The 72,089-nt window shown below is 43.0% G+C and overlaps 2 protein-coding genes and 1 pseudogene across 2 annotated transcripts; 1 reads left to right on the top strand and 2 right to left on the bottom strand.

Moving 5' to 3' along the window:
- Positions 1-14,831: 14,831 nt before the first annotated feature.
- nkx1.2lb (NK1 transcription factor related 2-like,b) lies at positions 14,832-21,850 on the top strand. The gene is made up of 4 exons (XM_028588817.1): positions 14,832-14,886; positions 15,155-15,549; positions 17,423-17,636; positions 20,825-21,850. The coding sequence occupies exons 1-4, from the start codon at positions 14,832-14,834 to the stop codon at positions 21,553-21,555; spliced, it is 1,395 nt and encodes a 464-aa protein (XP_028444618.1). The 3' UTR covers positions 21,556-21,850.
- Positions 21,851-27,990: 6,140 nt separating this feature from the next.
- On the bottom strand, positions 27,991-59,580 carry uvssa (UV-stimulated scaffold protein A). Its single transcript, XM_028589325.1, has 15 exons — positions 59,217-59,580; positions 58,583-58,710; positions 57,642-57,795; positions 57,269-57,445; positions 56,656-56,776; positions 56,127-56,534; positions 55,744-55,853; positions 55,471-55,599; positions 38,541-38,670; positions 33,767-33,962; positions 33,177-33,290; positions 32,706-32,889; positions 32,507-32,618; positions 29,104-29,281; positions 27,991-28,432 (listed from the first exon to the last, which is right to left on the bottom strand). Exons 2-15 carry the CDS (start codon positions 58,690-58,692, stop codon positions 28,339-28,341), a joined length of 2,217 nt encoding a protein of 738 aa, XP_028445126.1. The 5' UTR covers positions 58,693-58,710; positions 59,217-59,580; the 3' UTR covers positions 27,991-28,338.
- A 7,774-nt stretch (positions 59,581-67,354) lies between these two features.
- LOC114562441 (uncharacterized) lies at positions 67,355-69,045 on the bottom strand (annotated as a pseudogene).
- Positions 69,046-72,089: the final 3,044 nt, after the last annotated feature.

Here is a 72,089-nt window from a genome sequence, read left to right as displayed (position 1 = left end):
GCATATTTTCTCTTTTTATTTGTCAATGTCTTTTGCTCTTATTAACATACATTACAGGCTCTGCAAGTTGATTAGAATTGAATAGACAAATGACAGTTAGTCATATGCAGATTATTTTTCTTTCATTTAAATAAATTGTTTGTGTAAGTATCTCAGTAGGATTATTAGAAAGAGACTCATTAATTAAAATGTCTGACTTGGTAAAATAAAGAAAACTCTGTCACATACAGCTCAGGGCCATCGACAAGCTTAGTCTGTTACATTGCTCTTTCCAGTGGGTTCATATTTGTGTGTGTGTGTGTGTGTGTGTGTGTGTGTGTGTGTGTGTGTGTTTATATTGTGGTCAGTGTGCGTGCATGGCTTGTGTTTTATTCTGAGTGTGTGCTGATGGTGGTGGAGGGGTCATAAAGCGCAGAGTGGATACATTGTGTTGTGGAGATAAAAGATTCCAGCGGACAGATCAATAGGCCATATCAGCCTGCTGTTAAATTACTGATAACACTATTTGCTTTATTTGCTTTTTCTGCTGCTGCACTCATGCCACATTTCTCTGCCTGGAGCTCTGATGTTATACTGGACAGTTGTGCATGTGTGCGTGTGTGTGTGTGTGTGTGTGTGTGTGTGTGTGTGTGTGTGTGTGTGTGTGTGTGTGTGTGTGTGTGTGTGTGTGTGCGTGTGTGCATGCGTGCGTCCATCCATGTGTGTGTGTGTGTGTGTGTGTGGGAAGTTATTTAGTGAATGTTCGGTCTGATGGCTATCAGTTTAATTCTATGGCTTAAGACAAGGTGATACATCCAGTCTCCGTCTGTTCCTAAACAGAATTCTCTGTTATATTTGGTTTTAGCAGGTTTACACTCTCGCTCACCTCAGGTGGCAACCAGCAGCAAAACTAATTCCTGCTTTCACACAGTTGTCCTCAGAGTTACTGAGAAAGTTATGTGTCAGACCTGTTTGTCATGATGGATCCTCACTTTCTTGTTCTATAACTTTTGTTTTTTACTAGAATTATTTATTATTTAATAGATTACATGATTCATACATTCTGAATACATACAGGGGCAATCACAATGATTCAACCCAGTTAAACTGTAAGACATTCTAGTGATGTGAATGAAATTGGATGAAAGCTAAGGGCTTGGTACACACTCCACAGTTACTAATTATACTACATTTATATATTTAATTCTCCCCTAAAGGTCAATAATCAAAATTATACAACAGCAAAGTTAATATTTTGTTGAGCATCCTTTGACCTTTATGACCTCCATTTAACAATTCTCTCTCACAATCATCTGACACCTCTTTTTTTCTTTGTGTGCAAAAGCTTCCAAGCTCACTAATATTCTGTGGTTTCCGTGCTGCCACTGCTTTCTTTAAAAAGACTTTCAAAGGGATCCCAATCCAGGGACTGAGATGGCGTGCGGTGAGGTTTCCATGCATCACGTCCTTGCTTCTCATAGTCTGTACTGATACGTTTGTTGCCGCCTGCATCAGGTGCTCCTGCCAGTCCCTGGCAGTAATACAATTTAGTGATTAAAAACAGCAATATTAAGGAGGGGTTTAATAATTATGATATATGGCTGAATTACTAAAATAATTGTGCTACTCAGAAAGATTAGGTTACATATTTCCCTTATCAATTTCATTATGTCATTCATGACAACAAACCATTAAACCCCCGTATACTCAGCAGGGTGGAATAACTGCATATTAGTCCATTCTTAGCAGTCTGTTAATGTAGAGCACAATACACATGTGAAGTCAGCAAAATGGACAGTGTGGTAGTAAATGGACTGTTTTTATATAGCGCTTTTCTAGTCTTAACGACTAGTCAAAGCGCTTTTACATATTACAGGAACTATTCACCATTCACACAGTCATACACTGGGCCGAGGATTCCGTACAAGAGTTCAGTGTCTTGCCCAAGGACACTTCGCCAGGGATCAAATCACCAACCTTCCAATTTGCAAGCGACTGATCTACCACTGAGCCACAGACGCGTAGTGCTGAAACTAATCTGCATACCAGGACTCCTGGTACTGGTCTACATAGAATTATGATATATAATGTTTCTATGTATCTGATTTAATGAGTTTTACTGTAGGTCCTGTGCAGCTGTGAGGGTAATTCCCCCCATGACGTTGGAGTATTAATTGCTGTTTACACTAAAACGTGCTAACCATTCTGTACATGCTGTTATTCCATCTGTCTGAACATATGTATTTATTCTTGTTGTATGGAGTTTTACCAGTTGTAATACAGCATCAATTTGGCAGTGGAGGATCAATACTAAAATTGCTTACAATGTCCTACTATGATCGTATGAGTTGTAGTCTCCTGGGGTCGGCATCTAGTGAAGCCTCCCAGCATGCACCATGGCAACAAACTCATGGAGTTTCATTTTTATGTCGTCTTTGTTACTGGTCTCATTGTCTTTCGCCATTTTCACTGTTCCAGCTCTTCCATTGCTGTCATACATTTAGTTATTACCATTGATATTACTAATGTATTTTCACATGGCCTGTTTGCCCCGCTCTAATAAAGTTTGCCTTGACCTCAAAACAGCTATTTCAATTAGATGAATAGAATTATTCATATTCATGTCATTTCCGATGAATAATTGTGTACATTCAGGCTACATTTACATTGCTACATTTACATTGCTACATTTTGGTTTAAAAAGGAATATCTTCTGCTACGTTTCCCCCTCTCATTCACCCTGCTCTGGTGTTTCCGAGTTTCTAAACTGAAGATATTTGAAGACACTTCTGACCCGTTTTGGTTTGGAATATGTGGGGTTGTGTTGCAGTCTCAACGGCCGCAAACAGAGACCTTTGGCAACCCGACACTGACGCCAATGTTCCGCCGCCTGATTGGGTCTTATTGCTCACGACGTCTCATTCTCTGAGACTAAAGCTACTAACGTTACCATGGCAACTATCAGCAGCAGGCGGAGTCTACACGCTGCCTCCTGTTTATGCCAAGTATATGAGAATGTTGATGAGAGATGAAGTTTGGGTGTGTTAGTTTAAATGGAGATTAGTTATTCTACTGGAGATAAAAACACTTTGTGCACGGAGATTGCTTTTGGCTCAAAACTCAAACGCTTAAAAAACAAAACGTAGCGGTGTAACTGTAGCCTCAGTTCAACTTGGCGGTTGAAAGCTCTGGAACCAGCAAGGAAGGGGACCTAAAGCAGAGCCTGTTGTCAAGCTCAACTTTTAAACCAACACAGACAGAATTCCTAAAAGTCTAATGAAAAGTTTTAACATGTACATTTCCATGACAACTCTATCAGCTGATGAGGACTGTGCCATCGGGGCAGTAGCTTCAGAACAAGCATGTAAGTGGACCTTGAGTGGAGAGTGTTTTGTCAATTCCTGATGATGCTGTCCCAAATCTTGTATGTAATTTATGCTTGTTGGCATCAAGCCACTGGAAGGTAACTTGTTTGTATCTCTTTTTTTCCTATTCAGCACATTATACTGTAATTTAATCAGCCTTTGAGAGCTGATTATTTACATTATTACTAAATTTATACACATTTGAATTTCCTACTTCAATCCCAGGAGTTGTTTGCTTATAATAAAGTAATTATTCTGTATACTGAGACACTGACAGCTCTTTTCTAACTGTGTATGGAGCCGCTGTAGCTCGATGTTATAATTGTCAGAGAAGCTGACTTAATTATCCAAGCTTGAGCTCTTCAGATTGAAACATCTTGTCCTAATTATGAGGAGTGGAAGTATTTCTTCCACTGTGATTGGATGTGACAGGAACAAGATAGCTGATGACAATAGGAACATGAAATGGGCAGACAAGAAATAGAAGATTGTGATGTTTTCTGTGAAGACTACATTTGCTCATATATTTCAAAGTACTAATTATCATATGACTTAAAGAACATGTAACCAATCTGCTGCATTCTCCTATAAGATGCCTTATTCAGATGAGGCGACCTTTAATTAGAACAATTAAAGGCTGGAAGCATTTTGTGTTTTTATCCCATACAAACAGCTGTGATCAAGGTAGTTATTTTTATAGACCCCTGTTATTAAAAGTCCAGTCACCTGTATTGAATGTTATCAGTCCATTGAATGGGTTATCTGTGTTTACCAGCTTTATAAATATGGGTCAGAAGAAGCCTGCTAGTACTAGTAGGTTCAGAAGGCCGTTATCATCTATTCACATGGTAACAGTCACTGTTTGCGTGGTCAGGATCTGTTGGCATCACATTTTAATGCTCTGGGAGCCCTGTTGAATTAAAACAAAACTAATGTTACTTGGTTAGGGAAAACACGTGGTTTGGTTCATATGAATGTTACGTAAGGAACAGTAGGTAAGAAAGTTAACTTATTAGCCTATGTAATAAAGTCAACGTTTACTTTTGGTCAACACAAGTCTTGTGTTTGTTTGACCCATCCACCACCCCAACCTTACACAGACTCTTCACACTACATCATCTTACAGCAGTTGCTATGAGCGTCGAGTATTGACATGGATGGGTGATCCAGCTTACCAATGGACGATAACGGCTCAAACTTGGAGTTGGGCCCCACCGCATCATATCTATGGTAGTGACAACAACTGATTCCATTCAACTGGCTGAATCATTTAGATTGGGTGGTCCGGTAAAACACCCTCAGTTGAATCCTGTTTCAATTGACATCTACTGTAAACATCAGGCCGTCTCATTGATTTTCCCAGGCTCGGAGCGTTTCTAAACTTTGCAATAACAAACATTACTGATACCATAGTTCTATGAGCACATATGAAAGCTAGACCACCCCTTGCTGAAGAACTGAACATTGGAACTTCCTGCTCAGCCAATCAGGATGACCCAGGCTCCAGGTTATAACTAACATGGCCCAACTCCGCATATACACAGTTGGCAACCACTAATGGTTACAAGCTTAGAGGACTTATGATTACAGTGTGTAACCATTCCCTTGTTGTTTGGGAAGACCACAACCACTGTTCCAACACAAGCTGTTTGAAAAAGAAAATATTAACTCTGTGTCATATAGCACCAACACCTTTTTCAAGTGGAACACTAACCTAGCCTGGCTCCGCCCTCCTACGTACTTACACTCAATTTTCATTTCCCTTCAGTACTCCGTCTATATTCTTGGGTTTCTTCTTCAAAATATTTGGCGGTCCAATCAATGAACAGAGGGAGTGGCTGAGAACGATGACGTTGAAGACGTGTGCTAGAAAGATGCGAGCGAAGCCATTCGGTCCATTGTGGCAACGCCACAGAATATCCAGAAGTTAAAGCCCGAGCAAGAACAATCTTTGCTGAGTTGTGTTGGTGGCCATGATGTTGTGGCCCTCCTCCCCACGGGGTTCGGGAAAAGTTTGATTTTGCAGCTTGCTCCATTAGTGGTGCTAATGCTAATAGCCTTGACGGTCTCCCCTGTTGTACATGCGTATGACATATGTCACAACCAAACGTTAGCAATTGGTTATGGCCGATTCAGAGTGGCTCTGGGCATATCCAATAGTTTTAAACTTCAACAAAGTAGCCGCCTTCAAGGAAGTTAACACTTGGAGTCAATGGAGAGAGGCCAGACTCTCTGTACAAATGAAATGTACAAGAGTCTGGTAGGACCAGGTTAACACTAACCTGGATCAGCCCTAGCCGAATGAACCTGCATCCTTAACACCCTTATCATGCTGGTTGATATTATGCTTTGGCGCTGCACGCTCCTGCATTTTCTATAGACTATACAGCACACGGTTGAGCCACAGAAAACCTGGAGTGTTGAAGGCCTCTTGAGTTTGCCCATTTGAAGATCTGTCCTTAGTTCCAAGAATGATTTTTGGAATGATTGTGATGCTCAAAAACATTTAGTTATTGTTTTACAGCCATCTTTTTTGTGACCATTGTGTATGAGGTGTGGAATGTTTGTCCAGAAGAGCGCCGTTCATTCCTATGCAGATTATACTGTATGTAAATCACGCTCCCCTTGCCCCCTACTCTCCTTAAAAGTTAAAAGTTAAAACCATTGTTAAAAAAAAATGAAATACAATAATTTTAATGGCTGTTTATTTATTGATTTTTGTTTTCATTATTTTTGTATTTTTTAACACATTATTTAATACGTGTTTCAATGCCAATGTTTCCTTTTTCAGCTCAGCTTTAATTTTATATGCCAACATTTAATGTCATAGCTCCATAATTGAAACAATGAAGTTACCAATAACCGAGGAAACTAGTTGCACAGTCGATGGAAAACATGCAGAAATATGTCATCCAGAAAAAGAGGTAGACTCTGAAATGGTGCGTAAGTGTGTGTGTCTGTGTGTCTGTGTGTCTGTGTGTGTGTGTGTGTGTGTGTGTGTGTGTGTGTGTGTGTGTGTGTGTGTGTGTGTGTGTGTGTGTGTGTGTGTGTGTGTGTGTGTGTGTGTGTGTGTGTAAAACGTGGCTACAGGACAACAGCTCGCAGTTTCATTAGCTGAAGGAATGTGAGTGGACTCTGGTGGAGAGAAGGTTTCCCTCTCCGTGTCCTTATAAATGTTGAAATGTTGGCCAGCTATAACCTAACCAGTTTGTGTGTGTGTGTGTGTGTGTGTGTGCGTGTGTGTGTGTGTGTGTGTGTGTGTGTGTATGTGTGTGTGTGTGTGTGTGTGTGTGTGTGTGTGTGTGTGTGTGTGTGTGTGTGTGTGTGTGTCCTCCCAGCAGTAAAGCGTATTTTATTGGAGTTAACACTAAGGTCAAATAAAGCAGATTTATTTCCACGGATTACTAGCACTCTGCTAGCCAGTCCATAAAACAGAAACCAATCACACACACACACAAACATTCACAGTGAAGGACTGTGCAGCAGAGATATCATTGCTACTGAGTGAAAGAGCCACTCTGGAAATAAGGTGTTATGTTTAACCATGTTAGCCCTAAAAAGCCACAGAGACCTCAAAGTGATTTCAGCTTTTGAAAGCTGGACAGCTGCTCTCAGCCCCTCACACCGTCTCATCTCTTCTACTAGTGCTCAGTATCCACATTTTGGCAAAATTACTGATCTATTTCATGGTTATTTTATGGTGTATTTCTCTGCAATAATTCTGTGTGTAGAGTTGAGTTTACTGTGACTCTGATGCAGACATCTAATAAACCCATTGTTACTACCTGCCAGCAATGTATTACTCAACACTCGACCGTTTCCAAGTAACTGAAGGAGATGAGCACAAATGACTTTAAATCAGATTTTAAACTGCAACATTTTCAACATCTATGTTGTTGCATGTGTCCTCCAGAAGGAAGATCCATGACAGATACTGACTGTTAAGCTGGTGACTGAGATAAAACCGATGAAATGCACAAAAGTTAGATATTAACTGCCATTCTAACAGTCTGACAGTTGTAAGCAAACAGGAACACTCAATATTAACTATAAATGGATATGTGTACTCATTTACTTGTAATTAATACACAAATAACCGGAATGTCGCATCAGAATGATACTGAGTTTAAGTATGTCAGGCCTGAAACAATATTATATATGTTAATATATAATTTTGTATTGATACTGATAAGATGCTGCTATATATATGTTTATATACAATTATTATCATTACATTTATAAAGAAAAAGAATATTAAAAAGGAAAAGATGGGATTTATTGTGATTTATTGTAAGTGTATGTTATTATATATTTATTATAATATAGACAAATAAACTATGTTTCTCACAAATTGCATGAATTTCTACCCAGATTGAGATATTAAACCATCCTCCAGTCTTTACATTGACTTTTAGTCCACGCATGGCCAGATTAGCCTGCTCATTCATTTATGGGCTGTTTTTCGCCTGTTTGAATTGGTAAAGGGCGTATTCAAGCTAAGATAAGGTGCTAATTTGCTCTTCATTGCAGTTGATGCTCTGCTTTAGTAGTGTTAATCCAAACAAATGTATGAATATGAAGCCTCAGGGCCCTTAAAGTCTGAAGCCTTGGAGTCCTGAAAGTCTGAAGCCTCAGGGCCCTGAAAGCCTGGGGCCCATGGGGACAGTTATCTTCTTGGTATTCCTGCCTTGAGTCCATGTTAGAACGGATTTCAAGATCCTACAGGTTTTTTCATCTACAGTGCTCTATATGTATCAATAAGATACAGCTCCTCAGGCTGTGACTTTTTATGGACTATGTCCCAGGAACCAGGTCCTGGGACATAGTCCGGAGTTTCCCTTCCTCACATGGAGCACCAACAGGAGATTGTTCGTGTCAGAGCGTTCTGACTTCCCGGAAATCCTACGTTTGGTTTAGGCAAGGGGTGGCGCCTGGGTAGAGCGTGCAGGAGGCAGGACATGACTCAGCAGATTACAGCGTGGTCACGGTGCAGCTTCCTAATTTGGTAATAAAAAACCGAGTCTCTCGCTGTTCCTTGAATCTGTCTGAAGATTTCAGCGTTGGCCCTTACCGACAGAAGTTCCTGGACCTCGTTGTCTCTCCAGTTAGACATTTTTGTTGGCATTTTCATGTAAATCATCCTCCTCCTTCTTCTTTTTTACCTTTTTTTTACCACTTTTGCGCCAGCCGCCTGATAGAAACATCATCAACACGCCCACTCGCTCGCTGTCAATTCTCAGTCGGACATTTCACAGACTTTGTACTCTGGAGCTGGCAGGGTAAAGAGGGTCTGATGTCCGCTCCAACTGATTCTCACATACAGCTCCTCCGGGTAATGTCTAGATAAGTTCAGGGCTGCAGTGCATGATGGGTGAAAGGGGTTATTAGAGTTAGTGGAGCTCTTGAATTTTCACTAACATGCTACAGCAGGACAGAGCCAAACAGCATGTTGCCACAGAAAGAATTTAGCAAGTATTATTTAGGAGAGCAACGCTGGAGAAGCTGATGAATGATCAATTGATTAAGCAATTAACAGACAATATAATGGTCTTTCTGAGCTTTAGACTGTACTGATTGGCTGCCATCATTTCCTGCTTTGTCAGGAGCATGATAGCTCATAAATATTGATCTGCTGGTCATCTGTGTGTGTGTGTGTGTGTGTGTGTGTGTGTGTGTGTGTGTGTGTGTGTGTGTGTGTGTGTGTGTGTGTGTGTGCGCGTGCGTGTGCGTGTGCGTGTGTGTGCCTGGTCAGCACTTTAAGTGTCATTGTGTGTTATATCAGCCAGAACAACAGTGAGGCCTTGTATTGAAATATTAAAAACATTAATGTTGCCAACCAGTTTGAGAGATTTGACCGTGAGCTAAAGAACACATTGAGGGAAATCACATTGCTCTGCTGTCTGCCACAGTGGCGGGTTTAGTACGACCACTGGGGGCATTTCTAATTCTACACATAGTGGCTTTAATGCCCAATCACCAATGATTCGTTTTCCTCCCATAAGGTTGAAGAAATTATTATTTCTATGGTCATTCCCCAGTCTGAACAGAGAAATAGTGTGAAAATAGCTGTGGATATGTATGTCATCCTCACAGGAAGTCTCCTAACCATGAGCAACAGCATCACGCCAATCCACCTGTTCTAGGAGGTCTGTGTCATAGACTTCATATACAGAATGGACGTAGCATCAGGGACGTCACCCATTGGTTTGTGGACTGCCGTCTTGAAAATGGATGTATAATCAGAACCGGATACAGCGTTGGAGGCAGAGCCCCGTTCAGTCCTCTGAGAGTTGCTCAGTGGAACATAAAGCCATCTGGAGCCAAACATGACCCGGAGGATCAGCACTGCTTCTGCACTGTGCGGCCCATAGAGCAGGCTCACTAGATACCTCCGCCCGGCTGAGCAGGCTACTTCCTGTTTAGCGCTTCTCTAACTTGAATGGGGATTAAATTATTTAATCTTGCGACTCTTCTAGACTTTCCAAATATTATTGGACCGAATGGATTAAATTCCAGTTATTTCACAGGGGTTGTGACATTAAAAAAACTGTCTCCGCTGATTGAAGAACGTCTCTTTCTCCACGTAAGTCTGTGGAAAAAATTATTTTTGAGCCAGAGGGCATCACGTGACGGGCCGGAAGTTGCAGTTCCACTGTTTGGACGCTATGTTCAATTTGCTTCAAAGCCCTGCGCGTTTCGTGAGGGGCTGGCTTTGAAGACAGAAGTTTGGATTTTGCCCGTCGCCGTCTTGGTATTTTGGAGCCAGAAGTGACCATACAGTAACAGTGTAGTTATATGTTGAATGTTATTTAATTTGATATCCACACTGATACCCGCTCAAGACTCTTGGCCAGTCAACATTTTCTGAATAATGCAAAGGGTCCCATTCAGCTCAGAGCTCAGTGTGTAATTCTGCTGTGACCTATACAGTAGTGCCTATGATTGAACAGCCCAGTCAGAGGAGTCGGGGCTCTCACTGGGAATAAAGCAAACACCCACATGGATGCCCACCAGGCCTCACACTGAATACACTGATCACTAGAGCACGGACAGCGGGGGAGGGGGCTTTTATTGTGAAGGGAAAAGAACAAAATTGTGTCGATTGATTCCTGCAGGTTTACAACTAGTTTCTAACCATCAGCGATGATGAGAGAGTTAAATGTTGTGAGACATATGTTCTATCATTTAATCACTAATGTGTAATCATTTATGTTTAAAGGAGAAGGCTGATGTTCTTTGTGTTTCTTATTGTCGACTACTTCCACGTGCACCCTCACACCAACACTGAATGTCCGACAAACACAGCCTGATAAATATATTCTTCCTCTGTGAGGTAAAGCTTCATCGTCTTACAAACAATAAGCTGTTAGACAATCAGCAAGCCTCACAGTGGCACAGCGTCTTCAGTAGGAACCAATGAGCTTGTGTCTGAGAGCCACAGACAGAGGAGGGAAGAAATATAATGACCAATTAATTGTTTTAAAAAATTTAAAAAATATTGATAAAAGTGATTCCCTAAAAAAGTTGCTTGCTGTAGTTTTATCAAACAAACAGAAGGAAACAATGTGTTTTCATTGGGGACTATTTTCAGCAGCAGATGAATCCACATTTGGTGCTCTAGTATGTGTGGCAACAGGATGGTGTGTGTGTGTGTGTGTGTGTGTGTGTGTGTGTGTGTGTGTGTGTGTGTGTGTGTGTGTGTGTGTGTGTGTGTGTGTGTGTGTGTGTGCGTGCGTGTGCGTGTGCGTGTGTGTGTGTGTGTGTGTGTGTGTGTGTGTATGGTTATGAAGGAACATGTCAGCCAGAGCAACAGTGTGGCTCACTGATGAGTTTGTATGATACATCCTACTAATACTACAAATAGGCAGTGAGCTACACTGTTTCAGTCGAGGCAATTTAATAAGAGCTGGAATTAAAACGAGTAAAGAATGGATGGATAAAAAAAAGAGAGAGAGAGAGAGAGAGAGAGAGAGAGAGAGAGAGAGAGACAGGCGGAGAGACAGAGACGGACAGAGACAGTCAGAGACAGGCAGACAGTAGAGTTTAATGATTCCAGATGAGCTGAGTGGTCCGCCTGACAACTGAAATGAACAGGAATCAATAGTGAGAGCGTCTGTCTGCAGCAGATAAGACGCACACACACAATGTTGACTATTAAAGACGACAGCTTGAGATATTACACTATTAGTTATGCTATTTTTAATCAGCTATCATATTTAATTAATTCTCCAGGTCAGATGTTATCTGAGTGTCTAACTGTGTGTGTGTGTGTGTGTGTGTGTGTGTGTGTGTGTGTGTGTGTGTGTGTGTGTGTGTGTGTGTGTGTGTGTGTGTGTGTGTGTGTGTGTGTGCAGGATGGGGGGCTATTACTCCAGTAATGGGGAAGAGGAGGAGGGCTAATCTAAAATACAGAACCTTGAAAAGGCACAAAATAGAAAAACAGGAGGAATGGAGGGAGCAGGACGACGGATGGAGAAAGGAGGGCGACAGGGATGGAGTCAGTGACGGGAAAATAATGTGAACTATATGTTAAATAACATAAAAAATAGGCTAGACTGATATGGGATTTTAAAGCCAGTGGTTTCGGGACAGATGTCAGTTTTGTTGATAGCAGACATTTTGTGTCAATATTTTTACATTTTTTAAATCTCTTTCTAAGTGTTCAGTGTCTCCTGTCACTGTTTGGCTCTGACATGCCTCACAAACAACACGCAGACTGTGAGACTAAACTCAAACTGTGTATCAAATGCAAGCAGCCGACTGATGCTGACTGCTCTCTGCTGCATTCGATTTTAAACAGATCATATAATATAATAAACATAAAAATGTAACATCTTGCCTTAAAACATACAGTACTGGAAGTACATATATATATATATATATATATATATATATATATATATATATATATATATATATATATATAAATGTGTGTGTGTGTGCCCGTTGGAAGACTATATACAACGCTTACAACGGGCACACCAGACAACAACGCTATGTATTACAATGTATATTATTATATAGTATTATGATTACTATATTATAACTGCATTTTGTGTCACATGTTTTTTGTGAGAATTTACACAATAAAGTTGTGGGGAAAAGACATACTGGGAACCAAGCAATGGTCCCGTTACGAACGGGCACACGCCCCAAACGGGCACTGCACTGGTTATGAGTGCATCATATCAGTGGTGGACACTTTAATAACTGTTCAGTTCTGTGTTCACACCAACAGATGAAGGGTGCAGGTGTGATGAAAGCCTCGCCGTCATCAGCTGGCTTTGACCGCACACCGTGTGACATCATCAGCTGGCTCTGACCACACACCGTGTGACATCATCAGCTGGCTCTGACCACACACCGTGTGACATCATCAGCTGGCTCTGACCGCACACCGTGTGACACCAGGCAGCTCCAGCTGCTAATTATAGTAATTATGATTCATTACTGGCTCAGATTAATTTAATAAAGAGGAGGCTGAGCAGAGCTCGTTAACCTTCATTAGAATAATTATAGACATACACACACACAGACACAGACACATACCCACACACACAGACACACACACACACACACACACACATGAGAGGGAGATTGGTAGTGTTCCCACAGTGTCTGTTGGCACACACTGTGGGAACCAGGACTGTGTGTGTGTGTGTGTGTGTGTGTGTGTGTGTGTGTGTGTGTGTGCATGTGTGTACGTGGGTGCTTGTGTGTGTGTGTGTGTGTGTGTGTGTGTGTGTGTGTGTGTGTGTGTGTACTTTCATTGTAAGGATCAAGTGTCCTCATAACAATAGTAAAGTGAGGCAAAGCTGCTAACTGAGACATTTTGTTATCCTGATGCTGACAACACACACACACACACACACACAACACACACACACACACAGTCATATTATGGCATTTTACTGCAGACTTTTTTAACCTTAAAATTGGTGGTTGTTTTTTATTAACGTTTAGTATTTTAACGTTAATTATTATCATATTATTTGATTTTATTTATTTATTATTACATTTTTGGCAACATTATTATTGTTATTATGATTATGATTATTGGTATTACTACTATTACTGTAGCTTCATTCCAATATCTGTGATTTTTATGACATAGTCTTCAGTAGATCCAGGTGGACTCTCTCTGTGTCACTGTGCTGTTACATTCATGTTTAAATCAATTATTATACAAGGCAACCTGGCTTTAATTTACTTCCATCCAAAACCTGGAGAAACTGCCTGGACTTCATCTGCAGATTAAAAACATATAAACATAATAATAATAATAATAATAATAATAATAATAATAATAATAATAATAATAATAATAATAGTTAATGCTCTTCCATATTCTCCCCACCCTTTGTTCCTGTGTGTGTTGGCGGTGCTTTATAGTTTCCTCCGCTGTAGTTAAAATGCTAATATTTCCCGAGGAGAATCAGCTGCTGTGATATTTAATCTGGTTAATATATTGACTGTTTTAAAATAAAGCCATAAAGCCTGCACGCGGAAGCAGGAAGTAGATCAGAAGGTTGCACAGACAGTAGGCTGCCGTAATGGGTTTAGCTCTCTGATTGGATAATCATGTCTCATTGTTTCGGTCATTATTTTGCCCAACTTTTAATTTCTTCCCCCTAAGGATCATTGAGCAAGGCAATTACATGGAGCTGACCTTGTGTATTAGGCGGGAGGAGGGCAGGAAAGATGTCCCATCACCCTCTTTCTTTTTCATTTCTTCCACAACAATATAAAGAGTGTGGCGTCAGAGGCTCCATCACCAGCCCCTCTCTCCCCTCTCCTCTCCTCTGAATATTAAGTCCCGAGCATTAGAATAAACACGTCGTGTGTTAAATCAAAATCCAATTCTGTGCTCTATTATTTTCTGGCATAGTAATGACTGCCAAGGATTAGGAATCAATATTTCACTGCAGCGGGACATTACCGGCTTTATTCAGGCCGTAATTGAGTTTGGAGGAGAGGCCCTGCCCTGGAATCTGCATTCAAGATAAGGCTGCTTTCATGTGGAAGCTGCATGCGCGAGGCGACACACACACACACACACACACACACACACACACACACACACCTGAGCTGTACCTCTGCTAACAGTAATTCTGACTGGACTCACCTGGAGCTCCACAGTCACACCGTATGATCTGTGATCAGCGGAGGAGAAGAGCCAGCGCGCGCTCAGCTCTGTTTCTCCTCGTGCTCTGCTGGTCCGGACCGCTCCGCGCGCGCAGCCACGAGATAATAGACCATTAGTGGAAGTGGGATTCATTTGTAGACAATTACAAGCTGGAGAGTTGAATAGGAGGCATAAATAACCCACACACACACATGATAGTGGGTCCACGAGGGGCCAGCTAAAAGCCAAAAAAGGCACGAGCTGAAGGAGAGAGGGGGGGGGGGGCTTCGCTTAACTAACTAATGGAGAGAAAGAGAGAGAGAGAGAGAGAGAGAGAGAGAGTGTAGAACTATTAGAGATAGATGAGCGTGCGTCCCGCCTTCAACTCCTGTCAGGCTGCAGAGTGCGCACCCACCGGTGAGCAGACAGAGCGCGCTAGGCTGGAGGTCGGGACGCCAAGGCTGTTTCTGCACGGGATAACACACACACACACAGAGAGACTTTAGATCACCGGAGCCAGGGCTGCAGCGTTGAAGCGGAGGATGACGGGAGGAGAAGTTTAAATCTCTCTCTCTCTCTCTCTCTCTCTCTCTCTCTCTCTCTCTCTCTCTCTCTCTCTTTCTCTCTCTATGGGACAGTTGGTTATGGGACTCCTGACCCGGCCCGGGGTGTGAACACCGTGTAGTCCCTGTCAGCCGTGTTCACTGTGAGCCGCTCTGCATTCTGATCCGGATTCTTCATTTATGGGACAGGGAGAGTGACGTGATGAACCGGGACAGAGCGGGACCGGGGCCCGGAGCGGACGGGGTCCAGACTGTGATAAGCCGGGACAGAGCCGCAGCAGGGCCCGTGTCGGAGCCGGTCCAGGCCGTGATGAGTCGGGAGAGAGCGGTACCGGCGCCCGGAGGGGACGGGGTCCAGACTGTGGTTGGCCCGGACAGCGGAGACCTGCTGGACGGAGGGGCTGCCGGGAACAAGCGGCTCTTCTCCAGCGCGGGGCCGGGAGGCAGAGACGCTCAGGCCGTGGAGAACCACTCGGAACCTCCGCCGACCAACCCGGTGTTAGCCCCGCCACAGCAGGTAGGCCAGGTGCCCGGGAAGGGGGGTGGTCCCACAGTCGCCAGTAAAGACGGAAGATTTGCAGGAAAATAAAAAAGAATGCAGTAAAATCCCGAAGAAAATAACCGTGCCTGAGGAAAAATATCAAATGAAATTGGAGTCCTCCGTCAAAACATTTTTTACGTTTTTAAATTAAAAAAACATACAAGTTGACATCATTTTGGACCGTTATTATTAGCATATTATGTGTCTAAAACGTTGGAAAAAGCTAGTCACTGAAAAACTTACTGAAGAAGTCCACAGGGACCAGCTAGCAGCATTAGATCTGAGGAAAGTCTTTTAACGTAAGTTAGTTTGGATGCTCACATTGATCTTCCATTCATTCCACTTAGGTGGTGCCCACACAGCGTGGGTGCTGCGTCTAAGCCTTATAATGATATATAATAATTATATTAATTATAATATTATAATGGCAGGGAAACCCTGGGTTGGATGTGTGTGTGTGTGTGTGTGTGTGTGTGTTCTGGAGCTTCCTGTCTCGTGGGCCTGTGTGTTCATGTTGTCTGACTCAAGCTGAGGCCTTCATTAAGATGTAGCTGTAAAAGGTGCTGCTGTAATGTGACGGGAAACAATAGGCTACAAATAAAATATATAGAGAAAGTTTCCATAAAGCTCACAGGGAAAAACTACTGGATCAAATCCATAATAACAGAATGCAAACATGCGAATTCAACCATTTCAGAATGATGTCATTTGATCTAAATTGCAGAGTACAAATAAATCAGTCTTTTTTTTTTTCCTTAAATGGAATAGTTCGCAAAGTGCTCTTCTATCCCGGGAGCTTTACATGGCATTAATAGGATAAATCCTATACTCATATCTCAACTACATAATTGTCTCAAAGGAAATGTCAAAGGTGAGAGATTGCCTTGCTTTTTGGCTTTTGGTTCCTTTTTTGTGTATAAATTAAATTCTTAAGCGAAAATTCAATAAAGTAGGCTATTAGTTTCAAAAATTAATCTGTATGATTCAATAAGGTATTAGTTGAAGTATTATTCATTAAATAGGCCTACCAGTTCTCAGTCATACGTTTATATGTTTAGATTAAATTCCATAGATGAGGTTTATTAGGAACTCTTCCGTGTTGTAAATGAAGGATTAAATAATCTCATCTGTGTGAAGATTATTCTTATCATCAGACGTTAATAGGCCTCGGATTATTTCTAATAGTAATGCGGATTATTCATGTCGACATGCTGGCCTCATTAATACATGATGCTCCTGACCCGAACTGAGCCGAGCTCTCTCTCTCGCTCTTATCTGCTCTCTCACTGCTCAGCTTCCGCCTGGACATAAATCTTCCGGATATAAATCCAGAACATATCTATATCATAAACACGGTGCACACTCACACACACACACACACACACACACACACACACACACACACACATGATCAAACTGATGGGAGAACTGTTAGATAAATTCATGCTTTCATTCAACTCTATAAAAAATTAAAAAATAGCGTATGTTTGTGTTAAATTGATTTAATCCAGAAATAATACAAATCAGAGTTAGCTTCTTTTTTGTTTTCCTGTAGCTCAAAGTGCCGCTGCATATTAAATATAGATATCTGCGCCTATGTTGTGCTCTTTGCTTTGTACACACACACTAATGTCATCACTGTTGTTTCAGAAGTGTAGGTATTTATTACAACTTGTATTATTATTATTTTTATTATTATTATTTTTATTATTATTAGCATTATATTTTAACATTGAAATAATTGTGGCGAGTGTAATACATGAGTAAGAATAAAGGTTTATAAATGAATGATTGAAACTAAATGGAAAAAAAGGCCAACATGTCAAATAATTCCCATGATTCTCTGCAGGGCCCGACCGGGCACCGGACCACCTCGTTCTCCGTTCTGGACATCTTGGACCCCAACAAGTTCACGAGCAGCCGCCGCCTCCCGCAGCAGCACGCGGGCCACCGGGCGGAGCGCGAGCTGGGCGCGTTCGGAGCGGAGAACCGGAGAGGAGGCGCGGGGGAGCCCGGCCTGGAGCCCGCCAAAGGCTGCTACGCCCCGGAGGAGTACCCGAGCAGTAAGTTCCGTCTAATGCTCCGGAACAGGCTTCCGTTAGTCGGCTTTATTTCCCGCCAGTTTGTTCACCGTCTAAATGTCTTGGAGCCTAAATGTAAACTGAAACCTAAAATAACTTATTGTATTCAGCTTTTTAAAATTGTTTTCGTTTGACTAAATCAGAATCTATGTTTGAGATTTTATTTGATCATTTTGAGTCAGTGTTTAACCTGATCTGTAAATTAAGATTTATTTTTATTGTGTGTCATTTAGATGTGATAACTTTTGTTAAACTATTCTTTTCGGTTGCATTATTATTTTTTGCGTGAATCCTGGTTTCAGGAATAATTTGGCAACTTCCCTGTGCTGTGTGTGTGTGTGTGTGTGTGTGTGTGTGTGTGTGTGTGTGTGTGTGTGTGTGTGTGTGTGTGTGTGTGTGTGAGTGACAAGCCGGGACTGCCTAGAAAAGTAGCGAAAGAAATGGAAACTTAAAGAGAAGAGTTTTCTGAGAGGAAGCGGAAATGTTCATTTTCGACAGAAGAAAAAGAAAACACGTTGCCTTTAATTGAAGCTCAGTTAAAAAAAAAAGAAAAAGAAAGAAAGAAGGCACGAGGCAGGCTAATTGGCCACGGTCCGTGCGTGAGTTTGCGTGTGCGTGTGATCGGTATTATTGATTGGTGAATAGCTGTTTCAGACTGCAGCCTGTGTGTGTGTGTGTGTGTGTGTGTGTGTGTGTTTCCTCTGCTCAGATTGCTCTCCTTCTCGATCCTTAAATCTTGAATTTTCTTTTTTTCTGAACAAACATGACGTTTAACTGTCCAACGTTTCATACATCTTAATATTTAACTAATTAATAACTGAGATCCTTTCAGAAGATTTTTAACCATTTAAAAGTAAATGTGTCTCTGCACCATTGTTGTAAATAAAGATATGTTACTGTTACACATCTTATCAAACTCATGTGGAGTTTATGGGAATTTAAATGTAATTTTTAGTCACTCTAAAGTTGAATATTAAGGTCTTATCGTGCATATACAAAATTCATTTGGATGGTTTCTGTAAGTGTCTTGTCACCTACATTCATAAATATCTTATTACCATAATAACCATGAACTAATAATGAATGCATGCATAAGAGCATGTTTGGGCCCAACAGTGAGCCAATCACAGGGTATTATCCAGTACACACTAAACAATATAGGCTATAAGATTTGAATTTTTGAGCACACAAAACAATAGACAAGATTTATATTTCAGTATCACCTGATTGTTATGATTAATATTTTAGTGCGCAGACTAAAATGTGTTGGCAGTGACAGAAAGAGTAAGGGCCTTTAAATCGATGTGCTTTACAAACTCCACATAAATGTGTGCTCAAAAATACTCTTATCCACTTCTGGCGTTTTTATTTCGGCCAACTAAACCAGAATTCTTTTTTATTTTATACATTCATATTTTTATTTCTGTAGTATCTCATAGTGTACACTTTGTTTGCATTATTAAAAGTCACATATTGAAGCAGAGACACTCCAGGAGAACAGGGAAAATATGTCAGCTAACAGATATCAGCATGAAACTTCCCCAGCTGATTACTGACATGAATTATTGTATATTGTATATGTAATGTTTTAATATGCAAATGAGGCATTATCCAATGCAATTTTTTTTTGTTAAATTTAGGAGAAATCTACAGACACAAAATGGACAAAGTGGAGTCAAATAAATGTTTGCTTTCCACCAGTCTGAAAGAAGACATTATGTTATGGAAGTTAAATGAGATATGATGTTCCTGCCTGCAGTGTCTGCCCTTAATGAGGAATGTTTTATCAAACCGTTTTAATGTTGCACCTGTGCCACAACTGCAACATGTTCCTCTTATATTGTTAGGAGTTTTATACATGTATTTTTAGTTTTATGAAAAAATGTTAGATACGTGAGCCATCCGGCTGGATTACCAACCGGGCACAGCGGGAAATAAACGGCCCCCGGGCCCCAGACGCTGCAGGGGCCCAGAAGTCTCTCTGTAGCAACTAGTTTGCATGTAATTGAATTTCACATTTACATTTTTTTTCCAAAGCATAATACAAACTGAAATGATAAGGGCATTAAGGGTGTCGCCCACATTTTGACTCTTCATGTTTTAGCTGCGTATTCTAAAATACCAAACTGCCACAACAGAATCACTGCAGCACGGGAGATAGGATTATTACTGTCTATATATATATATATATATATATATGGGGGGCAGTACATGATTGAGTTGCCAACTGGAAGATCTCCAAATGTTTGGCTGATAACAGCTCATTGTCACGAAGCACTTCTATAATTGTGTGATTAGTTCCTCTGGAAGTCTTTTTAAAGTTTGAATGACTTGCGTATAAATGATCTAATTAGACATTAGGGCAGTACATTTCCAAACTGCCAAGTTCTTTTAACTCTAATTTTGTTAAGATTAGAAAAGCTTAATCGTCGACACATACATATTTTAGTTTGACCTTGTTGACCTACTTTTGAATCAACCTAATTCCTTAAGTTATAAGTGTCATCTTTAGAGTACATAGTTGCCATATTGAACACCATATTACACAAGGACAAAGGCTGGCTAAGGCAAGACTGGATTACACACTGAGCGGAGCTGCACGGTCACACCAGGGGCCCCTGAAGGGCCCGGGATCACTGTGAGGCTAATGTATTGAACACCACTAAAGCACATTATAAAGTAAAAGGATACAGGCTGTGTGCTGCCGAGGCTCCTTGTTTCACAGTTTAGATTCAACGCCTTCGTACTATTCTGAAACGCTGCATATCTCTACTGTGTACTAGTGTTTAACTTAATAACCACACACTCAGTGACACACCACAAACCTGGGGCACAAGGCAAAAGGCAACAGGACACACATGCATTGAAAGGGCCATTGGGGCCCCTATAGAGGGTTAATCGAGCCTTGGGTTTGAGACAGAATTATATCTTTGCAAAGCCCTCCGACAGTTCTGCGTTTGTGTGTCACAGATGTCATTTCAACTTTGTTCAGAAGTCTCTATAGGGCCAGCATGTAGTGGCCATTAGAGGAACTGTAGCCCAACACACACACACACACACACACACACACACACACACACACACACACACACACACACACACACACACACACACACACACAGATGCCATGGCTGTTCATTTGACATTGTGTCTTTGTTGTGTGTTTCCAGAGGAAGGCTTTGTGTTCCGAGGCCCAGATGAGGAGGACTACCACAGAGACGGGAGCCCTGACTCAGAGGCTCCAGACGGGCCCTACAGCAGTGAGGAGAGCAGCTCAGCTATGCCCGGTAATGGAGACAGAGATCTGGGCCAGCACAGCCACCAGGACCCCGGCAGAGACACCAAAAGCCCCGGAGGAGGCTCCGCGGGCCAGATCAGCGACGTCCAGAGCAGCGGGGGCCAGGGCTCGCAGGGCAAACCCAAGAGGAAGCGCTCTGGCTCGGACTCCAAGTCGGGGAAGCCCCGCAGAGCCCGGACTGCCTTCACCTACGAGCAGCTGGTGGCGCTGGAGAACAAGTTCAAGTCCACGCGCTACCTGTCGGTTTGTGAGCGGCTCAACCTGGCCCTGTCGCTCTCTCTCACCGAGACCCAGGTCAAGATCTGGTTCCAGAACCGCCGGACCAAGTGGAAGAAACAGAACCCCGGAGCCGACACCTCGGCCCCCACCGGCGCCGGGGGAGCAGGAGGAGCAGGGGGAGGAGGCATGGGGGGCCTCAGCCCTCTCAGCCCGTCCCCCCCCATCAGCGGGCACCTGGCCATGCACGCCGGCTACGGCCACCATCACCCCCCTGCCGGCAGCCTGGTCCAGCTGCCTTTCCTCACAGCCAGCCACGTCCTGTCCCCCTTCATGCTGGGGACACAGAGCTACGCTACGCCCGCCTTCTACAGCACACACCTGTAGACAGACTGCAGGGCACACAGACAGTGTGAAGACTCTCAGCAGACAGACTGTCCGTGTTCAGCGCTGCTCCCCTTTTTACTACCAACGTTTGAAGGCTTTCATTTCAACGGATTATTTTGATAGAATGTGAATATCTACCAGAAACTGTACATACATGCTCTAGCTCCCTATTCAGAATGCCGTTTTAAATCACGTGATAGACAAATAGTTGATTTCTTTGTTTTTAAAAAAAAAAGTCGGTATGAATATTGAATGTTTATTTATGACTTAAGGAATGGCTTGATCTATTGTCAGTACCGTGTAACTCCAGCTGTGGTTGTTTTCATTTCTGTTATTTATTGAATATGTTCACAGTTTACATAAAATCCTTGGATGTACTGAATCCTCAGCTCAACATGATATCGTCCTTTGATATTAAAATAATGCCAATGAAACGTGCCCAGTGTACTCTGTATTCTGCTGGAACAGCAGGACGCTCCTGGGTCCAGACTCGCTGTGTCCTCCCATGTCTCCTCCCACAGTCCGACAGCATGAGATGTGCCCGCCTCTCTTTGAAGGTGAGTTTTTAACCCTAACCGGGTCAAGGTCTGAATATCAGCAGTCTACAGCCACGCTAGGGTCACTGTGAGGCTACCCTTAGACACACAGGTAAATGCTTTTGGCTTTATCATTTCAGTTTAGCATGTTAGCAAGCTCACATGTACTCATTAGCATAAAAACAAAGCCATGACAAATAGTCCATTTCTTTGGTTTGTTTTGAACAACTTCTGACCTGATGATGGCGCTAGAGGAAAAGTCAGAGGATCACCAAAGTCAGTAGGATTAAAGGTGCAGTAGGTAAAAAAAAAAAAAATCTGGCTCCTCTGGCACCACCTACAGCCTGTAGTGCAATTTTCAAAAATCCAACGCTCCCTGTTCAGATGCACCAATCAGGGCAAGTTTGAATTATGAATGTCTAACTGTGTGTCACTCACTGCTCATGCACACACATTCATTCTCCCTTGTGGGGGGAGGGGCTTAGGAGACAGTTTTGAGCTTTAGCGGCTAGGGGGGAGGGATTGTCAATGTTCCAATTTTTCGGCTAAATCCTGGATCTTCGCAAACCCGCCTACAGCACCTTTAATCCCGAGGGGAGCATGAATGTGTGCATCAACGTTCAGCACAATCCATCCAATAGTTGTTGAGATGGACCAGATGGACCTGATTCAGTTCCTAATCCCTATATGAGGTCCCCAGGTGTAGCTTGGTTGCATGCAGGTAAACCTGTGCAGAGTGAAAGTCTTTCAAAGTTTTTTTTTTTTAATTGAATTTTAAACCAGTAATCTTACAATACAGGTATTATAATACAGAGATCTTCAACAGGGGTCCGGGACCCCTAGTGGGTCCTCAAAGTTACTGCAGGGGGGCCACCAAATTATTGTTAATTGTTTTGAAAGTGTTTTCAATAATTATACTGTCCATGAATCCAACATATTATTAGCGAATATAAATCAGCCTATTTAAAAAAAAAAACACATATTAATAGGCTTACTGGCCTATAGGTAAGGTAGTCACCAAGGTAGCCATCCACAGATACAGCTCATCCTAAGGATTCATTTTGCCATCATAGTTTACCATTAAAAGATGATTAATAAAACCATGCCAACAATTATTATTGTAATAGCTTAGTATTCTATGCACTAGAAAGGTATATAAGGTGTATGAAGGCTTTAGGCCGCCTTTGGCCCAGTTCATCACTTAATTTTATACAATATATGTCCCTGATCCATCTTTCTTACAGTTAAGGGGTCCTTGGCCTAAAAGACTTTGAAGACCCCTGTTACAATACAGTAATACAGTTACAAAGAAAAAGGAAATTAAATATATAGGCTATATGTATAAAAAATAATAAAAACAATGTTACAAGAACAGCTAGTTCAGCACCCTCCATAATATGAACTAGTCTTTCTTTCACTGATTCTATTACCTTTGCAAACCAAGATCTTGTCGTCATAAAGACTTACAAATATCTTGATGTACTACTTGATTCACACCTTACATAACGGGAACACATTTCTAACTTAACAAAAAAGCTGAATCAGAAGCTTTATGTGTATAACAAAATGAGATCATATCTCATCTCATCTTTCCTTTTCTGTTTCTGAAACCTACCTAAATGCAATTGTGTTTTCAACAATGTCCTACTGTCTTCCAATCTGGTCTCTTACCACTAAGGAAATTACTGAACCAATAGCACAACTATACAATCGAGCTCTCAAGATCCACAGTAATCTTCCAAAGCGGTCTTACCATTGCATTGCACTCACACGCTCAAACGCCCTGACTTACCAGAACTACATAAACAGCCGCGCTATTACATTTTATTTTCAGATTCAAAATAGCACTTCACCCACACTTGCTGCACTTCTCCCGGCACACAATATGAGACCTATACGCCTCACTAAGTCAGTTTCACGGGCATTCGTTCCAGTTCCCCCATACAAAAACAACTATGGTCAGAAATCCTTTTTTCATACATACACCAACATTTGGAATGACATTCCCCATCACGTCAGAACACTACCGTCCATCACATATTTCAAAAAGGCATACAAACTGTACCTTCTCAACAGTTACACTTGCACTCATTGATTGTTCATGTATTGTCCAAGTCTTGTTTTCAACTGTCTGTATTGTAGTTTTTAGTTGTCTGTATCTGTCTAGCCCATGCTAACGTCCTTTAAGTCTGTCCTTCAAGTATTTCTGTCTTCATGTGCCGTAACTGTGTTCTATGTTCTACGTTTCGGCAGAACAGAAACCTGCTGGAAACCAGTTTTTAAACTGAGTCAGGCCCGTTTAAACTATTTTTAAATAAAAAAAATATTATATTATAAACTATATTACTTTTAATCCTTTCCTGTATAATAAATGAAAATGAATGAATACATACAGAATAATATTAACCATAACTAAGTGAATGTGAGATAAAGGAAGTGAAAGGAGCAGGATGGGTGGAAACAGCAGAAGGCCAGCGGGTCAGAGGTTGGCTCCACAGAAACTACAGCAGACCTTTGAAAATAAGTGAGAAGGGCGCCGCACACCTTGTACAACCTTTGGGCTGAAATGCAATCTCAGAGCCCATTGGCTATTGTCTGACGACCATCTGGATTCTGAGCGTGCTCGGTTTGTCCTGACAGAGCCCAGCCTACACCCTCTTGGCTGCTTTTCTCCCCCTCAACACTTTGAGGTTTGTCGATGATTCAACAACTAGGAATGTGTGCTTCTTTAATGCAGTTACACACTGTTTCCCCAGTGCCTGTGCCTCTGACATTCAAAATAAAACTACAGGTTTACTGCCATCTCTCCCGTCCTCCATTAGAAGTGTCCATGTGGGAACAAATCACACAGCTCCCCAACAATTCCAGTTGACCAAATCTTATTTTGCCATCTTTGGAAAGGTATTGTGGAAGTCTGTCTAAGTGGACTACTCAGTCTTCACACGTGGCTGCAGTCCACCTGTAGAGCTCACAATGTGGGTTTGATAATTCATCTAAACCTGATCTGGAATGGTCACCGGCATCCACCCAAACACATCCGGTTCAGGTTCATATAGGCATCCATGTGATTCACTGTTTACATCTCACTCATGCCCTTCTTCCTCTGTGGTTTCATCTCCATCTACTGAGCTGGGTATTAGCACCCCCTGCTGTCCATCTCTGTCCCTAACACCTGCACATCTTCTGATTAAGACGTCTGATGTTCCACGTCCACTACGCCCCACTGAGCAGGTTCATTAACCCTTGTGTTGTTTTCCCATCAATGTTTTGTTTTTCTTGTTCAAAATTTTAAATTACAACTTTTTTTTCCCAACGTTTTGGTCGTCTTTTTCAACACTTTTACTGAAGGTTTTTGTCACTTTCTTTTGACGTTTTTTGTCCCTCATTTGTACACTTTTTTTTTTGGGGGGGGGGGGGTTGTCGCTTTTTAGACATTTTTGTAAAGTTTTTCAATATATATATATATATATATATATATATATATATATATATATATATTTTTTTTTTTTTTTTTTTAAATGCTATAACATTGAATAAAACACCCACATTCAATGAAAGTAGTGAACTGATAGTTCATTTTACTTGTGAAGAGCGTTGTATGGAAACATCCACGTTATTTTTTGGACAATCTGGTTAAAAAGAAACTAAAATTGAAATAGAAAAATTGAAAATGGGTGAAATTTGACCCGAGGACAACAGGAGGGTTAAAACCATCAACATTAAGTGTACCACAGTCAATCCAACAGCTAAATTTGCTCTATCTAATGTTCAGTCTCTGTCAAACAAAACCTTTATCCGGAATCATTTGATCACATCCCATAATCTGGATTATGACTGGGGACTGCTGCTGACACTAAGTGGACCTCTGCCCTCCTGACTGTAGTTATTAACTCTCCAGGAGCACAGGCCAAGGTGGAGGCCTTGCTGTGGCCTTTAGCAGCAGGGTGAGAACCACAGTAGAGCCAGGGGGAGCCAGGGGTAGCGAGAGGGAGCCAGAGGGAGTCAGGGGAGCAAGGGTGGAGCCAGGGGGACCAAGACGCACCCTCTCAATGGGGCAGAGAAGATAACTAGGACAGGCTGAACCCTATTCAATTGGTGGAGTGATTCAAAGATGGAATGGTAATGCCGGGTTCACACTGGATAAGGAAGCGTGCCTGGAAGCGGCGCCCATGTTAATTTATTGGTAATTTATTGGTTTTATCATTTTATTGGTTATTATCATAGGACGCGACGCAGAGCTCTGCTTCATTGTTTCTATTTTGGCGCATATTTCAGCACCATGGACAGAGTGCGGAGGTCTTATCGGCATTTATATAGCCTAGAAATCTAGACGCACCCTAGCGGCAGCAAATTTATTTTGCAGCCAGGGTCAGTCTAGGCACTCTCCGTTGGCTTGCGAGCTGGAAAAACCAAATTTTGGTCAGGCCAATCACATCGTGTATAGAGTCAGTGGGCGGGCAACAGCGGCCTTCTGGAAGACTTGGAGTTAAGCTTTTCTTTGAGAAAAGAACAAAGAACGGCACAGAAATCATTCTTAAAAAAGGAAGATGTGTTTAGAGTTTTGCTGGCCGGATACGGCAAAAGTTTAATCTATCAACTATCTTTGCCACCTTCTTCGTTGCTCTGCCTGGTTGTAGCGCTATCCTATTACGTGCAGAGGGAATTTGAAAGACAACAGTTTATCCTGCCCCTCGGATTGAGCTCCGTCAATGGTGAGTTCCCAGACCTGATGTGGGTCTGGCTTGTCAGGCTATCATTTATATACTTTATATACAGGCTATCATTTATTCAGATCCTTTAATGCAGTAAAAATACAAATACCACACTGTGAAAGTACTACAAGTAAAACAAAGTATGTAAATATTGTATTGGTTACCATAGTCCATAAATGTATGAAGGCATGCAGAGAATGGGGGAGGACCACTAACCCCTGTATGGCTGTGTGTCTGTCTGTCTGTCTGTCTGTCTGTGTGTGTGTGTGTCTCTCTGTCTGTTTGAGTTTTACCAAATTAAAAGTTTATAACGTAAAACATATAACATGGAATTCATTCCATAATGATCCCATTCATCCTTAGTTCTTTTGTCTGTAACTTCCAGTCCAAACCTTCTCAATATGGTGCTGCAGGTCTGTGTGCTGCATGGAAATCAGATTTCATTGTTTGAGTTATGCAGATGGGGTCAGACCAGATTAGTGAAAACTTTTCTCTACTCTTTTTTTTTTTTTAACTTTATTGTGAATACATACAAAAACAAAAAAACATTAACATTGTCCTGAGACTGGGCTTCATACATTATTTACAATCAGAAACATAAACCATTTAAGGCATAGGCTTGCGTCCTACTTCAGAAAGTCAATAACAGGACCCCATCTTCTTTCAAAAACTGGGGTTTTTAATTGCAGTTGTGCTGTCAACCGTTCCATTAAATAAACTTGTCTTATCTTTTGTGTCCATTGCGTAACGGTAGATGGCTCAGGTTTTAACAAACAGATTGTTATCATTTTCCTTGCTTGGTCTTGAGAAAGATTGTCTGGAAAGATATCCAGTAAAAATGTTTGGGAGTCTAAAGAGATGCTCACTTTTAGTAGATTTTCCAAAATGCCCTTAATGTCCCTCCAAAAGTTAAGTATGATAGGACAGTCCCAAAAGATGCGAGTTTGATCACCGACAAATCCACAGTTTCTCCAACATTTGTCACTCCTGATACTCTTGGCGAGTCCTGAAAAATCTGATTTTCGTCTTCCAATCAAACTCCCCTCTACTCCTTTTCAGACTTTGAATATCTATTTATGTTGTCAGATTAAGTTTCGTGTTCATTTGTTTTAAAGTGTGACATGTTTGAAATGAATAAATTAACTAAATGAAGCGAATGAAAGTAGAGAACAGAACAAAGAGACAGATTCACAGTTTAAACCTGAACATGTCCATGTACAACACATGGCTTTAATACTAACATCAACCACAAATTCAACTAGAACATACAAAAACAAGAGTACAAACGATATTAACTTACACAAAATGGAAATTGCATTTGGATGATAAGGCAATATTAGGCCAATTTGGCCGATAAATGAGACCAAAATAAATACAATTGTAATTCATCAAGTGTGTCAGAAGTTGTACACGTCCTTCTCCTCAATACCTTATCAGACAGCAGTGAAATCATTCAACTGTTCAAACAGACAATGTTAGCAGATTGATAAACTGCACGTGCACATCAGTAAAAACAACTTCAGTGTGTGTGTCGGTCAGTTGAGGGCGTAGTTGAACTGGTTGGAGAACTTGTCGTGTTTTCTCCTGTCATCTTTGCCCTGGACCTCTGCTACTCTGCGCATGGCACTCCTGAACAGAGGATGGACACCATGAAACATTCAGCGGGAAAATCTTCACACAGAAACATTGGCTGAGGAAACATATGCATAGTTAGAGATAAAGCACGAAGCTACGGACTTGTTTGACCATTAAACATTTAGCTGTGAGACTGCCCGCCTCTTTGAATGAACAGATAATGGTTAGTGTAGGAGCCATATATTGTAAGTTGTTTACGGTCTCATTTATATCATATATTGATTATTATATTGTGCACTTATATTGTAGGTGGTGGGCGTTTTCATAACGATTTGAGCGTAAGTGATAACATATTTTGTTTGATTCACCTGGGCCGCCGCACTAACGCACGTATTTCGACTCACAAAGTTACTTCACATTCGGTAACTGTAGTGCTAGTTGTATTTTACGTGTGGAGAAATAAATCATTGCAATACAATCTCGAGCGTGTCACAGTGTGTTTACTGTATGCATCTCTCAGTGTTTAGTCCCTCGCGGCAGCACTTTGTTGGACTGCTTACAGTCGCAACAGTTAGTTTTTACAGCATCTGCTCTGCCAACAACGACACAAAAGTGTTTTGGTAACTTTTGGTTAATATCAAGCATTGCACACTGCAACGCTGTCAATTCAGATATACTCAAGTGGAAAGAAAATGCTGTTCCTGCAGGGACAGGGAGTGACGTACTTGTTGAAGACTTTTTTCTCCAGCCTGGAACGGGAAGTGTTGGCGCTCTGCTTCAGGTCGCTCAGGTTGGGGTATTTCTTCTTCTTCTTTCCTTTCCCTTTTTTCCCCACCCGGTCAGAACCCAGGTCTTCTCCTGTCGCCGCCTCGATGTCTCGCATCAGCTCTGCATCACGCCAGTCTGCAACAGAAAGACATCTTTTGAATCTCCAGGCTGATGTTTTCATCTATGGCTCGGGGAACACACAACATACTAAAGGATGAGGTAAGATGTGGCTTTCATTCAAAGCTCCGTGGTCCTGGTGTGATTTGAGCCAGTAAAGTGTGTCATAGTTTCAGCAGGTTCTACAATACTTTATGTTTGCGTGTGTTATACAAACTGAATCTATTCGAAAAGCAGCGACGTGACTTCACAGAGCAGCTGCCTCAGTCTCCTGTTCAAACAGCTTCTCGCTCTCTCACTGACAAAAAGTCACGTGATGAAAAGTGTAATGAAGTCATTACAGCCGATAACATCAATGAGCCCACAGCTTTACAGAGCACAAGTAGTAAACAGTGCATGCTCATTTGGATCAAATAGTGGTGTTAATGAAAAGTGTAATGCCATAATTCTGCGTCTGCGATCAGAGTAACCGCCGTCTAAAGGAAGAGACGCGTCTGGTTAATGACCTACTGCGCTGGAATTAGAGATAAAGCTGCAGTAATGCAAAGTAATTACACTGTGATTGTGATGGGCGCTCCACTCTGTCAAAACGCTGACCCCAGCTCAGTGTGTGTGTGTGTGGGAAGGTGGGGGGGTATTAATCAGCCGGTCTGACCCTGGGTCTGACTGGACCTTTAACTATCCCTCATCACACACACACACACACACACACACACACACACACACACACACGCGGAGCAGTAATTGAAAAGCAGCTGGTGTATTTAGGAGAATCATTAATGCCAGAAGAGGAGCAGCTGCATTTACAATGTGTTGGTGTGTGTGTGTGTGTGTGTGTGTCTTCTATCACTTTGTTGTTGTGATCTTAGAGAAGTTTGAGAAAGAACAAAAATACAAAATAACATGAAAAAGAACGTTTAATTGCACACTGTAATCAGTGTTGCAGCAGGACCCTCTTCTCTGTCAACACCTCTGAGCCCTTCCAGCCGGGGTCTGTGTGTGTGTGTGTGTGTGTGTGTGTGTGTGTGTGTGTGTGTGTGTGTGTGTGTGTGTGTGTGTGAGATGATTCAAAGGTGATGTAGCAGAACTCGCTGCCACCAAGGTTTACCCTCAGCACAGATCACAGCCCAGACAGACCATTTACAGGCAACAGTGTTTATTCTGACTGACCACACTTTTAACACAACTTTATGACCACAAGCCGTGCGCCGCTGTCTGCCCGGCTACTGGCAGGCTCACAGCCCGTTTTAACAAAAGAACCAACAAAACAATATCTCACAGCGTTGTGTCTCTGAGGTGTGTGGCAGTCATTTGAAGGTCCAGCACGCTACTGCATATAAAAGGGAGAGTTTAATTAGTACAACGATCAGCTGAAATAATTAACTCTCCTGGCACTGCTCTCCTGATCTATCCCCACACCTCTCTCCACTGCAGCTGATTGCAGACCACACCCACCTCCACAGGTGAATAACAGCTACTAAAGTAAATCTCCTGTGATTGGAGCTCAGTGTCCAGTTTGAGAGCTTTAGCAGCAGAGATGAAGACATGCTAAGGGGTCTGGACAGCTGTGTGCCACATCACTTACAGTTCAGATTACAGGTGGAGTACTCTGTAATGTGAACTCCATATCTCTACTCTAAACAGTACAAACACAGGGATTTGGCGTCTAATGCCCTGCAGACTTCTGGGTGTAATACACTAACTGCACTTCATGGATCATAGTTCACCATGTCAGTGGCACCTGCAGCAACACTCTGCTCCCCCTGCGTTCAGTTTTTGGACTGAAATGAACGCTGCTGCGTGCCGTACAGTGGCAGCATGTTTGGATGGTCACTATAAGGATGAGGACCCTGAAAGTGAACCCAACGAGCCCACCAACACCTCTGCAATACAGCCAGCTGCTCCTCTTCATCTTTCATCAGGAGCTCCATGGTGTCCCCCACTACACCCCCGACCCCAGATCCCTTACCAGCCAAACTGGCCCGCTGCTCTCAGATGCTCCAGTCTACCAAACGCTCACTCGGTGAAACACTACCGATCCTTTGACCAGGGTCAGGAGACAGCCATGTCTGTCGCTATGACAACTGGTCTGAGATGACCTTTACAATGTCCCCCACTGCCTGTTTAACGTACACGTACACGTACACACACACACACACACACACACACAGTATTTACCTGTGGCTGTTGGTGTGTGAGGGAGCTGAGGCCATCAGCTCATTCAGGCCACTGCTCCCCCCCCCGCTGTGTGTGTGCGTGTGTGAGATTGACTCATGGATCGATAGTGCAGTTGGTAACAAAAGATGCTATTTCACAACTCACTGGATGGCATGCCACACACACACACACACACACACACACACACACACACACACACACACACACACACACACACACACACACACACACACACACACACACACACACACACACACACACACACACACACACACACACACACACACGCGATCAGCTGTATTATTGGTGCACAAAAAGGAAAACACATCATATCTGTCTATCCACCAGAGCTCACAGTTTGTTCCCCAGCAGCAGAAAACAGCGGCATCTTCCTCACAGAGCAAACCTCTGTGGCTTAAATCTCCATAAAAAGGGAGTATGCTCACCGTGATTTACTGATTATGTGTCAAGAAAGTGAGCAAACTAAAAAGATCATGCTAAAAAGCTCTGGAGAAGGCTAGAAAGTGGACACGAGTCATGTTTTTTTTGTCAAACTACCCGTGAGTAAATTTTTTATATCTACAGTACATATACCACAACCAGGGGTCTTCCTCAGACCACGAGAAAGGTGGTGGAAGACACACAAAAAGGTAGTAAGTAGACCTTGAGGAATAAAAAAACAAACAGTAATGCATCATATTACTGAGAGTGAAAATTGGAAACAAAACCTCAAGGTTTACCTACTTGCTTTTTCCAAAGCTTTTTAACACATCTTACGGTCTTACTAGATTTAGTTGGAGATTCCATTCTGATGGCTGTTTGTAGTGACAGTCTTAAAAGCTAACTGCTTATTCCACTTGGTCAATGTAATACATAAGTAGCTATTGGATATTACTTGATCAAAAGGAAGTGTTTTGGCTTCGGCTGCAGTGCCCCCTCTGCATTTCCTCTTCACTGTGGTTTCACTTTTAGATTTGAAGGTGTGTGAGTGATTGGCAGTGTGGCTGCAGCTGGACCCTGTCCCTCTCTGTGACTCTTCCAGTATGTGGGTGCATGGCTCCTCACCAGGTTGCTCCTCCCTCCTCCTCCTCTCCTCCTGCTCCTCCCTCAGTCGGTCCTCCTGCCGGCAGGGTCGGCCCTCCTGGTCTCGAGGAACGATGGGCCCATGGAAGGGACACTGCAGCGGGACACACAGTCACAGCTCAAACACACACCCTAACAGCACGGGGGGACAGAGAGAGACCTGCACAAAGTGTCCTGGTACCTTGAGGCGGTCCTGTCTCTGGCACAGCTTCCCCCAGCCAACCGGGGCTCTGCAGTGATGGCTGACCGGAGTGAAGCTCCCGGGGAAGGAGATGTATCTGCTCCGGCTTTCTGCCTGCAGCTCCTTGTTCTCCCGCTCCTCGTCCACATCAATGGGTACCCAGAACTGATGTTGAGAGGCCGACCTGCACATGGACAAGACACAGGACCAGCAGGGATTCGCAGGCATAAAAAAAAAAAAACAGACCCAGTTCAATGTAATAAGTAATTCATAAAATAAAACTAATTGTTATTAAAACAACATACATCCTTTATCTGATAGAACAAATGAAATACTGAAACACATGCACCGACATTCAGTTACTAAGAAAGCAATGCCAGGACAGATTATAATTCTACTGTTATATTAGAAAACACACGTCTTACTGAACTGTACAGTCATGTGACACATGTGTGTGTGTGTGTGTGTTACTTGATGATCTTGCCGGCGTTGGGCTGCTCCTGGCCCCAGTAGTACAGGTCCAGGCCAAATGGAACCACCGGAGCGCCAGCAGCCTTCTGGTCTGAGCCGGACCGAGAGGAGCTGCTGCCGGAGGACAGACGAGAGAAACAGACGTCATGCACAGACAAGTTCCACTCGGAGTGTGAAACCTTTTCATACACGGTCCTGAGCTCGGAATACCTGGACAGCACACTGTGGGTCTGATCCGTACAGAGGAATACACAGTGAAATACATCTGAACTGCTTGAACTAAAAATTGACGTTAACCAGCGGCGATTCTAGGATCAGAGCTTTAGGGGTGCTTGGCACCCTTTTAACGTCACTTTTTTTAAAACGTTTTTCTACTGTGCTAACTGTGCATTTAAACATAATTTTGGACCATCATGGTAGGGGACACACTGAATTATGTCACTAGAAAGAAGAAATAATACTTTAACTAAGCCATAGGGCCATTACTACAAAGGTGAGGTGGTATTACAAATAAAATTGGATAGGCGGTGAACAGAGCAGAAGGATGAGAGATGAGGACAGGTGGAGGGAGAGGACTACAGCAGGTGTACCTGGACTCAGGGGGCGGAGGCAGGCTCTGTCTGAGGCGGCGCAGCGTGGCCGCCGCACATGTTGGGTCCTGCTCCTCCTCTATGAGTCGCTTCAGCCGCCTGGAGGAGGAGGAGGAGGAGGAGGACGGAAGAGGTGCAGCTGCAGGACTTGTAGCAGGTGGCGGTGCTGTGGAGGTGGACGGAGCTGGATCGAGACCTGCAGACCAACAGAGACCAAAGGTCAGGATCATCCTGAATGCTGGGCTGCAGTCAAACCACCATCCGGTCCAGACATCTACACATCCTCACTACATTTACATTGTGTGTGTGTGTGTGTGTGTCTGTCTGTCTGTCTGTCTGTGTGTGTATGCTTGCATGTCTGTGCGTGCGTGTGTCTGTGTGTCTGTGCTTGCGTGTCTGTGCGTCTGTGTGTGTGTGTGTGTGAGTGTTTGTATGTGTGAGTTTTATTAATTATCAGTTGTACATTTTTCTGTATGTTCAGAATTGTCTCACACTGTTCTCTGAGCTGTGATATGGAGATGAAGTCAGAGGCCCATGTAGAGGTTTGGCTTACTGTGACACAAGTACAGGTACATTCCTGTAGCTGTAACCGGGGATTTCCACTGGATGCATAACGGCTGCGGACCGGCTCCGCTGGGTGTCTGCTGCGTGCTCCGCCATCCGTCAATACCCACCGGGTCCGGATTTGTTGCGGAACGCGAATTCACGTAGAATAGAACCACAAAACCAACCAGAGGAGTAGAGGGGAACGACTCTGTGCTGTGTTTTCAAGGTGTAGTGCAGGGAAATATGATCCGCCGTGAGCACGGTGTATTTTATTTTGAAAATTAACCGGATATGTATTTTGTTTCTGTGCTCGACTTCCTGTCCCGCACTGTCTGTCGTGTCCGTCAAAAATAGAAGCTCTGCGGAGGGCAACGGAACTGGGACGGAGTAGGGATGCAGGCGTTCCGCAGTCAGTGGAAATACACACACTGACTTTAATGGAAACCTAATGACTCCGTCGACATTGCGGAGACGTTCCGCATCCAGTGGAAATTGCCAGTAAGGCTTGGGAAATCTGTCAACTGAGTAAACAATGACATAAAACATTTGCAATATTCACCTTTAACCATCTTTGTGTTCCCCTGTGCTTTGTGTTCGATATTTGAGTATCTCTGGAGAGGTCAGAATGTCTCCATAACATGTGTGTGTGTGTGTGTGTGTGTGTGTGTGTGTGTGTGTGTGTGTGTGTGTGTGTGTGGTCAGCAGGCTCTAGGGACTGAGCAGACTTGCAGGTGAGGTCAGAGGGCAGCAGTAAGCTGATCCCACACATTATGAGGGCTGAGCTGGAGATCAGAGAGTCAGTCACTGCCACGGGCCACCACGCACATGATCGGCCTTGTTCTGTTTGAACAGGAAGACAGCCTGTCTGCATATTTACTCTACTGCTTTAATTACAAAACTATTTACACACAAACCAGTCAAACTGTCTGAGAACTAGTGCAGAAAGTTGGTGAAATATAAAGGGTTACATACACACTTATACGTTTTAAAACACTTCCACACTACTGCGGCGTTTCCAAGCCCCTAAAACAGAGACCTTTGGAAATGCTGCCAACTCGTTTAACTTTGTAAACTCCAGGTAACGTTGTAGTCTGGACGGACACAAACTGAGACGTTTGGAAACGATGATGCAGACATCCAGAGGCACTCTGATTGGGTCTTATCAGTCCCGACATGTCCTTCCCTGATTGGTCACGCCACTATCAACTGACCCTTTATGGAAGAAATCAGGCCATGAGCCATGACTACCGGAGGTTAATTCAACATGGATAAAGAGTCACAGCTGTTTGTGCCCTTGTTGTCAGTGCTAGCAGCTGCTGTGCAGTTAAACTCTGCGTTTTATACAATACATGCTGAAATGCTTACATGCCTTACATCATTTCAACTTTCAAAGTACGGTGATTTTGAAAAAGAACTGACCAAAGTAATGGCATGTCTCTCCACACCCTTTCCTCCTCCCTTCCATTCCTCTCCCTCCCTCTCTTTGTAAGATGGTGAAATCCCAACTCAATCTTTTTTCAAGCCGCCACATGGCCGAGGTTTGTCTGGATGTTAACCACAGATCAATGGAGGAAATGTGCGGGGGGGTTGGTTAGAGAAAGAGAGCAAAAAAGGGGGTTAAGGGGGTTTGAGGGAGAGAGCGCAAGAGAGAGGAAAGGCGGAAAGAGGTATTGATTTTCTGGGGTTAAGCAGGGCCTGTAATTAAAATGTTAATTTGAGAAAGAGAGAGATAGTGTCCTGACAGCAGAGAGAGGGATAAGAGGACTGATAATCAGAATGACAGAACAGGACAGGAGGGGAAGAAAGAAAGAGAGAGAGAGAGAGAGAGAGAGAGAGAGAGAGAGCCAGGCTTTCTCCGAATGAACGAACACTGGAAGAAATGAGGAGAAAAGAAAGAGAGGAAATGTGGAGAAATGATGAATGTGATCCACTGGCTGAGAGAAAGAGTCCGAGGAGGAGAGAAAGCAAACGAATAATAGAGGAATGGTGACATACTACTGAGAAATATCATCCCAGACATTCATTTTAGAATCAGATCAAATCTACTGACGTTATCCACTAGTGTGCATTATAAAGCCGTCTGATTTCACACTCCCCCTCCAGCTGTGCTGCTGGTGCTGTACACTCTCACTAGCACACCAACTGATAAATCCACAGGTGAAACTAGTCCCCAAGAAAAACACTGTTTATTTCTGTTAGAGGAGCATCTGCCACGTGCAGTGTGTCACGACATCACTGAGCCTTTTCTCAAAATGAAACCATCTCTTCGTAAACCCTGATTGCATCTTCGGTGGGAACCAACAGGCCTGGGGAGAGCCACAGATTGGGCAGGGGAGTCCGGGAGTTTTGAGAGACAGACTAATGAGTTGTTGGTTTGGATTTCTCCATTTGATGTCTCGAGAATAGAGTGATTCCAGCCTTGTCCTTTAGAACAAATCCAACAGATACTCATCCTAACCCTTTACAACAGATCCAACAGATACTAACCCTAACCCCTAACCCTTTAAAACAAATCCAACAGATACTCACCCTAATCCTTTACAAGAGATCCAACAGATACTAACCTTAACCATACATTCATGAAATGCACAGACTGAAGAATACATGTCAAAATCCAACCAGCAAACAGATAGTGCCTTCGTTTATTTGCTGGTGTGTGTGTGTTAGTGGGGGGTAGAATCTAGGTGCAGGGCTAATAGGGGCTCATTAAAGAGGTTGCATTGTTAATTTGGTATGGCCCCTGTAGATCATTACCTAGCCCACTAATCACCCTGACACACACACACACACACACACACACACACACACACACACACACACACACACACACACCTGTTTGGGGCTCATCAGATACTATCTAATTACTTTAGCGTCTAATTGATTAGTAATGGAGGGAGGTGGGAGCAGAGAGCGACGGGCTATCAGGTAGAGATGAGGCTCGGTGTGAATGTAATGGTGGCGGGGGGGGCTCACCACGACTCACCAGGGGTCAAAGGCCACAACATGGCTGAGCCAGCAATACCAGCAGTGTCTGCAACATGTTCTGTTCTGGCGTTATTAACACAGACACACACAGTAAAGTGATGGGTGAATATGGCTGACAGAGCTTTACTGTTTACTGTGGCCTGCAGCTCATCACGACAGAAACATTCAAATTCCATCATACGTTTAGAAAAAGCATGTAGGTTCACAGCTGACGCTGCAGGTGGTTAATGAGAGAGTGCTGCCTGCAGGCCACATATGATCCATACAGTTCAACACAACGCAGAACACTGTGCGTGTGTGTGTGTGTGTGTGTGATGGTAAATGGATGTGTTGACAGGACAATATCCATCAAAGATATACGGGAAGGGAAAATGCTTGAGGAAAAGAAACCATCTGTCTCCATTACAGGGCCGAGCTGCATTCTCATAGTTAGCAGTCAGAAGCAGCGGGGATGAGGGGGGACACCACCACACACTGATTAGGCTCAGTATGGCCACGTCATCTCTGGATACACATTCTGGATTACTTTGCATGTGCTGTAAAGCCAACCTGAGTGGACCAACACACAGCAGTAAGGCTTTGCTTCAGTAATCAATATTTCTACATGAACAAGGTCTCCAATGACTGTGGGTCGTGCTAAATGGTTCTGATCAGCTCTGCAGGGGGTTTGAAGCCTCTTTCAGATCATTGTTTTGGTCTTACCGCCCCAAAATTCCCCATCTGATTCAGTTTTGCTGCTCTGATGAACCTGTCTCCAGCAGAGCAGCAGCTCAAGAGACATTTCCCTCAGACACTTTGGATTTAATCCAATAAACAAACTATCAAAGTGTTGGCTTCTTATAGAGAATCTTTGGCTACACGTACCTGTCGGTCTCATTAGACTTGTAGTTCTTTTTGTAGTTCAAGAGACTTACTCTATGATCGTTTCACTAAACACACACACACACACACACACACACACACACACACACACACACACACACACACACACACACACACACACACACACACACACACACACACACCTTTGACCATGGTTGTATAAATAAAGCCATGTAAGTAGCGGTCACCTGCACATGAGCAGCTGCTGAACGCTGGTCTTTGAAGAGTGGCTGTGTGTTTGTGAATCTTAAAGGATTAGGGCAGCAGCAGGTCTTCTTCTGTAGCTTAACCTCACTGTTTATGCACGTGTCTGTAGGTGCGCACGTGTGTGTGTGTGTGTGTGTGCACGTTGAACTCATACCATACTCGGCTCGTAGATGCTCTGGAATGTGTGGCTCATATCCTTCTTTCTCTGGAACCTCATCAAAATCATCATCATCATCCTCATCATCATCATCGTCGTCTTCCTCTCCGTCTGCGGAAGCCTTCATCTGAGGAAGAGGAGGTAAGGTATAAACACAGTAAACTTGTTTTAAACTGCATGGTGTTGTGTGGAATGGCAGTCCTATTCATTTTTAAAATTAGTTTCGACAGAATAATCCCTTATCACTGCCTGTCCCACATATCGAGGTCCTTAGGGGACAGAGAAAAAAATTAAGACTGAGATGAAAACTCCAGAAAGAGTAAGTAAGTCAATCTTGAGTTAAGATTAGTTTGCCAAACTACTGTTCTGTTACCAAGATTGCAGTGCAACAGTAGCCCCCACTATTGCCTGTGTGTGGGACTGTCATTGATGAAAAACAACTAATATCATAATATACTATACATAAGGCACACACAGAACAAGATATATGCTAGGGCTATCTAACATTTACTTTAGGTCCAATTATGCAAAACAATAAACACCCAACTGTACCCAGCTCTTTCACCCCTATACAGTAGATCATATATATCTGCAAGTGCACTGAGCAATCCAATTACTGGATGTGCCTGGATTTCCTTCAGCAAAATTTAAAGAAAAAGTACATTTCTTTGGTGCAAAAAAAGAAGGCTTTGGCACTAATCGGGCAAATTCACAAAAGGATTGCACAGGTTTTGAGAGTATTTATCCTGCACAAATCAGAAAAAAAGAAACTGTGTAATTCTCAAAGCACCAGCACAGGGTGAAATGCACCCCGAACTGCACTGCACAGAAAACAGTTTCTCCGTGCACCCCTGCAGCCACACCCAGTTACAGTGAAATGATCAGCGTCTTCAGAGAGTTGGTGGTGATGAAGCACATTTATAAGAAGGGTCCTCCGCTTCAATCACCTTCTTCTTTCACAGCCTGGAGGTTTGAAAACAGCAGCAGCATTCACAGACTGGATATTAAATGAAAGTTTAACTTGCTGGAGACTTTCTTCAGAAAGATAAACTGGAAAAGAGGCTGAAAGTACTCCATCACTGCCATCAACACTGATTGGGCCTCCACATTGGTGGCACATTGTCCATTTAATAACCACATGAAATCAATCCTGAATATCATCACCAAACACAGCATGACTTCAGAAAAAGGTTTATTAGACACAAACAGGAGGAAACAGGGACTTTTTGGGGACTATTTTCAGCCGCGGATAAATCCACGTTTGGTGCTCTAGTGAGTATTTATGGCAGCAGTGTGTGAGGGATGAGTCAGAATAAAGTACAGTGTGTTTGTGTGTGTGTTGATGGTGATGCAGGAACATGTTCAGCAGTGTGGCTTTGGACATGGACACGCACACACAAACGCACGCACGCACGCACGCACATCAACCAGACTACACACACTGAAATGGTGTATACTTCTGTACTGCTTATCTCTCATTCCTGCACTCTCCTCTCAGGGCTGTGTGATCTCTGTTGCTTAGGATGAGTGTGCATGTGTGTGTGTGTGTGTGTGTGTGTGTGTTGTTGTGTGTGTGTGATGACCAGCTATCAGCACTAAGCAGAATTTATGGTTTTTAATTTCCTTGTGAGGTTGTTAGCCATTGGCTGGGCTACAATGCAGAACACAACACTCCATACACACAGGGGTCATTTCCATAACACAGATGTATGTGTGAGTGTGTGCGTGTGGTGGCTGCTGTGTCTTTAACAGCTGGGACACAGATACACACTCCAGTCTACCAGCGTAATAATCACAGTGATTAGCATTAAGAGGAGCAGTAAAACCTAACGTTAAACTAACCCTTTATTCCCAAAGGCCTCTTTTTCATTAGTGTGTAATAACAGAGTGTGTGTGTGTGTGTGTGTGTGTCTGCTGATAAAGCACATTACAATGTTGGAATTAGTTTACAAATGAGGAGTCCTTGGATGATGACTGAAGCCCGCCCACACAAGTGAACCATAAGACGGCATCAGTTAACCATGTCACGACCCTGAACACACCTCTGGGTGCAGCTCTCTCACTCACACACACACACACACACACACAAATTACAACACTTCATATTACAATTCTCACTATTCAAATAAAGCAGAATCTAAACAATTAAAGGCTAATTAGCTGTCATTATTACAGCCACAGAGTCTGGTACATGGTGGCTAGTCTAAGAGTTATCAAAGAAGAAGAAGAAGAAGAAGAAGAAGAAGAACCATGGTGCCCTGGCTGTATTCCTCCTCTGTCTTTAATATATATACTGTAATATTGATTTAAACTCTTATGTAACTCAACCGTCACAACGTATTACAAACACTGACGATGTTGGCTTGGCTGCTTGTTGTCAGCTATAAACTCAGCCTGATTGGCTTTTTAATTGAAAACAGCAGGCTGCTGCTTATTTATTGTTCGGTAAAATTGGTCCGGTACCAACTACAAAATGCATCAACCGGCCTTGATGGTGATCTTGCTGATCATATAGGAGACTTGTAGCCAATGCTTCCATCCAACCCTTTTACATAAGCACCTTTCCTGCAGCCCTTTGCACTTCTATTTACAATTTCAGGCAATTCAGGTACTCCAGTTCACCAGACTCTTAATTCTAGTCACCTGAAGCTCAAATACACTTCCTGCTTCCACTCGGCTGAGCAGGTCCGTGTCAGGTGAGTCATTGACTGCAGACATGTGCATGTAGTCAAAGTCCACACGCACGTGTGAACACGAAAGCCCACAAAGGCGACCTCTGTCACTGCTGTCCACCAGCACGGTCACTTTTTCAACGAACACAATCTGCTTACATTAAGCAACGGTTTGGAAAGTAAAGTATGTAGTCTGCAGCTGTGACGAGACCACAGAGATGCTGCTTGGCTGCAGCGAGTGCACAGGCATCCATACAAGACAATAGAGAAGCACAAGCCACAGCCTTTCATTTGTACTATTATTAAAGATTGAATATTAGTTGTTTTCCCACGTTCAAATGCTAATTAGATGCAATCTGTGTCTGTTTTGGAGTACATCACTTTCCAATTCCCACTTACCGCATCAAGCATCCTTGGAAGAATCCAAAGGTGCCAGGGGAATGAAATGAACTTACAAACTTCACACAGAAACACCACCATACCTCAAGTCTTACCATCATACGCTTTCCCCATTTTGTGGATGAGTAAGCTACATGTATTCGAGCACTGCCATCACTCAGTAAAAGCTGCAGGCATATCTTTGTCCTTAACGAAACTCCCAGTGGCAGGAGTAATGGGGGTCAAAGGTTTGAATATGATTGTAAAGCAATTGCTTTCAATGTCAGAAGTGCCATGGTTGTGGTCAAAATGACTTGAGTATTTATTTCAAAGAAGGGTAGGGATGATTTTCAAATCTTTAAATAGTCATTCAATTATACAAAAATAAAATACTATCATCTTGTCTTTTAATAAATATATGTTCCCTTGTTTTGTTTTTAATGCGCTCAGTTCAGCTCTTCCGACCACAGGCCGGGCATGTGAGCGGAGCTCCGGTACTGTTCGATGCATGGTCCAGGCCCTCTCAGAACACATCTGTGCATTTCACACCCACACTATTTCTGTTGATAATCTGCTGCTGTGGCGAGCTTGACACTGGAGTCCACAAAGTTCTTTGAAAGGATGAGGAGACGTCCTACAGTCTTGAGTTTAAGCTCAAATTAAAATACAACGCAGCTTTTCTCTTTGCTCACATGCGCTGCAGTCCGCACACAACGGCTACAAACCGGAGAAAGGCCAAATAGTTCTCAGTGAATACATAATGGTATTATTGCTTGACATGGCCAATCCTTAAGAGGGTGTAACCAATATTTATATATTTTATATGTGTCTAAATGTACTTCCACTTGTTTCTCCTTTTTCCTAGTAGTTGAAAAGTAGTAGTAGCTTTTTCATCAAAAAGTGAACTCCATTATTAGCATTTACAAATGAAGGGACTTGTATCTGTGTGAAATGCACTAAGCAAAAGGTAGTGGGTTAAATTCCCTGACTGATGAAACTGCAAATGATCCTTTTAATCTCAGAAAGGATGCAGCGAAGTCTGAGATACTGAGACTTGATTTGAATTATTTTCTGAATAAAAGCTGAGAGCATGCTGTTAAACACAAGTGTAACATTTTAAACACCAAACCAAACTTTCTCCATTACTCCCCTCCACTGCTACACTTCATCCTCACAGCACAATGGACACACACACACACACACACACACACACACACACACACACACACACACACACACACACACACACACACACACACACACACACACACACACACACAGGCTCTATAGGTTTTGTGCTTGTCTACTTTAATCCTGGCTGGTTTATTCTGCTCTGATCAATGACCTAAGACTAAGAAGTGATCACCCACCTGGAGGAAAACCCTGCCCTAACATCATCCCTTTTCCCCCTCTTTCTGCCTCTTTGTCTCTAATTCACCTTAATTTAATCCTGATAGCATCGAGTGCTGTCGGCCCGCCTGGCAGAGCTGTAAGTCTCGCAGTAGAATTAGCTTTCCTCCAGAAACATTTTGCTGACGGCGAGCGCGGCTAAAATATGGCCTCTATTCCCCCACATGGCTGCAGAGGGAGCTGCTTTGCATTTTAACTTTGGTTTATTCTCCGGACACACGCGAGGAGAAAATCACAAGGCAACACAGAGTTTCCCACAGGAGATAAAAATGGCTTCTTTAACTGAAATTCAAGATTTAGCAGACAAATTAGAAGTGATGGTTGGAGTAAAGCAGGGCCATGAGTCACTGTAATAGGAAAAACTTTAACATTAAAAACAGGCCCAGATAGAAATAAAAATAGTTCTGGAAGAGCAGAATAAATAAGAAAGTTGTTTAAGTAAAGCCGGGCTATGTGTTACTGTAATGGTAATGTTTACTCAAAGATAAAAGAAAGCAGGCTGCTAACTGGAAAATAAGCAAGGAAGAAAAATAAGTAGTTCTTCAACAACTAAATAAAGAAGGTGTGTGTTGGAAGTGCTGGCTTAAGGAAGGACCATTTATTACTTAGACAACAATACAGCTTCAGTGGGGGGGGGGGTGCAACAACAACCATGGTGCTAACAAGTAGCTTCATTTTCATTGTCAAATATTTTTCCAATGTCGTGATTCATCGTCATGCCAATAAAATATTAAAAACATGTTTTTCAATCTTTAAGTTGCTTGTTTTATCCAACTAACAGATACTCAAGATACTAATAAATATACTAATAAAGGGAATAAAGATACTAAAGATACAAATAAATTGTTGGTGAGTGGTTTTCTATTGATGGACCGAACAACTAAATATTAAAGTATACTGTAGAATTAAAGTGACACATCCCCATCCATGGTAGAGACGCCAGTGTGCTTCCCATGCATGGCTGCAGTTGGCTTCCCTACAGCCAGAGCTCAGTCTTTCACAGTGAGCAGATGCTTTCACCTACAAAAACCATGCTAATGGAGAGAAAAGGCCAAAGAGCTTGGGCCAAAGACAAATCCTCCCTAGACAGATCACTATAGCTCAGAGCCAACATGACACACATACACAGGAAATAAAGGTGTCAACAGACAGTAGTCTTCCCAACATTATAATCTGAGACATGGCTCCGCTTAAACACTACATACTGTATGTAGGCTGCTCCTAATGACAATGCAACACCAAAGAGTCCGGTCACGTGCACGCTCCCGTCCAGCTCTGTGAGCACGGCTGGGTATCAAACCTTAATACTGTATGGTGTAGTACTAACCAAAATATGTCTGCAGAATCAGTTATGGAAAACAATCAAATGTAGAAAGAGGTCATTGAATTATTGGTAAGAGTCTTCATCCTGTTTGCTTATTATGATCAAAGATTTATTATTCAAATGCCAAAATTTACTTAAGTTTAGACTGCATTTTCTTCAGGCAAAATTATTTCCATTGGCTGTTTCAACATGACAATGGGTGTCCTGCACTCGTACTAACAACTTTATACGAGTGAACGAAACAAACACGACAGGCAGCCTCATGTGGCCACTGTAGAGGTATGGATTATGCTAATGATCATATCTCCTCCTAATGAACAGGTTTTTATGCAGTCAAGAGTTGGGTGACTGACTTGGAACACTTGTACAAGGAAACCAGGAAAGAAGGAAGACAATTTTAGGATAAGAGTATGTAAATGAAAACAAGCCAATGTCCCTGTGCACACTGCTAGCTCCATGAAGGCATGTTGTTCCCAGTTTGGTGTGGAGGAACTTAACTGGCCTGCACAGAGGCCTCAACACATCCAACACCTTTGGGATCACCTGGAAACATAGACTGTTAAAGGAAGTGGACGTAGCCACTGTGACCATCTTGGTTTATTGGAGCCAGAAAGGACCATATTTGGAAGAGAGGGTGGAGCGGGGGAGGAGCAATGGGTGGATCTGACTAAGAACCCGAGGACACTATGCACGACCCCGTGGTAGCGTCAATCACAAGGTAGCTACGCCAATATAGCGTCCCTGCTACAATCATTTACTAAATGAACATTATTGAAGAGGACTTGAAAGCTATGAAAATGTTTACTGAGCTAATAAATCAAGTGAGAAGTAGACTCATTTTCTAGGCTCAGTTTCTTCTATAGAAACTTTTTGGAGGCGGTGGAGTCGCCCCCTGCTCATAGTTAGATACAATGCAGCTTTAAGGAGCATCAGCTTTGGCTTCACAGAGGTTGACTGGAACACAGACTGCGAGCCAGACCTGCATCACCAACATCCGTGTTGGACCTCACTAACGCTCTTGTGTCTGAATGGGAGCAAATTCCTGCAGCCAGGTTCCACATATGGAGGGAAGAGTGGAGGCTGGTGTTGCAGCACAGAATGCCCATGGTTTTGGTGTACATATGGGTGCAATGTCCGGGTGTCCACATACGTTTAGTCATATGATGTATCTACAGCAGGGAGTAAGATTGATAACTGGGTAAAAAAAGAAATCCATGTCTGAAGAGAAACTCAAGTATGTTGCTGCTTCCACAGGTGTCTACTTATTCAGCTTCTCTAGCATCTCACCCTCTCTCCTCCCCCTTCTCTCCCTTAAATAAGACTCTTATCCTTTATAAAAATGATGTGAGGGCGCCGCCTCGGACAACTGCTCCCCTGACTTCATTTGTCTCTTGGCAAGTTTGATGGCGCTGCATTTAAAAACCCATTCAATCTTATAAACCAAAAATTAAATGTAGTCGACTGTGATGGGCACTCAGTGCATCTGCTATTTATATGCTAATGTACACTCAGCCTGCCAAGGTCTGGCAAATTATTACTGCACAGCCATAAGTCAGGTGTATGGCAGGGAGGGGAGGGGCAGGTTAACCACCATACACACACACACACACACACACACACAGTGAGAGGAGGAGAACACAAGGAGGTGAAGAAGCCTTAAGAGATGTCTCCATTGTCTACACTGACAAGTTAATATAGCTCCCACATGGAAACACACACACACACACACACACACACACACACACACACACACACACACACACACACACACACACACACACACACACACACACACACACACACACACACACACACACACACACACCATTATTTCATAAGGCTGAAATGGAAAATGTCTTTTGGGAATACGGTGTGTCTCTAATGCCATCATTATCACAAGACATTTCCTTTAAGAGAGAGCAAGTGACAAAGAGTTAACTTAATGAACACATTATACACAAATGCATTTATAAACACAGTCATCTTCCTGAGAATATTACACACACACACACACACACACAAAAGAGAGGTAGAGGTGTAACTGTGGAAACTGTGCGGTTACGGCATGCATGATCTTGTATGTGGACTGAAAAATAAGCATCTTTGCTACTTTGTTCCATTTTTCTTGCAACCCAAAACTGACATTGTGCCATTTTAACAGGGGACACGTGTCCTGCAGGACCCCACAAAGGCCTTCCTGTGATTGCTATGGAGTTTAAATTCCTGTTAGTGACAAACATGCTGTGATATGTGGCATTGGTGGATGCTATGTTCTTGTGTCTTTAAAAGTACTAATTTGAAACTTGCTGTTATTCACGCTAATTTCCTGCAGATGCTTGTGTTTAAAAAGTTTTTAACCTCTGGCTTATTTTGCAAAATGAGAACAGGGTTTTGTCAAATAAATATTTAAAAAAATGGTATGGAAAGAAGTGTACTGTATCAGTACTATTATCATACATTATATACACCTTGTTCGTACAGTTTGAGTTCATCATTAACTAACAAATCAATCAGTGTTTTTTTGTTTTCATCATTAGCACTGTTACAATAAGTTATTTTCAGATATTTCTTCTGCTAAAGGAAGTCCGCTGCCGCTGATTGATTTCAACATATTTACAACCTAATTAGGCCTAAAGCTTCCAGTGGAGTCTGACCTATTCAAGGCTTGATTTGCCACAACATCCCACATCTCCATTAGCACCTTGCACTCCTGTTCATTACTAACCAGAGAGGATCCCATGGGATCCCACGCTAATGAGAAAAAAGCTCACCACTCCCTGCGCTCTCGCTCCAGAGCTTCTTCTGCGCTGCTTCAGCCCATTATACTGCTCTAGCCCCAACACCCCCAAACACACAGCCTTTGTCTCTGGGGAGCAGTCAGCTTATATGATGTGTAGGGGGACATCTTTATTTCACTAACCTAGGCTGGCAGCTCTATTAGCCAGCCCAGAGCTTCCCAAACCTTTCCCTGTCAACGAGCTTATTCTCAGCTGTCGCCTTCACTTCCCCCCCGCCCCAGCCTGTCTCCATCTGGTATCAAAACAGTCATTATCATACATTCTCGCCTACTGCCAAAGTGAATTGACACAGTGCTTTTCTTCATTTTATTGAGGACCTATGAGAGCGGGGGGGGGGGGGGGGGGAGAGAGACACCTGGACTGTCCCGAGAAGCTGCAGGGGCCCTGCAAAGACCCCTGGGGGTTTGAGGAGCCCAGCAGCCCAGTTTGGCCTGTGGTCAGTGATATAACACAGGCACGCACGCACACACGCAACGGCCATGGCCTCAATGCACGCACACCACGCAAGACACCACTGCTCCAGAAAAGGCATGTGGAAGCTTGCTTAAAGTTTGCTGCACAACATCTGGACAAGCCAATGACATACTGGGAAAATATAATCTGGTCAGATGACACCAAAATCAAACTCTGGCTGTCATAGCATACACCATGTTTAGAGGAGAAATGGCACTGCACATCACCCTAAAAACACCATACCAACAGTGAAGTTGGCAGGTGGGAGCATCATGGTGTGGGGCTGTTTTTCAGCATCTGGCACCGGCAGACTTCATATAATTGAAGGAAAGATGAATGGAGAAATGTACCGTGACATTCTTGATAAGAATCTGCTGCCATCCACCAGGATACTGAAGATGAAACCAGGGTGGACATTTCAGCAAGACTATGATCCCAAACACACAGCCAAGCAAACTCTCAATTGGTTTCAGAGAAATAAAATCAACCTGTTAGAATGGCCCAGTCAATCACCCGACTTGAATCCAATTGAAAACCTCTGGAAAGAACTGAAGATCAGAATTCATAGAAGATGCCCCCAGAACCTTCAAGATTTGAAAACAGTTTGTGTGGAAGAATGGGCAAAAATCACAGCTGAGCAATGTGTGCGACTAGTTTCTTCATACAGGAGGCGTCTTGAAGCTGTCAAAGGCTTTTCTAATAAGTATTAAATACATGTCAGCAAGTGTGTTCAATACTTTTTCCCTGTCATTTCACTTTATTACACAGAACTTCATTTATGGACTTATTTGATTGATATATTTGTATGTGTGGATTACTTGGGTTGTTACTGAAATCTGGTGAAAATTTCATGCTGATAGCCCCATCAGAAATATCTTTTCTGAGAAAAATGTTGGCACGTTCATTTTGCCCGCTATACATCTCCTTTAGGCTGGCCTAGCATACTTGTATCAGAAATTAGACATTTTATGAAAGCTCTTTTTTCCACAGTTGTCTTAACTTCTTTACTGTTTGCTATTGTCCTTTAAAGTTTTACTCTCTACATGTATGTCCATACTTCCTTTTGTTACTCCATTAATGAAAGAAAACAAACCAACCAATTTTCTGAGGTGCCATAAAGACAACACCAAGATGAACAGAATGCATAATGAAGAGGAACAGAGAAATAGTGGAAAAGAGAGCAGGGGGAAAACATAGTACTGGTATACAACTGAGAGAAGGAGACACATTCAGAGAATGAATGAATACAAACAGAAAGGAGAGAGCGTTGGAGGAGAGAAATAGAGGGATAGTCTTTCTTTGTTTATCTGCAGTGAGAAACAGCCACACCCCATCCATTGTGCTGTGATAAGATGGGTTATCAGCAGTAAACAAGGCTTGGGCCTGTATGAATGGAACCCGGAGTGACTGAATACACTCTTAAAAACAGATATGTTCAAATAAGTCTGCATGTCTTATCCTTTCCTAAACACAAGCCCACGTCTTCCGTTGGCAGCACTCAACAGATGCATGTGGGATTCTCCTGGTCGTAGCCCATACTGGAAACTGCTTTTAAACACATTCAGTCTTCAATAAAGAGCTACAGAACGCTCGGTGAAAGCTGCCCGTTTCTGATACTGTGGAAGTGTTAATACAGAACACAATCCTCAAAGTAACGAGAAGGAACTTTGATTTTGTGTTGATGTTGGTGCCCCCTGTGGACAAAGGTGCTAGTGTTTCCATGAGCCCCACCTTCTCATGGCGTAAAGATCTGGCTGCTGCTGTGTGTGCGTTTGTTTGGGAAGCAGAGAAAGAAAAAGAACACAACAAATGTTGCGGATGACTCATTTTCACATCTGCCACCTGAAGATCGCGGAAAATTGTCCAATGTTACTATATTTTAGGGATGCACCAAATCCAGGGTTCGGATTCAGCAGAATATTGGCCTTTTTTGACAGGGTTCGCTTTAGGAAAAAGCGCCCGGCAGCACCCCCAGCCAAAAGAAAGCGACCCGAGCCGAGCCACACGCCCAACCCGCAATGCCGACTACATCGCCGCTGCCAAAACACCTGTGCAAGAAACATCCGAAAGAATACGAGCCGCGCATTAAGGAATACACACACAGCAACCCCAGGTACGGCAAAGGAAGGACAGTCACAGCTAAACGCTTGTGTTTACCAGACTGCTTCTCCCGGGCTGTCAGCCGTTCTCTCGGAGTCTCCCTACAGAGGGAGCAGAGCGACTGCTGTTCGTTAGCTTTCTAATTTCACCCACCCAACATGCCTTCATCGTACACTGGTTAGCAAAAATTTGACAAACAAAATTGTCACTCATCTGTGATAGAGATTTACTTTCCTACAATGTGAAAAGAGCGTGTGAATTCACATTAAGTTGTTACATTTGTAAGGTATTTTATTGTGTAACCTCTCAGTTGAAGGTTAAGAGGAAGTTACAGTAAACATAGAGCTTTTATTGTGACGGGAAAAACGGAAGTGAATAAAAAGATGTTCTGACAGTTGACTGTGTTGGGGTGGAATAAAGTGAGACGTGCAGTGCTGTCTTGGTTCCGGCATTGGAAGCCAGTGTCTTTATTTTAAAGCCAAACCTGAGTCTAGATGATATAAGAAACCCTCGGTTACACATTTAACTATTTTAGAAGCTGTGGACGTTGTTTACTTCATTAATGTGTTTACTGTGTTAATGGACTGAGGATGGGAGTAGGTTTCGGTTCTGTTTCGGGTTCGAATCTTAACCAGTGGATTCGGTTTTTTGGCCGAACCCAAAAAATCTGGATTCGGTGCATTCCTACTATTTTTATGTTGCATAACATAGGTAGGGTAACAATTTGGCATAAAGAGTGTTACCAATCTTGAAACCTGTTTTTAGAAGAGTTGACAGAATGAATGTTGATATTTCTACAGACATTTGCCTGTTCCTTCAGAGAGACTGAGGGGAAATGACACAAAGTTGAAGTTATTTTTAAAACCTCAAAAGATTCTGGGCTTTAGAGAAAACATTCAGGGCTGTAGTCCCAGGGAATTTAAATACATACAATAACTTTCTACTATCAGTTATTTTCTTTCTCACCAAAACAGCATATGACCAAAGAAAACAGAGACACAGAGCCAAGGAGAAAAGTAGGACTACAAAACAGACATGGCGTCAATGCCAGCACCAGTCCAGGCAGATGAGGGCAGTTTGTGTCCAGAACGCAGCACCCGCGGGTCTACAGGCCGGCTGTGCCAGTCTGACCGATCAGTATCGCTGCAGACATCAAACTGATCCACATTAAATACACTTTCTTCAATACATTTCCTGATAGCAAACCCTGGCCTCATGTTGTCTTCTATAAAAGTCATCCTAATGAGTCCAACACTGGGAGAACATTACACAGGAAAAGACAGCACCGGGATTGGTATACCATGTCTGTATCACCAGATGCCCTGGGTGGAGAATCAGTATCATCAGAGGAAAAGTTAGACTGGTTCATCCCTACTGGACAGAGACCGGAAAGGTCAAACCAGACAAAACAGAAAGACGGACCAAGGTAGCGAAGCTCTCCACAGTACAGTGGGCTGCCATCAGCTCACACCGTGTGGCAAACAGCTTTTACTGAGAGATGGCCTTCAAGACATTGTTGATACATACGACCTAACAGCTCAACGCCACAACATCCAGTCCAGCAGAAGAAACGTACAATTTACACCACTTCTCACAAGCCTTTCTAAGCAGAAATGGTGGAATGCACGGTGAATGGGAGGTCAGCCCACATTAGAGCTGAAGATCTTTGCCCGAACCCGACGGGTTCGGTCTTAATTTCTATCATTTTACACGGGCTCGGGCCGGGCTCGGGCTTGCGCTCTGGGTTGCACGGTAAATGAGCGGTCAGGTGATGTGTTTAAATTAACGCAAAAATAGATGCTGAGGAGGTGAAATGGAGGCTGGCCTCTGGCGATTAAGTTTTGGTTGCACCGGCAAAGAAAGCAAAGTCTGACGTGGAAAACTTTTGACCATGTGCATAATGAGAAATTACTCATTCTTGACAAAAGGAAAAAGAGTTGTGTGTGCGCGCACATTTGAATAATGTTGGGCTGTAAACAGGTTCAGGCTTTTAACAAGTTGTCAATCTAAATGTACTTGTCGGGCTCGGGCCAAATTCTGTTGGGCTCGGGCCTTGTCGGGCCTAACTTTGAAGGCCTGATTACATACAATCACCAGAACCATGTGTGTGTCATTGAAAGCAAACTCCAGTCACCATACTGGCCTCATCCTTTCCTGTTGAAAGCAAATTAAGAAAGTCAAAGTCTCAGTGTAAAGAAGCATATCTCTATTCGTCCCGACGGTGAGACTGGAGCTTGCTAAATTAGCATGACAACAGTAGACTGGAGCTAAGACCACCGACAGCCTAAGCTGAGTTCACACTACACGACTTTCAAAGTGGTCAGATCTTAGTACCGTTCACACGGCACTCTACTGACCTTTCACCAGGAGGAATCTGTCTGCTCTACAAACCACGTTTTGTCATGAAGACACACACGACAAGTAACGCGGGACATTACGTAATACCATTATGAAAGAGGACTTTTGTTCCAAGAACGGACGTCCGCCAGAAACAAACGCTCCAAGTTGCAGTTTTGCAGCGAATAAACTAAGAAGAAAAAGAGAGATCAGACAAAGTGCCTTTATGGGGTGTTGTCATTGCCTCACAAAATAGCCTGTTTCCTGTCTTTATTATTCATAGGTTGCATCTTCCTCGTGTCTTAGTCCCTCCCACCGAGGAGGTACGGGAGAGACGCGAGGAAATCATGGGAGGAGACAGGCAACGAGCAAACATGTTTTAAAGGGATAAGACGTCCTTTCCTCTGATGGGTCACATAGCCACATCTTCTCTCGGTGCAACAACAACTTTGGTCCTTGTTGCAAATGCAACACCTACAGTAAACATCCTATTGTAACAGGCGAGCGTTACCCTGGTTTCCTCTCAGCCCATCTCTTGCACTCTCATTGGCTGTAGCTCCCCGACAGCTCCAGATATTTAGCCTGCTAGATATCTGGAATACGTCTGCGAGGCACCAGCGTCTTTAAACAGTTCATGCATCAGGCTCAAGAACCGCTCGGCCTCTGATCTGGGGCTTTTGTCGGGGAGCTCCTAAAAATGCGGGCGGCTGAAAAATCAGGGCTAAACCAGTTATTAATCACATGCTATATGTTAGCTCTGTGAAATTCTACTAACACCAAATATTCAAAGATTCAGAGCCCATGCAATGAACAGTCCGCCATGAAAATAACTGGCCTTGTGCATTTCTATTTCAATAGTCTTCCAACTTCATGTAGATGCTTCTGTGCTCAACCCTCCCTCTGTCTCTTTCTCGTTCTCTATCTGCCTCCATACCACTCCTCTCCTCTTTCACCAGCGCCCCCGTTATGGGAGACTATATTGAGAGGCCCATTGAGAGAAAAACCAATCGTGTGGTGTGTCAGTGGCCCGATAGAGAAGGACCCAGTAATGGAAGGCCTTTTAAGGCTAAAAAGGAAAAGCTAATTATGATAAAGGGGCTGTAAGTTGTGTGGTTATCGCAGTGCTGGGCCTGCTGCTGCAGCAGACTGGTCCCTGACAGTGATAACCAGGCAGAGCCAGACGCCCGGCGCTCTGTCACTGTCACTCTGCCGCTCTGTTCAGCTAAAGATGGATTCACACAATACAACATTTATGCCTTTTTTTTCAAACCCATAAAGCACTTTGCATTCATTGAAATATTAGGTTGCTGTCCATTTCTCGTGGATTATCTTCTTTTTTTTATTTTATATCTCTCAGCACTGCACGTATACAGCAGGTAGCCCATCTCAGCACCAATTAAACCCTCTCAAATAAGCAATCAGTTGAAGTGAACAGCTTTTCGCATGGCAAGCTCTATGACAACACCGGGCTGGTTAGTGTGTGCCGGCTCAAGCTACAGCAGAATGACGATGCTAAGCCAGATACAGAGGCAGCCAGATATCAGCTGTCATGCCAGGGCACATTAGTGGAGCTGAAGTCAATGAATGGGTACATCTTCCCCCCTGCTCCCCAATTTCTTCTCTCCGTCTCTGATGCATTATGGCTGTACCTTGCTATGTCACTTCTCCCAATTGTCTTCACTGTTAATATTTCCATCCTCGTTGTCTCTGTCGTGATACTTCCCTCTGGGAGCCCACAGAAACGCAGGAATGAACAGAGCCATCAAATGAATACAGAGCAACAGTAGCAGGGTGTTTGGATGAGTCTGACGAGAAGTGTACTACATAAAAAGGGAGAAAGAAAAAAAACTTGCACTGAGATTTGGTCATTTAACTTGCTAACTTATCTATCTTAGGTAGAAAGCAAACAAATAGGGTTTATATATTTTGTAATCACTTTCAGCCTTGACACTTGATATATAAAGATATGTCTTGTGGCAACTCAGTAGACAATAGTCTTAAGTGGACTTCATAGTAAGCTGGCATGTATTTTCCCAGTTCTCCACTGTTTAAAGACTGCAGCAAGCATCACATCTGACTTGTAAGCAGCGTCTGAAGCTGCAGTTATTTCAACGGCCACTAGATGGTGCCAATGGAAACTAGACCCCATTGGGACTAACTAAGAGTTCTCAGCCAAGCCCTCTTTATTGAGGGTTATTTGGAGAGCACCAGCTTTTGATCCTTGTATACCTGGTGGGTGCACAGACCCAGCTGCTTGCAGCCACACCTACAGGGTGGACAAACACTATTTCTTCACCACCTATGCCTGTTTGATCCAGTCATACCTGAGAAAGTTACAATTTGGACTTGAAATGTTTTCCCACTGTGATGAAAATAAGTTTTGAATGGAGCAGATGCCAACGATGCAAGCCATCCTTAGATGCGGGATAAAACTCTGCTTGTATAGGACTCTATTAAAAGTTATTTCAATATTTAATAATCCCTGTTCGACTATGGGGATGTTCGATGACCGTGGCCACAGCTGATGTGGCATTTTGTGCTGCTGTTTCAGTGTTTATCGTTATCAACACATCAGTGTGGTGGTCAAGACCACCTAAACCGAGACCAAGTCATCACCAAGACCAGATTGTATTGAGACCGAGACAAGACCAAGACCAAGACTTTGAGGGGTTGAGACCGAGACAAGACCAAGGCCAGATTTGTTTTAGACAGCCAGAAATTATTCTCCTGCGTCCTGCATTCACTTTATTGGGAGTGCGTGTAAAGGGGGCAGGGAGAGGGGGGTTTACGGTAACAATTTTCAAATTAGACATAAGTCAAGTTATCGGTTGCATTTGCAAGTTTTAACACATAAATCAGACAATGCACAGGCAGTTTAGCGAAATCCCTGCAGTTGTGGTCTTGAAATTAAATCCTGAGTCCTCTTTATCTGAGACATGAACGAGTAAAAATGCAGTCAATTCCAAGACCTTCAAAATTTGGTCTTAAGACCAAGACCGGTCTAGAGTACAACAACACATCACTCCTCTGTGGAGAACTTGTGTACCATGTCTCACACTGATGTTGTTGTCCTCATTGATTTGTTGTAGGATGCTGCCACCTGCTGGCCATGCTCTATACTACCACTATCTATAAATTAAATAAGTAAATCATCAGCCTGTGCTCTGGTCTTATAAAGTGCTGAAAATTGTTTATTTTTCCTTGACCATTACCCATGGACTGGTTTGGGTTACAAATATAACAGCGTTTCTCAACGTGCTGTTTGAACAATGAACAAGGAAAGGATACAAGCAGGCCTTATATCATCCTTGTGGTGTCCATAACAGTATCTGTTATTGATATTTTTGTATTAAATTTAAACATTAGTAGACATGGTGTTCAACATCTTCCTCCATGTTTCCATGTGTGTCCATGTGTTAGTGAGCTAAAAAAGCAGCAGGATGTGTGTGACTCACCACTCTGCGGACCCTGGTCCTGTAATCAATGTGGAGCTCTTTGTGTTTCTGCAGCGCAGCTTCTAAACACCTCTTCAGTTCCAGCGCTCTCCTTAACAGCTGCTGCTCAGCACCTGACCTGGTGAAGACCTACACACACACACACACACACGCACGCACGCACGCACACACAAAAACTGAATCAGAGTTCTAAAGTCACAGCAGCAGTAATACTGATAATAATGATAATAATTCTTTCCAGATGCTGTAATGTGATCATTCATGACATGTCACCTGCACCCAGCCCTGCACAGCTGGCAGGTGTTTGGTTATTATCAGCCGATGGAGGTCTATCACCGTGGAAACCACTGCCTCATTATCTTCTGTCTCTTTAACATGAACACCTGGAGGAGAGAGAGAAGGAAAAGAGAAGCAAAGGAAAGAAAGGATGACATATTGCATGAATGAATGAATCATCCCAGAACACTGACAAAATGACAACGGACAGAAAAATAGTTCGCTGATTTCACATATCTCCGCAACTCAAACCAAAGGAAGTGACGTTTGTAGTGTCTCTATTATTTTGTCCACCTTTGAGACATAAGCTGCACATTCTAAATGTGGATCCCTGTATCTGCTGCGTTCCAGTCATGATGTGGGAGTGCGTGAGAGCTCACCAGGACGGAGGTCCAGGTCCAGACTGTAGGAGTGAGAGACCAGCCCAGAGCTCCGGATAAACACATCGCCACCAGGAGGCCCCCCCTCCTCTTCTTCACTACTGCCCTCCTCCTCTTCCTTCTCGCCTTCCCGATCTTCTACCTCTTTTCTCTCCTTCCCTTCCCTGCTCTCTTCATGCTTCCTCTCCTTCGTCTCCTCCTCCTCTTGTATCATCCCTCCTCTCCTGTTGTCCTTCAGGTCTCTGCTGCAGCAGGGCTGCTCATCAGCTGATGGACATGCATTGGCTGCTTGGGAGCTGGGAGGGCTGTGATTGGTTGTCTGCATGTCTGTACGGTCAAACCCGGGAAGTAGCAGGCTCATGCATGATTCCATCTCTGTCAAAGTTGCCTCTATTTCCTGGCACGACTCTGATAAAGACACAATATGGAAATCTCACTTTTAATCTTTGCTTGGGAAGAAAGGTTCATCCCAGACCTTCAGCGGACCAAGACCACATCTAGTGTCATTCACAATAGTTTTGGTGATTACCCTCCATGTCTTTGGAGGCTGCCTCCACTCTCTCCTTGTAGATCCTCTCCATCTTCCTCTGTCTCTCCTCCTCCCGCCTCCTCTCTGCTACTGTCCTGGCCTCAGCATCCTGGAAGTCCACCTGACAGCATGGAGACACTGTCACTTACACACATCACACACAGCATGGACACACTGGACACTCTCACTTACACACATCACACACAGCATGGACACACTGTCACTTACACACATCACACACAGCATGGACACTCTCACTTACACACATCACACACAGCCTTGACACACTGTCACTTACACATATCACACACAGCATGGACACACCGTCACTTACACACATCACACACAGCATGGACACACCGTCACACATATCACACACAGCATGGACACACTGTTACTTACACACATCACACACAGTGTGGGAAACACGGTTACTTACACACATCACACACAGTGTGGGAAACACAGTCCAAGTAGAAAGATTTTCACATTATCTTGTATTTCCCAAAAGGACAGCAATTTGAAGTGTGTTTATGCCCAGCTGGCATGAAGCTGTTGGACAGTTTGTCTGGCAGCAACAACAGAAAAAGTCTACTAGTTTTATATCCCTCACCTTCTTAACCTGTTTGAGGAAGTGGTAGCCCAGCGCTAACTTCTTATAGGCTGAGCCATAAGAGGCCTGCCATGACTGAATAGTCTGGATGGCCAGTGACCTCAGCTTCCTGGCTACTTCCTTTGGCGGGGGGAGGGGCTGCTCCGAGTCCGTCTCTACTGTCAGCTCCAAGAGCTCCTCCAGGGGGGGTGGATTAAGAGAGACAAGGGGAGAAGGAGAACAGGAGGATGGGAACATGACGTACACAAGAAGATACATTTACAGAAACTACAATCCCAAGAACATATGTACACAATGCAGTTTTATTTACGCTGTCCAGGCGTCCATAACAAGCTGTCAGGGAAACTAAGTGACATCCCACTGACGCCAGTACCTGGAAGTTGTCCACCAGCAGCGTTCTGAAGTGGTGAGACCTGGAGAAGAGCTCAGTGGCAATCTGGAAGGCCGACAGCCGGACCTCAGCGTGTTCCTGGTTGAGCTGAGACATCAGCGAGTGGTACACGTGCTCGATGCAGTCATTAGACACTCTGCGAGTAACCAGAGACACAGAGTCAACCTTGAATCAGTATCTTTCATTAGATTACGTATAAAATAAAGGAACACTTTAGTTTAGTTCGATCACACACACCATCACATACATAACATAAATCACCGTAATTCATAGTGTAATTTTAACTTGTTTCTAATCAATACAGCATTTGTTTATTACACCTACCCTTTATAAATTCTATTTTATTTATATTTTGTGCTTAGGTCCCTCAGAAACGTATCAATCTCATTAAAGTTATTGTTATTAATGTCTGTATGTTATATACAGATTAACACACATATGTCTGTTAATATAAATACTTGTTTTTATGATCTACGCTATATCTTATAACCCTGTCAATTCTAACAGAGACAATTGTAATGACTTTCAGCGGTCTCTTATCAGCCACAAGCTTGTCTTGAATTCATCATAAGATGTGATTAACCTGTAAAGGGCCCCAGAGACCTAAAGACTGTGGCCTGAGCCCAGTTCAGGATCCGGAATATATGCTATCTGCATAATACTGGATTAAATATTAAAAGTAGATTTAGAGCTGTCTGCAGAATGAGCCTAAGGGAGTTTATAGTGTACTGATACAGGAAGTACTTTACCATATAGTGGCTGCCACTAAAGTTGTTCTGATACAGATACAAGTATCTGCAGATACAGATATAAGTCTCTGATACGGCCTAAAATGATGGTATCGTATCGGAGAGTATACAAGTCTGTTATAACTGTTTAATAAATAAGTAGTTTTCTAAGAGTTGGCTTCTTTCAGCCTTTACCTGCAGATCTTCTTGACCTCCTTCATCCTGTCCTGGTGGAGCTGGGGCTGTCCTGATGTGGTCAGCTCCTCCACCAGCTCCGACAGCCTGTCCCTCTGAGACAGCTCCATCACTTCTCACCAGTACACCTATGGACAGGGACATGGTGCTGACTAAAGAAGTCTACCTGCAGCCAAAACATTCAAGGACACAAACACATGGGAATCCTGGGAAAGCTGCACCATTGATGGGGACATGTACACAGTAAGAAAGAGCCAACGGTCAAACTGTATCTCTACTGGTTAACAAAGGCTGGCATGTCCTGTTATCATCACAACATAATATTATATTATTAAGATGTTTCAGAAGATGTCCTCCTAGTGTAAATCAGACACACCCGCTAATGCTGACACAAAAATATACATAGATAATATCTGTAGTAGCCTGCATTATGTAGTAAATCATAGTGTTATCTGCTGTTTCATTACAATAACATAGAGGTATCCCCACCACAGGTATTATACACACACACACACACACGCGTTTCTTTTAAAGGAAAACACAATAATTAATATTGTATCCACACACAGTGCTAGCTGCTAGCATGCTAACAGATGTAACCATTGACATATATATAAGGATGTAGCTAACTCACCAGCTGCTAGCGTTAGCTACCTTAGCGTTAGCGCGCTTTATTAAATGACGTCACTGAAACACTGAAAGTGACCGAACCAGCAGAAGAAATTACATTACCGTTCACACATCAACAAGCTCTGTTGGTTTTGAACATTATGACTATATGAACCTTCCTCCGAAATAATGACACCTTATTATTTCCGTCAGCTGTTTGTACTACCGGTTGGGCTTTTCACAATAAAAGCCTCAATAAGACCATACGCCCTCGGTGCTTCTCAAAGTCAAGGGTGCTTCCTCGGTAGGACGGGTCTTCCTAGTCGGCTCCTACAGAGACTAGGCATGACTCATTGCTAGCATCCGGAGCGTGAACCCAATCCTGAGGAGAAAGACGTACATCAGCACGTGCACAGACATTTTGGGGTGGTGCGCTCAGGCAAAAAAAAAGTGCACCCCTCTCATAAATAGCCTACTACTAAGAAATAAAGTTACACAGAAGCACATTCATCACTTACATGTTTATTTATTTCAATCATCTACTCATGCAGATGTTTAACACTTTAAAAATAGATTTTTACAACAGAAGATTAATTAATTCAATACTTATATAATAGGCCCTACTCATCATTAAAAAGTATACGTTTTCAGAGTGATTCTTGTATTTTGTGTCTATCAGTGATTCTCGAACTACAGGGCCCTGTTTCAGGAAGGAAGTTTAACAAACTCTGAGTCTAACCCTCATCTCTGAGTTGGTTTACCCTCAGATGGGAAACAGTGGCCCTCATTTATCAACCTAACGTAGAAACCTGCGCAGATATGAGCGCAGAAATCCTCTTACGACAGGCTTCACGTGTGATTAATGAAACGTTCGTATCACACCAATCAGAGTGTAAGAATGGTCGTACATGCAGCGGCTGGAAACGATAGTCATTTAAATATCAGGCCCCAATCTATTCTCGGTTTCGAGGCCTCGCCCCTACAATTTACGACCTAATAGTAATATACAGGCTTCTATTGCAATCTCTTAGGCCTACATGATATACCTATTAAATATACACGGTAGCGGAGTTTATGCAGTGGCTTTTATTTTACTCGTGTTTTTTTTTTCATGAGTCAGAACGAGGCAACAGCAAAGGGAGAGTGGGTGTCCTCCGCCCCCCCGTGCTGGACCACCACCCCGACCCGGTCTCCTGAATGCAGTGGGGGCTGGAAAAACAAGCCGAAATAACTCGGTCAATGGCATAAATAAATCGTTCACGACAGAGAAATGAAAACCTGAATAATAAATAAAAATGTTGTGCATCGTCATGTTTCCTGTATTGATTATAATTGCCAAACATAACACTATAGGCTACCTTTTAAAAGCGAGGAATAATAATATCCTCTCCTTGGTATAGCCCCCAGTTGGGACTGTGCTGGACACTGCTCTCTGGGAATCTGGTCATCTGGCTCCATCGCTACATTTATGGCACCCAGTTTTCCTGCGAGATGTTGTGCAGAACACCACAGGCTAAAACGATGTTGCAGACTTTTTCTGCCGTGTATAGGGTCCCCCCCGCTGATACATGCCATCTGCCCTTAAACAATCCGATGGAGCGCGCCACCGTGGCACGTGTGCGTGCATGTGCACTGTTGTACCGCTCATAGAGGTCTTCTAAGAGAGCCAGATCTGCCATTGCTGATAAGTGATCAACTGATGACTTCTCCTTCTCCTGTTAAACTGAGTATATGCTGCACCGCAAGGCCACACTGAGTACACGAGTTCAGACCAGACGTGAGATTTTATCGCAGCCTACGCTCACGTTCAAATTGATAAATGCCGAGCTTTGCGTAGGAATCGGCATATGCCCGTCCTACGCCTGTTTTAGGTCGTACGCACGTTTCATAAATGAGGGCAAATGAGTTTTCGGTTGCAGAACAGCTGATTTGACTTGGTTCAATCAACTCAGAGTAGGTTCACTCAGAGTTAAGCACGTGCACCACCACTATTAAAAGGCAGCATGAATGGAGCTATGATGCTACGATTCACCACGGTAACAACCACAAACAAACTGGCGGAAATACTCATGCGCACATACAGCAAGTTTGAACATGTATTTCGTTTAAAAAGCAACACAGTGACTGCTGTAAAAGAGAGAGAATTTGCATGGGAGAAAATTACTGCTACAGTAAATGCATAAGTTCCAATATAGTGTATTAATATATTGATTCATAACTATTATATTACAGGTGAAATGGTATATATCATTAATGGAATCATAATTAATAATCTTTTATTTCAAAGGGTTTACATCATTCACCTGCAATAATGTGGAACTCCTTTTTAATTGCTCTTACTGGTTTGTGTCCAGGGAACACTACAAAAACATTAAAAGAAGTTTCAACTGGAAAAAAAAACACGTAATGTCACACAAGAATCTGCTGGGATGTAAGAGCATGTCCACGATGGGTGGCGTTAGTGATATGAGGATGGATAAGGTTACATAGGCTACATAACTGATAGACTGGGAAGAAAAACGATACCGCTCAAATAGGTAGGCTAGTATCTGGTAGTGATGGTCAAATGAAGCTTCGCGAACCACTGTCTTTATTTTCTGAGCTCACTAGATGGCGCTCTCTGTTCAAAAAAGGTTTGAAAACACTGAATTGCCATTCCTTTAACCTTTTTCTTTGAACAGAGAGCGCCATCTAGTGAGCTCAGAAAATAAAGACAGTGGTTCGCAAAGCTTCATTTGACCATCACTAGTATCTGGAAATGAAAATGTATCTATAGTCGGGGCCTCAAAATCATCTCCCGACATGTGTTTAACTCCCTGCAAAGTAATACAGCTTCTTCATCAACGGGATCGTCGACAAAAGGAAATGCCATGTTTTGAGAAACATAATAGCAGACAGACTGAATGATAGTCTAAAAATATACATTTATGAACTACTGTTCTTAACTGAAACCATTCAATGAGTCACTGTCATTTGCAAAAACGAACAGTTGTACACTTTGCATTAAAAGCGAGCAGTGGATGTTAATATGACTTAGGAAATTTATATTTTAGCCCATGAGAGAGAGAGGAAGGAACAGAGTGAAATGGATATTTACGCATTATATTCTAGCGTTGTAGAAAATTGATCTTTATGGTAAATTTCCTGAGTAAGATTATCTTCTGCTTAGTTTTAATGCAAAGAGTACAACTGTTAATTTGTGCAAATGATCAGTAGCCTAACCCAGGGTTTCCCAATCAAGCAGCTTTTATGTGAACGCGTGCGTTCACATAAAAGAGGCAGTGTTTGCACAGCGTGACCAATCGCAAACATCTACCAGAGCCGCATATTTTACATAAGAGCAAACTATAATTCTACATAAATATGAAAAACACAGACACCGTTTTAGAGGCAAAACACAATACAGTCGCTGCTTCCTAAAACAGCTGGTAAAAAAAAAGCCGACGCTGTTATGCGTAAATCACAACGCTTATCAATACTTCCCAGTATTACTTATCAGTCAGGCACAAGATCTGACCATAATTACACTTTTCTTAAACTGCCGTTGCTTTAGTCTATTATTTCAGTTGCAACCCTGGCCGTGGTAAGCGATCATGAGAAAATAAAATATATAAAAACATAATTCAAACTGATGTGCGCATTGACAACACACGGCTCAAGAAGCTGACAAAGAGCCTAATTCCCTCCCCTGAAAATCTATATATTTCATAAAAATACCCATCAGGGAATGTTAACGGGGATATTTTAGCTTTTATGAGCGCACCTCTCTCTCTCCGCGCACTGAGCTCCACCAGATCTTCTAAGGGCCGGGACACATCAGGCCGATTATCGGCCGTGGGACAGTCAGGCGAGGTCAGTGACTCAAATCTGTTCGGTGTGTCCCGTGCCGTCGTCCGTCTGGGGGGCTGTTGGCGTTCATTTTGGCCGACCTGACATGTTCGGTCGGCGGCAGGGCCGTCGGGACTCACCCGGAAATGACGAGCGGAATGAGGTGACTACAGTCTCTCAAAATCTGATGAAAATCTTTTAAACTGACCTTTGTTGAGCTGAAATGAAGACAGATTCAGCAACTGCATGGCCTATTTCTCGCTTAAAATGTTTTCAGAAACACGTTTCAGTGAACTATTTTAGTACAATATGAGATCGTATTCTGAACGGCCGCCATGACAGTCCAGGTCTGAATTTCCGGAGAAAACAAACCCATGTGACGCGTTCGTCCAATCAGCTGCCGGTTTTAATTTCTTGTGCGACAATACAGATTAGCGCCGCCTGCTGTTATAGAGATGTATTACGTCTCGTCTCCTCTCGTCTTTTTGGTCTGTTCTGTGGCAGTTTTTTGGACCTCGGGACGCGACTGATCATATCAACGGGGTTTTCTGTCAAAGGTTGGCCGTTGGCTATAGAGCTCGGGCGTAGACGTTATGGAACGGTGCATTGTGGGTAGCAGCGGCCATTTTAGAGGCAACGCAAACGCCGGTTGGGAACGGTTGGGAATAAGGTAATAGCGTAGCCGTCCGGTCTCCACCGGCACCGAGAAAGAGTTATGGACCCTGACAAAAAAAAGTTTGCTATACCGTATACTGACAAACTTAATACTGAAGCCAAACAACGCTACTTAAAAAAAATTGAGGACATAGGTGGAATTGATCCCTATGAACATAACGTATGGTGTAATAATTATGAAAGTTTACCAAGCCTCAGTTTCCCTGATATTTTCTCCTACCTGGTCTGTGGAGTGAGCGCTTACACCTCTGATCAATTTAAAAACTTCAAATCATTGGAGGCTCACCTTCAGTTCACAAATGGATGGGTGCAAGATCTGCAGATCTTCAAAGTAAACGTAGAACAAACAATTGTTCGCACTAAGGTAACGTTAAGCATCAGTGGTGACACAAACACGCACACTTGTCAGATTCTATGAGCCATGAAGCACAATAGTTTGTCTATGCGGGTTTGTTACACTTCAGGAGTAATTACTTACCTATCATACGTGCAATAATCCACTGTTTTCGTCAGGTAGTTCTGTAATACTGTATAATATAAACGAACATTCACCTCAGACACAACCCACCGTTTACCAAAACAAGACGCCTCACTTCCTATTTCAATATCGTTCAGGTTTTGACGTCGACCTCGCCTAATTTAAAGTGATATTTTAATAACAAACTAATATAGTAAAATGTTATTGCAAATGTCTGTATTTATTTGTGAAGAAAAAAGCTTTTGTCACACACAACAGTGCCTAAATATTTCACTCCGATCCGTGTGCAAGACAGCCATGGCTCACTGAGGTCTCTGCATTGTAGCTTGAATGTTATTCCTGATTTTGTGAATGGCTTTGGAAAAGCATCATCTAAATTAATTAATTTAAATTAGGGAGTGGCAGCAGTTGTGTCATCACCCCATCCACCCTTGTAGCCACTCTTGTGTGCTGTAATTGTGCAACATCTGGAGGAGACATTTCCTCTCACTCTTATCGAATGCACTGCGTCATTTGTTTTTTATGTTATGCACTCCCAGCGGCTGAATGAACCTCCACTTCAGCCATGGGTTATCCTCAGCTCCTGTGGCAAGGTCAACAATGGGCATTGCACATGCATGGCTGGCATTGCTGAGTCTTGCACCCATGTTGGGGCTTTGCTGTTTAAAATCGAGGCAGCAGTGAGGATACAGGGGACCAAGACAGTTACAGATGTTCCAGCGTACTGGATGATGCCCTCTAATGTGGACAAGGTTCGAGCAGAGGTGGCCCACAAAATTGATTTCTCCTCTGGTGCTGCTCAACGGAAAGAACTGGACCGGCGCATCAGTGGAGAAAAAGGCAGGCTGGGTATTCGTACCCATGCTGGTAGTATGAATTCATGTGAACACTACCCCACACTTTCTGACCTGTCACCTCTTTTGAGAATTTTGCACACACACAGCAAGGCTGTTTGTCTGACGGGGATGGAGGACTATTATCAACATTATACAGACCCTGTCCCCCCTCGCATACTGCCAAAGTCCTTGCTGCAGCTTCATGATACAGGCAAGTATGGATGTGCGTTGTCTCTCCTCCAACAGCACTGTGATGGCCTCGCAGACATGACTGCGGTAAATGAAGCACAGGCAGCTCTGGTGGAAGCCAAAACAAAACGGCAATGCCTATTACCGGCCTGGTATGCCCTGAGAGCAGGTAGGATAACCACATCCAACATCCATACCATTGTGTCCACCAGTGTTACCAAACTTGCCATCTCCACTGTGAGGAAGGTCTGCTACCCAAATAAATCGGCCACGACAGCTGCCATCAGATGGGGAATAGAACATAAGGAAGAGGCAAGGCAGGCCTATGTCACTGTTATGGCACCGCAGCATGAAAACCTGAAGGTGGAGCAATGTGGGTTAATATTAAATCCATCCTTTCCAGAAGTTGGGGCCTCACCTGATGGGCTCATCCACTGCACGTGTTGTGGATAAGGCTGTCTCGAAGTCAAGTGCACTTTTAAGCACTGCAACACCCACATCCTAAAAGCCTGTGCAGATGACATGCATTTCTACCTCCAGGTAACTGATGGTAAAATTAGCTTAAAGAAGACACATCAATACTACAGCCAAGTGCAAACACAAATCTTTGTGACTGAGTCAAAGTTCTGTGACTTTGTAGTGTGGACTGTCATGGACTGTGTTGTTGTTAGAATTTTACCTGATGTGGGCTTTTGGAGCATGTGTTTAGCTAAAGCACGGGAGTTCTTTCTTAAAGTGTCTCTGCCGGAGCTTGTGGCTCACCATTACACAAGGGCAGCCTCCACAACACCGCATGCCAAGCCTTTAACAGAAGTCTCACAGACATCTCGCGCCGATCCTCCTATGGCATCCAGGCCAAGGAAACGGGCTCTACAGAAGAAAACCAAAACATGGTGCCTCTGTAGTGGTTCTGAATGACTGGATGACATGGTAGCATGTGACAATGAGAACTGTGTAATTCAGTGGTTCCATCTCCGATGTGTGGGGCTTAGTGAGGCACCTTCAGCCAGCGAACCGTGGCTCTGTGCTACCTGCACACAGACAGGCTGACATATTTAGGCACTATTGTGTGTTGGTAGGTGTTGCGGCTGTAAGCAGTCCAACAAAGTGCTGCCGCGAGGGACCAAACCCAGATACATAAACACACTGTGACACGCTTGACATTGTATTGCAATGATTTAAGTTAGCTTGTGAGACAAAATAAGTGTCAACAGAAAGTGTTCGCTCCCAGGCTCAACCCTTCTCTGTCAAAACCCAAAAAACCCAGGTGAAGCAAACATATATGTTACAGCCACAGAAGTTCCTTATGAAAAAAATAACTTATATTGTTCATACTTTCAAATGAAATTTTATTTATTTCGATTTAATGTTATTTATTTTTTACTTGTTTACTTACATGTTCTGCACTTCTTCATATTGTTTACTTATCCATGTTCTGTACATATGTTCTTATTGTGTATACTCACCTTAAGGATTATTAGGAAAACCTGTTAAATTTTGCATTAATGAAATTATCTAATCAACCAATCACATGGCAGCTGCTTCAATGCATTTAGGGGTGTGGTCCAAGTCTAGCCAATCTCCTGAACTCCAAACTGAATGTCTGAATAAGAAAGAAAGGTGATCTAAGCTAGTTTGAGTGTGGCATGGTTGTTGGTGCCAGACGGACTGGTCTGAGTATTTCACAATCTGCTCAGTTACTGGGATTTTCACGCATAACCATTTCTAGGGTTTACAAAGAATGTTCTGAAAAAGGAAAAACATCCAGTATGCTGCAGTCCTGGGGGGGCAAAAATGCCTTGTTAATGCTAGAGGTCAGAGGAGAATGGGCCGACTGATTCAAGCCGATAGAAGATTAACTTTGACTCAAATAACCACTCGTTAGAACCGAGGTATGCAGCAAAGCATTTGTGAAGCCACAACATGCACAACTTTGAAGTGGATGGGCTACACCAGCAGAAGACCCCACCGGGTACCACTCATCTCCACTAAAAATAGGAACATGAGGCTACAATTTGCACAAGCACACCAAAATTGGACAGCTGAAGACTAAAAATGTTGTCTGGTCTGATGAGTCTTGATTTCTGTTGAGACATTCAGATGGTAGAGTCAGAATTTGGTCTAAACAGAATCAGAGAACATGGATCTGTCATGACTTGTTACCACTGGGCAGGCTGGTGGTGGTGGGGATGTAATAGTGTGGGGGGGGATCCCTTTCGCTTTCAGAACTGTCTTAATTCTTTGTATCATTGATTCAACAAGGAAGCATTCTTTAGAAAATGTTGGCCCATATTAATAGGATAGGGTCAAACACGGTATTGGAACGGTGTTCCTAATAATCCTTTAGGTAAGTGTATGTATACATCAATTTCATGTTGCACAATATATTGTTACTCTGAATTTTTGTGTAAATGAAGCAAACACTTCAGTTACGCACCCTTAGTAACAGACTTCATTTAAAACACATTTGGGAACTTTATCAGCCTTTTCTTATTATTTCAACAACTGCCACAATATATTCACCAAACTTCTCACAACAATATGAACAGCAGTCTTCATACAGCAATATAACGATAATGACCGTAATAATAGTTCAGCTTTCCTGTAACATTATGGTTGGTTTCATAACAACACTGGGGCACATATTAGTCAGAGCACAGCACACACACACAATTTTGTCTAGTAAGACCATGTTTTCGCCTTCACAGGGAACCACCATGCTTAGTGGAATTGTGTCGTTCAATATGCTGTACTTTCCGCGAACACAACCAATTACCCTCTCCACATGAACCCTTATGTGCGCTATCTTCCTGGTGTCTTCCACATCCTTCGCATCCAACTGACAGCGGCCTCGTGTGAAGGCGGGCATTTTCACTTCAGCACACATCAGTCCAACACTGTCCCTGATGTCAAACCCACGATCCGCCAGCACCAAGTCTCCAGGGAGCAGATGATTAAGAATACCACAGTCCTCTGTCATTTGTTTGTCACTCACGCGAACACCCCACCCTTTTGAAATGAAAGATATTGCTCCCTGTGGTGTAATGCCGATTAGGTATTTAAATGTGTGTTTGTGCTTGTAGTGGGAAAATGTTTGTGCCCTAGCTTTAAGATTGGATCAATCTCTCAATGCCAATCTCGAAACAGTCCACAATAACTGCTACACGATGCCCGAAAGCCTCCACAAACTTATGTGGCATGGTACTTCGCAGACAATGCCTCTCTGGCCAGTGCACCAGTGGCCTGAGATGTGAAAACATTACTGCTATGGTCTCTCTGAAAGTAACTGAGACTGTCTTCCTGTCTAAACCAAATAGATGTGCTACATGTTGAATTGGAAGGTTCAGCCTCAGCCGCATCAAAGTTAAAAGGACCATATGAAAAGGTGAAAGTTTTCGACCTGTCTGTAGGCATGGAAGGAGCTGTGCCAGCACACCCATCAAAACAGCGAAGCAAGGCAGACCAGTGTAGTATTTCACCTTCATTTCATTGCCTTCAAGGAAGCTCTCATCAAAATTCTTGGAGATCTCTTCCTTCAGTTGCCTGTTCTCCTCTAGCAAACGGTTGATCTCAGCTTGCCTCTGCCCACAAAAGCTGCACTCTTGTTGTTCCCCAGAGTCAGAGGGTGTGTCATCGGCCATCGGTGTGTCAATAGGTAGGTCATCGGATGTGTCAACAGGTGTGACACAGCAAGCATCATCAGATGTGGCGGCAGAATGTGTGATAAAGGGTGACACAACTGCAACTTGCTGCCGTTGAATCCTCCGCTGATATCTGTCAGAATTTCCACTGATCCCTTCATGACCAAGGTGTAGAGACGGTGCCCAGTCAGTGTCGCACTGCAACATTTCATATGCTGGCTTACCTGAAAACAACAAAAACAGAATTTCTGTTATGTAGCTTGCAGCAATTGTGTGATTTACATTTACATGTATTTCATTTGGCAGATATATTTAAATCCAAAGAGTTATAACAATATAATACCTTTAAGCAATTAACAATTAAACTACAGAGCTCCAGCTATATAATACTATGTAAGCTATTAATAATAAAGCATTTTAGCATTTTAACATTTAATCTACAGAACTACAGCTTCAGCAACAGAATAACATTTATGGTCCAGTGCAGAGGAGACTATAGCTAGAAATTACCACTGCATTTGTGTGTCTATTGGCTGATGCTTTCTAGAAATGTAAAGTACAAATTATGCCATAGCCTGTCAGTATTACACTAACCTAGTCTAGCCACCAAAATCTAGATGAATAAACAAGGTGACATTGCTAATTGAGAATTGATATGCTGATTTGGGTAACAGCTACATAACTATTTTTATATATTTAATAGCTTGCTCACAAAACACAGCAACTTAATTAGCTACTGCTTTATTCTGAACAGCAGAACTTTAGTTAACTGCTAAATGAATACATCAAATGTAAATGTAGCTAGCTAATTCACTCTGGAAATCAGCTGAAAATCTATTGACCATGTCATAAAAATATCTGTTAGCCGTTAGCATTAGCAGCAATGCTAACGGAATTGACCACAAAGCAAAACAAAAAGACCCCAGCTTTGATAATAATACCTTACCTTTGTGAAAGTGTCGTGAGCAGACAAGCATGTACTTGGAAATATTATGAAAGGTGATGGTTTTCCTCCGTACAGCGTATCCAAGCCATCCAACGCCTCTTTGTAATGTCAGACACCAGGTCTGCTTGTGTTTTTTTCCAAGTAGGAAAATGGTGAAAACTAACATTATTTATCAGCCGTTTGCCCTGTCGATCGTGAGACCGATTGCAGCAGTTCACAATACAGCAATACTGAACCATTTCCTTAAAATAACCTAAATAAAACCTAATTCTCAAATGAAAAACGTTACAATTTCAATAACCAACTGCCTACTATCATGTATGTATTAAGAGAACTTCTACTTCCGTACAGTGATTCCCACGATGCATTGCGACGTGACGAAACAATCCCGAACTCTATGTGTCTACACCTTAAGAACGGTGACACCGTTATCAATCGAGTATTGATTGGTCAGTAGGCGGTGCTCTTACACCGGTTGATCTCTAATCTCCAACTTAAAGGAATATGCCACGGTTTGTTGAAATAGGGTTATTCACCATCTCATCTATATTTATATAGGTGGGCAAATGCATTTTTGTATACCATGAAATACCATGGAATACTGGCCGGGGTCACATTGACCCCGAAGGCCAGGGCCGCTGCAGTGGAGAGAAATACCAGCGAATACTGGCCGGGGTCACATTGACCCCGAAGGCCAGGGCCGCTGCAGTGGAGAGAAATACCAGTGAATAACGCATGGGGTCACATTGACCCCGAAGGCCAGGGCCGCTGCAGTGAAGAAATGCCATGTAATAGTGTGCGGGTCACGTTGACCCGATGGACAACACAAGGGTTAAGCATTTATTTTTAAAACCCTATATCAGAATGCTCCGACAATACCTAGGGACATTAAGTGAAATGAGTCTGGCTAATATGGAGGTTTGGATTTTAGAGCAGCCTGAATAAGACTTACAATATGGCTTTAAATAGCAGCCTCAAACAGAGTTGAAATATAGCTTTAAGTTGACATTTAACCTTTTATTTTTACTTTCCTTCATCAGAATGCTCCGAAAATGCACAGGGACATTAAGGGATGTGTATACTATCAACCTGGGGTGAAATCAGTCTGGCTAAAATGGAGGTTTGGTTTTTAGAGCAGCCTGAATAAGACTTACAATATGGCTTTATTAGCAGCCTGAAAAATAGTTGAAATATAGCTAATATAAGCTATATAATAATAATAATAATAATAATAATAATAATAATAATAATAATATAAGCAAATTAAGTGGACATTTAAGCCTTTATTTTTAAAATCCTTCATCAGAATGCTCAAAAAATGCACATGGACATTAAGGGTTGTGTATAATATCAATCTGGGGTGAAATGAGTCTGGCTAAGATGGCGGTTTGGTTTTTAGAGCAGCCTGAATAAGACTAACAATATGGCTTTAATTAGCAGCCTGAAAAAGAGTTGAAATATAGCTTTAAGTGGACATTTAAGCATTTATTTTGAGAATCCTATGTCAGAATGCTCCTATATTATAAAGGGACTTTATGGGATGTGTATACTATCACCGAGATGTGAAATGAGTCTGGCTAAACTGGCGGTTTGGTTTTTAGAGCAGCCTGAAATAGAGTTACAATATGGCTTTAAATAGCAGCCACAAACAGAGTTGAAATATAGCTTTAAGTTGACATTTAAGCCTTTATTTTTAAAATCCTTCATCAGAATGCTCCGAAAATGCACAGGGACTTAAACCCTTGTGTTGTCCTTTGGGTCACAGGGACCCGTTCAGTTTATTTGACTTTTTGTATTGGCCTGGCATTGCGCTTCGGGTCTCTGTGACCCTGGCCAGTGTTCAGTGGTATTTCCCTGCTTCCGCAGCGCTGGCCTTCGGGTCTCTGTGACCCATACGTTATTCTGTGGTATTTCCCTGCTACCGCGGCTCTGGCCTTCGGGTCTCTGTGACCCATACGTTATTCCGTGGTATTTCCCTGCTTTCGCGGCTCTGGCCTTCGGGTCTCTGTGACCCATACGTTATTCCGTGGTATTTCCCTGCTACCGCGGCTCTGGCCTTCGGGTCTCTGTGACCCATACGTTATTCCGTGGTATTTCCCTGCTACCGCGGCGATGACCTTTGGGTCTCTGTGACCCATACGTTATTCCGTGGTATTCCCCTGCTACCCGGCTCTGGCCTTGGTCTCTGTGACCCATCGTTATTCCGTGGCATTCCCGTGCTACCCGGCTCTGGCCTTGGTCTCTGTGACCCATCGTTATTCCGTGGTATTTCCCTGCTACCGCGGCTCTGGCCTTGGTCTCTGTG

Source organism: Perca flavescens, chromosome 10, assembly GCF_004354835.1.
Source record: "Perca flavescens isolate YP-PL-M2 chromosome 10, PFLA_1.0, whole genome shotgun sequence".
Classification (NCBI taxonomy): domain Eukaryota; kingdom Metazoa; phylum Chordata; class Actinopteri; order Perciformes; family Percidae; genus Perca; species Perca flavescens.
The sequence above is the reverse complement of the archived record's forward strand: the minus strand, read 5'-3'. Positions and strand labels throughout refer to the sequence as shown.

Coding starts and splice junctions, on each gene's coding strand:
- nkx1.2lb (XM_028588817.1), top strand. CDS start 14,832: ATGAGCGTGCGTCCCGCCTTCAACTCCTGTCAGGCTGCAGAGTGCGCA. Junction 14,887..15,154: donor TGCAGAGTGCGCACCCACCG/GTGAGCAGACAG, acceptor AACACCGTGTAG/TCCCTGTCAGCCGTGTTCAC. Junction 15,550..17,422: donor TGTTAGCCCCGCCACAGCAG/GTAGGCCAGGTG, acceptor GATTCTCTGCAG/GGCCCGACCGGGCACCGGAC.
- uvssa (XM_028589325.1), bottom strand. CDS start 58,692: ATGGAGCTGTCTCAGAGGGACAGGCTGTCGGAGCTGGTGGAGGAGCTG. Junction 55,854..56,126: donor GGACCTGGACCTCCGTCCTG/GTGAGCTCTCAC, acceptor TCTCTCCTCCAG/GTGTTCATGTTAAAGAGACA. Junction 28,433..29,103: donor GAGAAAAAAGTCTTCAACAA/GTACGTCACTCC, acceptor TCCTCTGTTCAG/GAGTGCCATGCGCAGAGTAG.